This window comes from Microcebus murinus, chromosome 3 (genome assembly GCF_040939455.1).
Source record: "Microcebus murinus isolate Inina chromosome 3, M.murinus_Inina_mat1.0, whole genome shotgun sequence".
Taxonomy (NCBI): Eukaryota; Metazoa; Chordata; class Mammalia; order Primates; family Cheirogaleidae; genus Microcebus; species Microcebus murinus.
Window position 1 is genome coordinate 20661014 of NC_134106.1, and position 62059 is coordinate 20723072.

The 62059-nt window shown below is 46.9% G+C and overlaps 1 protein-coding gene and 1 pseudogene across 1 annotated transcript; one reads left to right on the plus strand and one right to left on the minus strand.

Moving 5' to 3' along the window:
- Positions 1-10577: 10577 nt before the first annotated feature.
- On the minus strand, positions 10578-56605 carry KIF3C (kinesin family member 3C). Its single transcript, XM_012788153.3, has 8 exons — positions 54396-56605; positions 33920-34021; positions 33139-33261; positions 31936-32054; positions 31379-31495; positions 15337-15445; positions 15006-15178; positions 10578-14776 (listed from the first exon to the last, which is right to left on the minus strand). The coding sequence occupies exons 1-8, from the start codon at positions 55938-55940 to the stop codon at positions 14683-14685; spliced, it is 2382 nt and encodes a 793-aa protein (XP_012643607.1). The 5' UTR covers positions 55941-56605; the 3' UTR covers positions 10578-14682.
- On the plus strand, positions 49354-50213 carry LOC105884361 (large ribosomal subunit protein mL46 pseudogene; annotated as a pseudogene).
- Positions 56606-62059: the final 5454 nt, after the last annotated feature.

The window sequence follows — 62059 nt, forward strand, 5'->3', positions numbered from 1 at the left end:
GACATAAAGTAGAAAGGCTGAGAAAGAGAAAGCCATTTTGTCAATCAGCAGTCACTCTGGGATTAATGTAGTAAGAGCTGTGTAGAATTTAAAAGAAAAGGACACTCTCCTCATCCTCTAATTGAATTCAATTCACAAATTTTCTGGTTCTCTGAGGAGGACCTTAGAACATGCCTGCAGTTTCCAAACTGTAATTAACAACAGTTTGAACCACAGTCTTTAAGTGTTTCTTCTACCTCAGAAGCCCTTCTTCAGTTTTATCTAGCCTGGAAAATCTGTTACACAGATAAAAGTGCTGGTGGGACTGGGTGCAGTGGCATATGCCTGTAGTCCCAGCTACTTGGGAGGCTGAGGTGAGAGGACCACTAGAACCCAGGAGTTTGAGGCTGCAATGCACTATGATGGTCCCTATGAATAGCCGCTGCACTCCAGCCTTGGTGATATAGCAAGACTTTGTCTCAAAAACGAACAAACAAACTTCAGTGGAAGGTGGCATGCAGGTCCCTGAGGCTCAGTTCTATTTGCCTGTCTGCTTGATCTCCTCCACAGTGGCCTCTGAAACACAAAACCCAAGGCAGTTGATCAATCATTCATCATACACTCAATCTCCCACCATTCCCACAACTATTTATTAAGAGCCTGCTATGTGTGGTGCTAGAGGCACTGTGCTGAAGAAGACAGATGGACTTCCATTTTCTTGGAGTTTACATTTTAGGGTGTGGGGGGGAAAGAAGTAGTAATCACTATAAGCCAGTGCTACGGTTTGGATGTGTCCCCCAAAAGTTCATGTGTTGGAAACTTAATTATCATTGTAACAGTATTAATAGGTGGTGCCTTTGATAGGTGATTAGGCCACAACTGCCTTGAATGAATTAATGCCATTATTGAGAGAGTGGGTCAGTTGTCTTGGGAGTAGATTCTTGATTAAAGGATGTTTGTCTCAATTTCTATGTCTGTTTCACACGCTCACTTGGCCTTCTGCATTCCATCATGGGGTGACCCTCAACAGATGCTAGTGCCAGGCTCTTGGATTTCCCAGGCTCCAGAACTGTGAGCCAAATCTTCTATTGTTTATAAATTACGGCAGTCTGAAATATTCTGTTACAGCAGCATAAAATGGACTAAGACAGCCAGTGGTTGTCAAACTTTAATTTTCATCAAAATCACCTGGGGATTTCATTATACTACAGATCTCTGGGCCCATGCTCAGAATTTCTGATTCAGTAGGTCTACAGGAGAGCCTGAGAATATGCAGTTATAGCAAGTTCCCAGGTGATGCTAATACTGCTGGTCCCAGGGCCACCCTTTGAGAACTACCAATGTAAAAAATTAAATAAGTATAATACCTTCAGATGATGATAAGTGCTATGCTTTTAGAAAATGAAAAAGGGCAATGGAGTAGAAAGTTACCTTGAGGGTGGCCACTTTAGGTTGGGTAGCCAGGCAAAGCCTCTCTGAGAAGGTTATGTTTGATCTGAGCAGTCCACCTAAAAATCTGGGGGAAGGGCATTCCAAGAAAGGGATATAGCAAATGCAAATGCCCTGAGCAGAGAATAGCATTGCATATTTAAGGAACAAAACAAGACATTCAAATTGCCAATGTAGCTGCAGAGTATTTTGAAGGGGGAAGAATGATACAAGATTGTCTTAAAAGTAGAAAGGAAATCAATCATGGAGGACTTTGTAGAGCATTGCAAAAAGTCTAGTTTTTAAAGTGCAGCATAAGGCCATTGGAAGGTTTTAAGCCAGGCACACATACGACCTTATTTTACATTTTATGTATAAATGCTTTGCTATGAAATATCTCTTTGGCTATTGTGTGGAGAATGTACCATGGGGGGTGGCAGTGGATGGGGTGGAATGAGGGGGGCTTGGGTTATGTAAAAGTAACCATAGAAGCTGAAAGACCAGTTGGGAGGCTCTTGCTGTATCCTGGGCAAGATTTGATGAGGGGGAGGGAGCAGCAGCAGCGGAAATGGTGAGAAATGGCAAGCTACAGGGTGGTAAGGACTTGCTGATGGGAGCAACACTTAGCATAATGCCTTGTAAGTTGGAGGTATTCAGCAGTCGTTGAATGAGTGAATGAATGAATGAAACTCCCTTCCTTTCTGAAATGCATGATTGCAATCCTTCACTTTACTGATGAAGTGAAGAATATTGGAAATTACTTGCCAAGCTGGATTCTATTTTCTATATGGTAACAGGGTTTTGTATGGGCATGTGGGGGTGTATGTGCATGCATAGGATGTATTTTTTTGGCTATCACATCCCTCTCTACTCTATAGCTCACTTATTAAATATCCCCTCCCTACCCCCTCCGTTATTTTCAGATAGAAGGCAGGTTTTCAACAACTTGCTGAGAATTATTTTCCCTTTGTAAAGCAAATTGAGTGGGAGTGGCCAAGAGCTCTGTAATTCTCTTAGGAGGAGGAAAATGCTGGTTGGTCTCCCGGGGCTCTGGTTGCTGGGAGAGGGTGAACTGTGAATGCTGGGAGTGATGAGCAACTCTTTCCTAGAACACTGAGGATAATAAGTAATTTATTCTTTTTAGTCTTTTTCATGGAATTGTTTTTATTGCTGTTTCCACTACATTTCATCCCTACTGAAATGCAATGCAATCAACATATGGATTTAATTTGACTAGGGGAAAGGGCCACGAACAACCGTAAATTTTCAGAACTGTGGCTGACAACAGCCCCAATCTCTGCAGTAACAAAGATGAGTCAAGCAGCCTGCTTTTGCATTTCAAAGGGAACTGTCACGCTGCTCCACTGATGATGCTTGTTAGGTGTGGAAGAAGATATCTGAAACCCAAGTCCGTGGAAGTCTAGCAAAATCTTTATAGTTCCTGAGGCAAATAAACCACTGTTTTAGTATTAAGTTTCAAAGTTGAGAAATAATAAATGCAGAAAACCTGGTGTTTTGTTTTGTTTTGTTTTGTTTTGTTTTGCAGAGATACATTGAAATCCTTGCACCAGCTAAGAGGATTCAAAAGGTCGGTTTTTAACTTGTTTTAGCTGCCAGGGCCCTGGAGGTCTGGAGTGCGGTACTTGAGCACAATTTACCTCCTGCTGAGCTTCTGATTCTCCAGTGTCCTGGCTGCTTCATTTCCCCTAGTGTGCTGTCATTTCTGAACACTTTGTTTTCTCGGTGCTGTCCCTAGATAGCTTTCTCACTTGCATCCTTCTTTCTTTATCTCTTTCCTACAAACCTATTTCTTCTCTTCTCCTCTCTCTCTCTCATACATATTATATATCTTAACTAGTCAAATGCAAAACTAGCCAAATGCTACAACTGAAGTTGGTTCTTCTTTATATGCTTATCTATTAGCTTTATGTTCGTCATTCTTCATTAAAAATATAGATGAGTGAAATATATTGTCGTTCTTTCTCAAAAATAAAAAAATAGTCTTTTTTTTTCTTTTTAAATCAATTGATTTCCTCCATGTGGACTACTGGTAGGGGGAGGGAGAAAGGTAGGTAGAATCAGGGTAGGAGAAACAGGAAGGAAGGAAGGAAGGAAGGAAGGAAGGAAGGAAGGAAGGAAGGAAGGAAGGAAGGAAGGAAGGAAGGAAGGAAGGAAGGAAGGAAGGAAGGAAGGAGAAAAGAAGGAAGACTCTATGCACTTAATTCTCCCCTGTGAGGGCAATAGTTGTGTCATCAGGCTGTATGCCTATTTTAAAATAAAGATGTCCTTTAATCAGCTACATTTCAGGGTTGGCACTGGCTGGGGAAAGGGAGGTCACACGGACTGGGCATCAAAATGAGCGTCTGTGTGAATAAGTGGAAATGGAGAAACTGCTCATCCTCTCTCTGAATAGACACCAAACACAGGGCTGTGTGAGCAAGCACGTGCTCCAGAAGCATCTCTGCAGGAGAAAGGAAGAGTGCCAGCCAAACGGGACACGCATTCTGCACAGTACCTGATGGGAACAGGAGCACAGGTGCGGACACCTGTGTGTGCATATACAAGTGCAAGCGCAGGTGCATGCACACACATGAGCCCCCAAAATGCTAAGCAGCCACACTCTGGAGAAGCACAACATTCATTGAATTCTGCCTGTGAACTGAGGCTAAAAATAAGAGCCAGGGGCTGTGGTATGTGCCTGTAGTCCTGGCTACTTGGGAGGCTGAAGTCAGAGGATCACTTGTGGCCAAGGAGTTTGGGGAAGAACAAAACTTAAAAAAATTCTAAAAGTAGATATTCTTTTTTTTTTTTTTTTGAGACAGGGTCTTGCTCTGTTACCTAGGCTGGAGTGGTGGAGTGGCAGGATCATAGCTCACTGTAACCTTGAACTCCTGGTCTCAAGCAATCCTCCTGATTTAGCCTCCTGAGTAGCTGGGACTACAGCTGCACACCACCACACCCAGTTAATTTTTACAATTTTTAGAGACAGGGTCTGCCCATGTTGCCCAAGCTGGTCTCAAACTGCTGGCCTCACTCAATCCTCCCACCTCAGCCTCCCAAAGTGTTAGGATTACAGGCATGAACCACCACACCCAGCCTAAAAATGAGGTATTCTAATTTTAGTCACTCAAGACCACCATCTCTTTACATTCCTACTTCTTCACATTGCAGGCATTTTGAGGATCTAGCTAAAGGGAATTTGAATGGTGGACACGTTTAGTCTGGTAGCAGGATATATTTATGTGGTTTACAGTCACTTTCATATATAGATAAATTATTGCTTGCTGACCTATCGGGAATGGTTGCCAGAAATACTGCCATCACCCACTCTGCCTGCCAACTGATCTGGTGGCAAAATAGGAAGATGCAGGGACAGAGATAATACATTGATAACAAAGGGCACCATGGTGCCTGGCATGAGACCTGTGTGGAGAGTGAAGGAGAGACAAGGTTTGTAATTTACAGAGCCAAAAGCTAGCCTGTGGGAAATTTTCCAATTATCAAATATATAAAACAGTTTAGTAGAGTATTTGGTTCTCATCAATGCATGTTCAAATGGAAGTTCCCTCCACCAGGAATGTACATGACACAGAAAACACACAATTCATTTTTACCATTTTTGATGGCAATGGTGCAAAAGAGAACTTATCAGAATTCCTATGTTTTCAGGCATAATTGTGTAGCAATATTAAAAGAGCTAGTATACCTATGCATATGTTGTATGTTTTCTGCATCTCCACAAATGCTGACATATGAAGATAACATTTTTTTATTCTTTTGTCTTTTTTTATTGTGTGAAACCCAGCTCCTGCAGGATTTTATATTTATGTTTGTTGTTTTTATTATTTTGAAGATAATATTAAAAACTCATGTTAAGCCATTAACAGCTAGGACAATGTCAACAAACTGGTTAATGAGCACTATCATTTGAAACAGTATTTAAGCTTAGTTGCTGCACACACACAACTTGAAGTGCCCTGAAATCCTATAGCCCATATAGTAAAGAAATTTAATAGAGGTTTTCCCAAATTTAACCACAATCCTCAAAATTTACATAACATTACCTGCAATGAGTTGAAATGCAAAGAAACTTTTTAAAACCCTTGATAATAAAAAAAAAAAACCTTTGGCCGGGCGCTGTGGCTCACGCCTGTAATCCTAGCTCTTGGGAGGCCGAGGCGGGCGGATTGCTCAAGGTCAGGAGTTCAATACCAGCCTGAGCAAGAGCGAGACCCCGTCTCTACTATAAATAGAAAGAAATTAATTGGCCAACTGATATATATATAAAAAATTAGCCGGGCATGGTGGCGCATGCCTGTAGTCCCAGCTACTCGGGAGGCTGAGGCAGGAGGATCGCTTGAGCCCAGGAGTTTGAGGTTGCTGTGAGCTAGGCTGACGCCACGGCACTCACTCTAGCCTGGACAACAAAGTGAGACTCTGTCTCAAAAAAAAAAAAAAAAAAAAAACCTTTGAGTCAACCTTATTAAAAGACTGGATTATTTTTCTATTTTTTTTTTTTGCTAGAAAACACTACAAAATTGCTGTCATATGCAGAGGCAACCAAAAAATACACAGCTGGAAAATGTAGGTAAAAAAGTTTTAAAGAGGTCTGTCAGGTATTTAATTTATTAAAATATTGTATTATTTTTCTAAATTTCATAATGTTGTATTTCCAAGCTTGTAAATCATGTAGTTGTTTTGTGATTTATTTTCTCATTATGAACTAATATTCACTTTTACACCTAATTTTGTTTCCTAATTTTCATTCTTTTGCTTAAGGACAGCCTGTCCGCGGCCCCTGTCCTGCCAAGTCCTGCTAACCTCGGCTCTGCCCCTGGCCGAGGTGCTTGGACTTTCAGAGGTCGTTGTGAAGAGCCCAAAGAACACAGGGCAGGTGCTGTGAACAGACAGGCCAGTATGTACGGTCGTGCCAGAACACAGCCCCAGATTACTAGTCACCCAGCATAAAGTCTGCATTTCTCAGATTCCCACCTTGAAGCTAGTTGTGGACAGGTGACAACGTCTGGCCAATGGGGTGTATGCATTCCCATAAAGGAGCAGGGCACGCCCTCTACTTCTTCTCTTCTTTTCCACTGACTGCAATGCAGATAAGGTGATGAGACGGTGACAAGGACAACACTCTAAAGATGCTGGAACAAGATGGGAGGAGTCAGGTCTAATCCCATGGAACAGCTCTACCAGTCTCCACACCAGCCCTAGTCTACTTAGGCCCATATTCCTACATCAGAGAGTAATGAAACTTCTATCTTATTTAAGCCCCAAGTATTTTTGATCTCCATTAGTCAGCTGATCTTATGTCCTAATTGACACAACTGTAATAGTAACCCATTCCATTCATAGGACTGTTTATCCCATGAGTAGTTGCCAGTGGGGTTGGGGGTGGGGAAGAAGAACATCACGATTTTAAATATGAGGAACCTGAGGCCAGGGAGTGGAACGCTGTGCCTGGCAGCATATGGAAGAGGGTTCCTGATATAGCAAACTCTCAGTGCCACATGGAAGCCAAATGGGTGCACAGGGACTGTGCGTGGTGATGAGCGTGCTGGGGTTTTTGTTTTTAGCATCCAGAAAGAATTTCTCCCTGACTATTCAATTTGTTATGTCCCTAGAATAGGGACAGTTCATATCCCTTCTTTTCTCATCTCTTGTGCTTTTCTAAATTTGCTGCAGCACAGGGATGGCTATAAAATAAGCAAGGGTTCCAGCTTAAAATATAAAGTATCTCTCTCACCTTCTCTCCCTTTCTTCCTCCCTTCCTCAATAATTCAGTCAAAAAACCATTAGCCATGTCTGTGTAGAGCAGGGCTGGCAGAGGTCAGCACCCATGTGAGGAGGGCAACTCAGTGATATGGCAGCCCTGAAGGGTCAAGAAACCGGCCATGTGCAAAGAATTGAGCAAATAAGTAAATATATTGAGGTAATGGGAGCCAGGTTTCTCAACTGCCAGAGAAAGGAGTTACAAATATGAAAAAAAAAAAAGAATACTAGAATGAACCCTGAGATGTTGGGCTGAATTTAGAGGGACTGGTGTGAACTCTTGGTTAGACAGATAGATGCAAAATCAATGTAATTGTAAAATGTGCATGTGGGTGTATAAGTATGTGTAATATGTTTTTCCAAGCTCTGTCCACCAAGAGCCTGGGAGCAGAAACAGCCCGTTAGCAATAAGTGCACCTTCTCCACCAAAAGGGATCAGGACTCCTTGGATGAATCTGGAACATCTTTTGTGCCAGAAAGTAAGAAGGTGCTCAAAGAATAGTGGGAACATTTCGAAAGAGCACAGTCGCCTCCTTGAAGTCACCACCACTGACTAAATCTAGGATAATTTAAGCATGAAAACAAAGATTGATAATAATGGATTCTAACCCATTGAATAAAATAGGAATCCGTGAGTCCTTATTGATATCAATACAGAAACTAACAAATAAGAAGAGAAAGCTATCTCTCACAAGTTAATGCCACTGAATAAATGCAGAAGAGAAAATGGAATTTAAAAGCCACCATTTGGCATTCATCATAGCAATGATTAATTCCAGCAAGAAACATCGATGGATGTTAAAACTAGTGGGTGAAATTTAGAGGAGTGAGATATCTACATAGTTTCATAGTATCTCCTCACAAAGTATTTATTAATTAAAAGGAATAAAGAGTAGCTGTACAATAGAGAAATCTGACAGATAATGCCTTAATCAAGTGATCAAAATTAATATCACCAGCAATGGGTCAAAGCCATGTCATCATGTGCCTCTTGATGGGACATAGTAAGAAGACCACAGCATCACTTCTGTGTATCACCTGAATATAATCAGAAGGAGGCATCAGACAGACCATCTACAGATTAACTGGCCTATAATATTAAAGACTGCTAAGGGCATTTAGGTCAAGGATGAGCTGAAGAACTTTATATAGGAGACTAAGGAGACATGACAACTAAGTGCAACCCATGATTCCAGATTGGATCATTTTGCTATAAAGGTCATTCTTAGGATAGTTGGCAAAACTTGAATGGGGTCCCTAGATGAAGAGTATGTGGGAGTTTTTAGTGCAGTACTCTTCTCACAACTGATCTGTGAGTTTTAAATTATTTTTAAAATAAAATAAATACACAACAAAAACCATAAACAACCTGTGTAACTAGTAGGTCCTTATGGCTTCCAGACTCACCTTGGCCTGCTGGTCATTTCAGTAGCATTCCAGAAATCACTTTCCTTTTCTTGGCCTACTTTTCCTTATTGTAAAATGAAAGCTTTGGGTATAAACAAATAATCCCTTCCATTTCCTAGTCCAAATAGGGCAGCACCTTATCCATGCCCCCACTCAGTAGTGAAGGAGGGACATGTGGCTGAGCACAAGGTGGCCTAGAGTGGCTTTGTGTTCTCTGCCTCTACCATCCTTGAGCACAATCCCGGTGTTTACACGGGCACAAGGACTCAGTGCTGGTGCTTGTACAAGAGCAGGCTCACTATGAACTTGACGGAATAACAGAGGGCTGAAACCGATATTCTCAGACTTTAGTGAGTGTTCATTGAATCACCTAGAGGTGCTCATTTAAAATGCAGATCCCCCTAACACTGGCTAGACCCCATTGGGATCTGTCTGGTACCACTGGAAGCCCTGAGGTGGACAGACAGCCCCAAGCTGGCACAGCAGCACAAACCTCAAGGCCTTGGCTGTCCTGGTCCTTCTGCACCATCACCTCGACACGTCATGCTTGCTGTCTCAGGGGTGCAATGCAGCTGCCACCCGTTAAACATGCCTGACACACTCCAGCCTGTGAACGTTTCACTTGCTTTTCCCTCTCCTGGAGTCCTCCTCCTCCAGGAGTCTGTATGGTCCCCTCCCTTACCGCCTTCAGATATTTGCTCAGTGTCGCCTTTTCAGTTTGGGCTTTAAAACTATGACAGCTTCCTTGCCCTCCTCCCAAACACCAGTACCTGGAGATCCTAATCTCCCTTCTCTGCATTGTTTTTCTCTGCTGCACTTAGCCACCATCTTACAGGCAGTATGTTTTCTGGTTTAATGTCTTTCTCCCCACCCGAGAATGTAGGCCACATGAGGACAGGGAGTTCTGGCTGTTTTGTTCATTGCAGTATTCCCCACGTTTCGAGTGGTACCTGGAGCATACAGGTAACAGGTGCTCAATACATACTTGCTGAATTAATGCACACACTTCCAGCAAGTGCATTTGAGTTCTAAGCAGGAAGAAGAAAGGGGAAGAGGGAGAAATGGATGATGTCTAAATCAGGAAAGCAAAAACTTTTCCAGAAATTCCTACAGATTTCTACTTACATCTCTTTAGCCAAAACCATGTCACATGGCCACCCACTGCTGTAAGAGAGTCTGGGAATATGAGTATTTTTACCTGGGCACACTGCCCTCCTTGAACAAAATTATTTCTTAAATAAGGATGAAGGGAAGAATAGATATTGGAAGGGCAACCTGTAGTGTCTACCACATGGGTCTATCCTGGATCTAATGATGCAGAATCTCTAAGGATGGTAATTTTGATGCAGATAACTCTTAGACTGCATTGTAAGAAAAATGTCCAGGGTAATAGAATGAGCACAGACAAAAGTCTTCGAAAGCCATCCTGGATGATGGGCACACTGGTCAAAAACATCTGTTCTGCTGAATGCCCAGAGCCCACTCCATCCCCATTCCTACCCACATCATCTTTTTTGAGAAATACTTTTATTTCCACCCCACCCTTCCCACATACATATGGTTACAGCAGTGGAATTTTTGGAGGTCTTGCTCATATATCATGTTCCCATCCACCTGACCCAAAGCAATAGATTAGAGTCCCATTCCTATGAATTTGGCATTGGGACTGAGACTCTAAGTCTCTCCGGATGGTTGGATCATATAAACAGAAAGCTGCTGGCATATGTATTTTCTACATCATGAACCAGAGCAGCTGAGGATAGAGCATGAATTCCAAAAGAAAGAAGTGTGGTCAAACAGAGAGGGTCTATGTGGTGTTTGAACTCCCGGTGCTAGGTCATTCCTGAGGCCTGGTTCTGTCCTTGCCCTTGGGTGCCACACTGAGCCTCTGGATCCTTATTTTGTTCAGGCTTAAGTGACTCTTCAGCTGTGGCCAAGAGTCCTAGCTAATCCACACCCCAGCACTAGGCTCTGAGAACAGAAAGAAATAACGGTGGAGGTCAGGTGTCCAGTTTCGGCAGAAGAAGGGCAACATGGTGGTTTCCTTAACAACCTGTCTATCAACAAAGAACCAAAAGACCTGGGCCAAGGGAGAGTGTCCACCTCTCCAGCTGTTTTTGTCAGACTCTAGGAAACCATCTATCAGACCCATAGAGTGACTCCACTGCTGATGGAGGAATGAATGATTCTCAAATAGGAGCTCGAGGCAAGGTCTGGAGATCTGGTCGTATTCCCAATTGTTCCACTGAGAGAAATCACTGTGTGCTCCGGGCTTCACTGCTTGTGAAACATGGAGGGTGGCCATCAGTGTCCCTGAAGCACACATGGGCTAGAGAATAGTGTGGCACAGAGGAAAAAATATGGGCTCAAGAGTTTGGCAGCCCAGCTCTATCACTAACTGTGTCTTTAGCCAAGTTGGTTAATTTCCCTTACTCTCATCTGTAAACTACCATATTTCCCCGAAAATAAGACAGGGTCTTATATTTATTTTTCCTCAAGAAGACACCCTAGGGCTTATTTTCAGGGGATGTGCTATTTTTTTTAAGTACGGTACAAGAATCTACATTTATTCAAATATAGTTAAGTCATCGTCTTCTGGAACATCACCATAACTCTCCAAACCTGGAATTCCATCCTGAATTTCTTGCGACTCTATTTCCTTTAGAACCATGGGCCCCAATCTCTCATGTCGAGCAATAGAGCTCTCCTGGGGCAGATGAGAAGGGCTGTTCATCTTCTTTACCTCTACGGGACAAAATGCATGGGTTGTGCAGATATGCTGCGTAGCCACGCCCGTCACTAGGTCTTATTTTCGAGGTAGGGCTTATATTGCGCAAATGATTAGAAATCCTGTTGGACTTATTTAATGGGTAGGTCTTATTTTCAGGGAAACACGGTAGTGATAGTAATTCCCACCCCAGGATGAAATTAGCGTGTGTATGTGTGTGTGTGTGTCTGTGTGTGTTGCCTAACACAATCCCTGGCACATGCCTGCAAGCAGCAGAGTCACTCCAGCCACGTGACCCGGTTAGAGCCCAGGGCAAGAGCCTGGCAGAGAGGCAGGAAGTCCCTCCAAAAAGATTGCCAGTGCCAAAGGACTGGCTTATTGACTGTTTTTGCACCAGACAAGCCTCAGTGCTCCCCTAGGAGTCAGGGTTCAAGGCTTTGTTTGTTAGCAGCAACTGCTTTTCATTTCCTCTAAGACCTCCAGGCTACAGGGAAGGAGGCAGTAGCTAGAACCCAGAGGGAGGGGAAAAGAGGCCCTGGGAGAGGAGCTAAGGGGAAGCTAGTGTCTTATGTTACTGTAATTCAGCACCCACCACAGGCCAGGCAACATACATGTGCTTTACATGTGATGTGTTCTTGCCTGTGTCACCCCCTCTTGGCTGATGAACGAGGGCCAGAGAGGGTATGACATTGACAGCTAATCTGGACACCACCGAGACGGTTCTGAAATCTGCTAATAGCTCAGAATTAACTGGCAGGATTGCTTGCCTAGAACACAAACAGCTGCTGCCACAGCCCTGGCACTGACTCCCGACCAGAGCCTGGGACCTGCCCCTCAGCCCTGCTGGGCAAACAGACCCCCTTTTATTGAGCGGCCAGCTCTTTTCCAAGGTGCTGATGATGCAGCTGGGCTCCCAGTGCTCTCCAACCTCTCCTGGAGAAGGAAGTAAGATAGAGAAGAGAGTAAAAGTAGGAAGAAACAAAGGGAAGAGAAGGCAGGCAACCAACTCCGTGACGATACTCATTCCTTTATTGTCAACTGTGTTAATTTGAACAAGGCGGGGCCTGCAGGCTGCTGGCAGCACCAAGCTGCAGGTGCGTTTCAGCTCAACAGAGAGGCCACCGTCCTAAGCCGAGGGGACAGAGGGTAATGTTTTATATATATACTTATATATTACATATGTCCCATATAGTCGTATGTATAGAGTGACAAGAATAGGCCACTGCATTGTTAACTGTTGTCCTAAATAAAGACCATAGCAACAGACATGGAAATTTGGTCCTAATCAAGGCCCTTACTTTGTCAATCAAATGTCTGATACATCGAAAGGAAAAGGAGAGAAAGAGACAGAGAGACTGAGATCCAGCCACCCCCGGTGGCCCTGTTCCCAGCATGTCTTACGCTGAGAGTAGAGTGTCCCCTGTGGAGGTAGACACGCACACAGACACGCACACACATACACACGTACACAAAACCGCAGGAAGGAGCTTCTCCTCTGACCATACGTCGGGCCCAGCCCTCAGACTGGGGTGGGGAAGTGGGTATATTGTGCTATAAGACCGTGAGGGAAGAGTGACAAGACAACGTAGGGTCAGTGTATCCAAGTGATGAATGGGGTGCTACGTGCTGCTTCGTCTACACACGAGAAAGAGGTCAGTGGGAGGGGCTGCTCTGTGCAGCCCTGGAGGTCTCCCTGTGCCCGGGCCGCCTGGGGGATTTCTACACACAACTCCTGTCCCAGCCACAGCCGAACCTCTCATCTGAATCCTAAGTCTCAAATAATCTCTTGGGCTCTCACGAAAATTGTGATTTCCTTGAAGGACAGGAGCAAATGGCAATTGGGTGGCTCAAGCATCTGGTCCAGGAACGACAGCAGAAATGACAGCATCACAGACTTAAACCAAACCAAAGCTTGATCGTCAAAGCAGGACTTGGAACGGTGCAAGAAGAGTTCATTTCCTGAAGGAAAGAGAATAACTCCCACCGCCGCCTCCCACGCACCAAATTTCAGGCAGATCTGTCAGTCCCATGCCTTTACCCCAATGACAGAACTACTCATATTCCAGGAACTAGAGACTCCCACTGTTAGGGCTCATCCCAACTCATTTGTTTGCCTTCGTGATTACCTCTTCACCCTTCCACCAAAACAATATACTTATTATAAAAAGTAAGTCAATGAAAATTAATCTTTTTTTTTTTGTAGAAATTTACTTATCACTTGAGTTACCTGCAGACATTTTGGGCTGTCACAAAGGAAGGTGAGGAGTACCCCCCAGGGACCAATTTGCACAACTGGCAGGGGAAGGATCAGTTTTCAACAAAACAGTACCCAAAAGAGTGATTCAGAAACAGGGGTAATCGACAAAGCTGGAAAAGATTGTCCCTGGATCTCTGTTTCCTGTTCTAAATGAAGGGGCAAAGCAATAGGTTTTAATACCTTTGTTTAGCCAGGGGTGGAATGACATTAACTCCTTCCACTGTAAACTAGGATCTAGGCAGCTGCAGGGAGAAATGACCAAACAGAAGGAGCAGCATCCCAAAAATGGGGAGTTGGCTTGACGGCTCGTTGAGGGGCCAGAAACAAAGAGACCTAGAGGAGGGACTTCCCTTGATGTCTCAATTACTGTTCTATTTCCTGCAGGTCCCACGGCGGCAGCAACCAGTTGGTTTGCAATTCCCATCCAAGGGCTGAGAAGATGGGCAGGAAGCAGAGTTTGGGAAGCTGTTGATTTCTTGCCAAAGCTGAAGAGCACAGGCCATGTTGGTGAGGTCATTCACATCCTTGAAAAGGAGCCTGAGAGGCCAAAAGAGGTTTTTGAGGCCCAGAAAGTGGAGGCTGGGGCTCTGTTCACCGGGAGCATAGGACCAACACTTTCAGGATGTCCCTTGTCCACAGCGGACACAGAGCAGTTTTCTGGTCCCAGAAAGTGCTTAGGGGCTGCTCGCCGTCAGCGTGGGAGGAATTGGAGGTTATGGAGTGAGATGGGTAGGAAAGGTACTGTCCTCTCAGGCACTGGCCACCTTCCCTCTGGGGGCAGCTGACGCAGGGAGAAGCCTGAGGTCTGACTGGGGGTGTGGAACGTCAGAAGAAAAGGAGGCTGCGCAGTGACCACAGCAGGCCCAGACAGCTCAGGCCAGGGCATCGCCCCCACACAAGCTGAGCTCCACGAATAAATAACATGAATTAAATAAAGGAGGTGGAGAAGAGCAGGCAGAGGCCCCGTCTGCCAGACCCTCACCCCCGCACACGCACGCACACGCACATGCACACACACACGCAAGCGGCAGATGAGATGAGCCGGGTTGGCTACCCCATCCCAGGAGTCCGTCGGGTGGGCAGCCTGACGTGAAGGTTGTCACTGTCACTCATGGTCCACCACTGTCGTGGGGCGCGGAGAAGCAGAGGCCAGGGAGGCATGTGCGGTGGAGGGTGGAGGCCGCTGAGGACTCTGGCACCTGGGTTGGGGGGATGAGGCAGGTGAAGGCGGAGGTCAGAGGAAACAGGAAACAGGAAACAGAAGCCTTTCCCTCATTCTGTTGCTGTAGGAACCCCCCCAGAGCCCCAGTCACCCCTCACCCTTTGTGCCCTTTGGGCACAACCAAGACCCTCTTCAGCCTCAACTAGCCCCTGTAGTCCCCCCCGCCTCCTGAGCCCAGTGCTCACTCTGACCACCGTGGTACTGACCAGGATCTGGACTTCCGGACTTTAGATGTGGAAGGTCTTTCCAGAAAGCTGTCCAACCGCATGAGCCTCTCCATGTGTAGTGCACGAGGGTCTTGTTCTTGGTCATGAGAAAATTCCATCTCAAAGACAGCGGGAGGGGACACGTCCAACTCCAAAAACATTATGTTTTCAGCCTGTGGTGGGAATAGCATGCCAGACATTAGCAGCGGCCCCAGGGACTATGCCTTTTAGACACATCTTGGGTGTAGCACGGGTGATGAGGCTGTTAGAGGTCTCAGAGGCTGTGAGCATCCCCGCCCTTAGGCTCTTTCTATATTTCCCAGCTTCTTACCCTGTACCGGGGGTGGGACCCCATTGCCATGGCAACCCGAGCATACTGGCTGATAGGTCTCTTGTAGCCCACTGCAGATGTCGGCCGCTTCTTCATTTGGCTGTTATTGCTGTCGGGAAGAGGCTATATTAGAATGGATTTCCTTTGGACACAAAGGGCAAATGACATCATGAGGAATTAAGTATCACTCAGGTAGCCAGGACCCTGCAGACTGCAGCTTCTGGAATTTTCTTCTCCTTGCTCTAATACAACCTAACAGCTGAAACTAGTAGAGTAGTCCCCCTGATCTGTGGTTTCGGTTACTGTCGTCTGAAAATAGGTGAATACAATACAATAAGATATTTTTAGAGAGAGAAAGAGAGATCGCTTTCACATAACTTTTATCACAGTATATTGTTATAATTGTTCTATTTTATTATTAGTCATTGTTGTTAATCTTTTGCTGTGCCTAATTTATATATTACAGTTTATCATAGGTATGTATGTATAAGAAAAAACATATGTAGGGGGCAGTACTATCCACAGTTCCAGATATGCACTGGGGGTCTTAGAAAGTATCCCTGAAAATAAGGGGACCACTGCGTAGCCCAAGAGGCACGCATTTCTTCACTCTTCTTTCTCTAATTTGCATGTCTGTGTGTCAGGGCCTCGCAATGCTACCCAGGCTGGTCTTGAACTCCTGGCTCAAGCAATCCTCCTACCTCAGCCTCCTGAGTAGCTGGGACTATAGATGCAGCCACCACACCCAGCTGCTCTAATTTTTCTGCACAGTAAAAAGGGCTGATTGAGGGCTGGAATGAAGAAAGGAAATCCAGTCTCACTTTAGCTTTCAGATTCATGTACTGATTTCACACACTGCACAAAACCATTGATGACTGGTGGCTCTGCTTTTCATTTTTCTACACAGGAGTTAGTGTGATAAAATGATTAAAAACTCAGGTTGGAGCCGGGCGCGGTGGCTCACGCCTGTAATCCTAGCACTCTGGGAGGCTGAGGCGGGCGGATTGCTCGAGGTCAGGAGTTCGAAACCAGCCTGAGCAAGAGCGAGACCCCCGTCTCTACTATAAATAGAAAGAAATTAATTGGCCAACTAATATATATATAAAATTAGCCGGGCATGGTGCCGCATGCCTGTAGTCCCAGCTACTCGGGAGGCTGAGGCAGCAGGATTGCTTGAGCCCAGGAGTTTGAGGTTGCTGTGAGCTAGGCTGACGCCACGGCACTCACTCTAGCCTGGGCAACAAGCGAGACTCTGTCTCAAACAAACAAACAAAAAAAAAACTCAGGTTGGGGCCGGGCGCAGTGGCTCACGCCTGTAATCCTAGCTCTCTGGGAGGCCGAGGCGGGCGGATTGCTCTAGGTCAGGAGTTCGAAACCAGCCTGAGCAAGAGCGAGACCCCGTCTCTACTATAAATAGAAAGAAATTAATTGGCCAACTGATATATATATATATATATAAAATTAGCCGGGCATGGTGGCACATGCCTGTAGTCCCAGCTACTTGGGAGGCTGAGGCAGGAGGATCGCTTGAGCCCAGGAGTTTGAGGTTGCTGTGAGCTAGGCTGACGCCATGGCACTCACTCTAGCCTGGACGACAAAGCGAGACTCTGTCTCAAAAAAAAAAAAAAAAAAAAAAAAAAACTCAGGTTGGAGGGAGGGGAAAAAAAAACCCCAAACAAACACAAGCTTGAAATGAAAAGTAACAAAGTTAGAGGACTCACACTTCCCAGTTTCAAAATTTATTACAGTGCTATAGTAATCAAGACATTATGGGGGAGAGGGCAATATATGTAACCTTAACATTTGTACCCCCATAATATGCTGAAATTTAAAAAAATGGGCAAAAGAAAAAGACATTATAGGGGGAGGGGGGAAATGGGCATTTATTGAAACCTTAAAATCTGTACCCCCATAATATGCCGAAATAAAAAAAAGAAAAAGAAAAAGACATTATAGAACTTGCCTAAGGATGGACAAATAGATCAATAGAATAGAATTAAGACGCCAAATGCAAATCCATACATCTATGGTCAATTGGTTTTCAACAAGGGTGCTAAGACATTACAATGGGGAGAGAATGGTCTTTTCAACAAATGGATATCCACATGCAAAAAAATGAAGTTAGATCCTTACTGCATCATATATAGAAATTAACACAAAATGGATCACAGACCTAAATATAAGAGCTAAAACTACATAATTCTTAGAATAAACCATAGGAGTAAATTTTCATGACCTTAGATTAGGCAATGGTTTCTTAGCTATGACATCAAAAGCTCAAGCAATCAAAGAAAAAATAAATAGGACTTCATCAAAACTAAAAACTTTTGGGCTTTCCAAGGACATCATAAAAAGAAAGTGAAAGACAACACACAGAACAAGAAAAAATATTTGCAAATCATATATCTGATAAGGGACTTGAATCTAGACTATATAAAGAACACTTACAAATCAACAACAAAAGGACAAACAACTCAATTTAAAAATGGGCTCAGGACCTGAATAGATATTTCTCTAAAGAAGATACACAAATGGCTGATAAGCATATGAAAAGATGCTCAACATTATCAGTCATTAAGGAACTCTAAATCAAAACCACAATGAGGCCGGGCGCTGTGGCTCACGCCTGTAATCCTAGCTCTTGGGAGGCCGAGGCGGGCGGATTGCTCAAGGTCAGGAGTTCAAAACCAGCCTGAGCAAGAGCGAGACCCCGTCTCTACTATAAATAGAAAGAAATTAATTGGCCAACTGATATGTATATAAAAAAAAATTAGCCGGGCATGGTGGCGCATGCCTGTAGTCCCAGCTACCTGGGAGGCTGAGGCAGAAGGATCACTTGAGCCCAGGAGTTTGAGGTTGCTCTGAGCTAGGCTGACGCCACGGCACTCACTCTAGCCTGGGCAACAAAGTGAGACTCTGTCTCAAAAAAAAAAAAAAAAAAAAAAAAAAAACACACAATGAGATACCACCCCAGACCCACTAGGATGGCTATAATTAAAAAAAGACAGACAATAACACGTGTTGGTGTAGATACAGAGAAATTAGAACCCTCATACATTGTCAGTGGGAATGGTGCAGGTGCTTTGGAGAACAGGTTGTCAGTTCCTCAAAAAATTAAACAGAGTTACCGTATAACTCACACTTCCACTGCTAGGTAGATACTCAAGAAAATTGAAAACTGTATGTCCATGCAAAAACTTGTACCCAAAGGATCATAGCAGCATCATATACAATACCCAAAAAGTAGAAATAATCCAAATGCCCATCAACTGATGGGTAGATAAACAAAATATGGTATATAATAAGTAGTAATGGATTATTACTTATCATTAAAAAGAAATGGAGTACTGATACATGCTACAACATGGCTGAACCTTGACAACAGTTTGCTAAATGAAAGAGCCCAGTCACAAAAGACAACATATCGTATGATTGCGTTTATATAAAGTATCTGCAATAGGCAAGTCTGTAGAGACAGAAAGTAGACTGGTGGTTGTCCAGGGCTGGGAGTGGGAGAGGGTAGGGGAGAAGGAGGAGTGACTGCTAATTTGTTTGGGGTTTCTTTTTGGAATGATAAAAGTGTCCTGGAATTATTTAGTTGGTGATGGTTGTACAACTCTGTGAATATACTAAAATCCCCTAAATTATTAAACAGTAGAGCTCAAAAAATCCATTAAATCATACACTTTAAAATGATGAATTTTATGATATGTGAATTACATCACAATAAAGCCATTATTCTAAAATAGAACAAATCAAAACTCAGGCTTGACTTCTAACAATATGTATTTTTGTGCAGTGGCTCACACCTATAGTACTGGCCACTCGGTAGGCGGGAGAATCACTTGAGCTCAGGAGTTCAAGGCTGTAATGTGCCGTGATCATGCCTGTGGAAGCCATGGCACTCCAGCCTGGGCAACACTGCAAGACTCCATCTTTATTTTATTTTTTCATGAGATTAAATTTATATTTAATGTAGTTAGACTACATCAAGCCATTTTCTTGCCAAAATTCTAAAAATTTTAATCAGGGTAAAATCTTCACTGATGAAGCAATGTAGCTATTTTAAATTTCTTTTTCTTTTTTGAGACAGAGTCTTGCTCTGTTGCCTGGGCTAGAGTGCCATGGTGTCAGCCTAGCTCACAGCAACCTCAAAGTCCTGGGCTCAAGCAATCCTCCTGCCTCAGCCTCCCGAGTAGCTGGGACTACAGGCATGTGCCACCATGCCCGCCTAATTTTTTCTCTATATATTAGTTGGCCAATTAATTTCTTTCTATTTATAGTAGAGATGGGGTCTCGCTCTTGCTCAGGCTGATCTCGAGCGATCAGCCTCACCTTGAGCGATCCTTTCACGTTGGCCTCCAGAATGCCAGGATTACAGGTGTGAGCCATCACGCCCAGCCTATTTTAAATTATGTTAAAAAGATGTTTATTGGGGAGATTTAAGACATAGCTCACAGAAACCATCCAAGTACCTGGATGCATCAGACCTGAGATATTTATCGAGATTTTAATACACAGTAGTTTCTTCCAATGTGTAGAATGTTTTATTCCTTTGCAGTAGTTCAAAGCTGAGAAATCATTTGAGAATTGAAATGTAGGACAGCACATAATAGGAACTTAATAAACACTTGTTGAGATTGCTCTTTCTTTTCCCATAAACACTCCCTGCATTGTCAAAGCTGGTAAGAACATCTTCATCATTTAAAGATGCATTATTATGCCTTAAGGAGATACTCAGGGTAGAAGACACTCGTGTATTGGACCTATACACCAACCTCCTCTTCGGTTTCCCTTTTTTGGGCTTCTGTTACTGAAATCACATGGAATGATTCAAATCTTACAGGTACATGTCGCAGACAATCACCCACGTGTCTTTGCTTCAGAACGTGCTGCAGGAGCTTCGACCAGCCGGCTCCCAGGGGTACTGAGCCGGCGGCCCCCAGAGGCGCTGCCTTATTGCTGACCCGCCCTGCAGCTCGCTCAGTCTCATGGGCCCAGTGACTGTCAGCTCCATCACACTGGAGCTACCTATACTCACAGGTGGCGCCTTCATAGCCCTCCCCTACCAGGCCAACTCCATTTTTAATTTAAAAAAATTGTTTAAAGTGAATATTTTTTGATCCAAATTTCCACTCCTAGAATTTCCCTAAGGAGATAATCAGAGATTTTTTTTTTTTTTTTTTTTGAGACAGAGTCTCGCTTTGTTTTCCAGGCTAGAGTGAGTGCCGTGGCGTCAGCCTAGCTCACAGCAACCTCAAACTCCTGGGCTCAAGTGATCCTCCTGCCTCAGCCTCCCGAGTAGCTGGGACTACAGGCATGCGCCACCATGCCCGGCTAATTTTTTTATATATATATCAGTTGGCCAATTAATTTCTTTCTATTTATAGTAGAGACGGGGTCTCGCTCTTGCTCAGGCTGGTTTTGAACTCCTGACCTTGAGCAATCCGCCCGTCTTGGCCTCCCAAGAGCTAGGATTACAGGCGTGAGCCACAGCGCCCGGCCAATCAGAGATTATTAATAACCAAAGGCAAACATTTGTGTGGAGAGGCATTTGCTGAAGCATTATTTACAATTGCAAAAAATCAGAAATAATCCAAATGTGCATCAATTATGGACCAGTTAAATTATTATTCAGTCATATGAAGGAATAATATATAGTCAATTACAATTTTTGTGTGGTTCTCTGTAGACATGGAAAGATTTCCACAACATATTAAATAAAAAGGCAAATAAAAAGATGAAATTTTTTGTTTTGTTTTTAAGGAAATGTGTGCATATGTGTGTATGCTTAGAAAAAAGTCTTGATATTCAACAAAATGTTAACTATTATTATTTTTGGATTGTGTGACTATGGGTGATTTTTATTTTATGTCTTTCTGCAATATCTGAAATTTTTTACAATGAATACATACAACTTTATTTCTAATGAATTATTTCAAATGTTTAGAAAAGTATTGGAAATAATAGAGACCTGTACGCCTATCATCCAGTTGGTCAAACATTAACATTTTGTTATATTTATGTCAAATCTTTTTTTTTTTTCAGTCCTGAACTTTATACTGGACCAAATCTTTTTAAAGAAATAAAATATGGATATAGTTATTTTTGGATAATTTTTTTTTTTTTTGAGACAGAGTCTCACTTTGTTGCCCAGGCTAGACTGAGTGCCGTGGCATCAGCCTAGCTCACAGCAACCTTAATCTCCTGGGCTCAAGCGATCCTACTGCCTCAGCCTCCGGAGTAGCTGGGACTACGGGCATGTGCCACCATTCCTGGCTAATTTTTTTGTATATATATTTTTAGTTGGTCAATTAATTTCTTTCGATTTTTAGTAGAGATGGGGTCTCGCTCAGGCTGGTTTCAAACTCCCGACCTCGAGCAATCCACCTGCCTCAGCCTCCCAGGGTGCTAGGATTACAGGTGTGAGCCACCACGCCCGGCCAGGATGATTTTTTTTTTTTTTTTTTGAGACAGGGTCTTGCTCTGTTACCCAGGCTGGAATGCAATGGTGTCATCATAGCTTACTGCAGCCCCAAACTCCTGGGCTCAATAAATCCTGCCTCAGCTTCCTGAGTAACTGGGACTACAGGTGTGTGCCACCATGCCTGGCTAATTTTTCTTAGTTTTTGTAAAGATGGGGTCTTGCTATGTTCCTCGGGCTGCTCTCAGTCCTCATCTCAAGTGATCCTCCTGCCTTGGCCTCCCAAAGTGCTGGGATTACAGGAGTGAGCCACTGTGTCCATCCTGGATATAGTTTTTTTTTTTTTTTTTTTTTGGGATATAGTTTTTAAGTTTCCCATTTCCTCTTCTCCCAGAGCTACTCACTCTCTGGAGTTTGGTGCTTATCAATGTCATACATGTTTTTATACTTAGTTTTATATGTGGGTATTCATAAACAGTATATATGCTATTCATATACCTTTTTCTAAATTTTGAACTGTATCATATATGAACTATACTTTTGTTGGGCTCAACATGTTATTTTATTTTATTTATTTATTTATTTTTTTTTGAGACAGAGTCTCGCTTTCTTGCCTAGGCTAGAGTGAGTGCCGTGGCGTCAGCCTAGCTCACAGCAACCTCAAACTCCTGGGCTCAAGCGATCCTCCTGCCTCAGCCTCCCGAGTAGCTGGGACTACAGGCACGAGCCACCATGCCCGGCTGATTTTTTTTTATATTATATATATTAGTTGGCCAATTAATTTCTTTCTATTTTTATGGTAGAGACGGGGTCTCGCTCAGGCTGGTTTTGAACTCCTGACCTTGAGCAATCCGCCCGCCTCGGCCTCCCAGAGTGCTAGTATCAACATGTTATTTTAGATTTATTCATGCAGCTCTAGGTTACTAAAGTTTAACTACACTGTGGGCTTTTGATTTTTTTTTTTTTTTTTGGTAGAGATGGGGTCTTGCTATATTGCCCAGGCTGGTCTCAAGCAATCTTCCCATCTTGGCCTCCCAAAGCACTGGGATTATAGGTGTGAACCACTGTCCCAGGCCTCAATATATCATTAAGTATGTGTGTGTGTGTGTGTGTGTGTGTGTGTGTGTGTGTGTGTATTCTTTTCACTTGTTCATGGGCATGTAGGTTGATTCTTTTTTTCTTCCTAGTAAATACAGTGTTGCTGTGAACATTGCTATACAAGTATCTTCACGCATATATTCAATGTTTTCCCTAGGGTACATACCTAGAAATGGAATTGTTGCATTGTAGGGTATATGCATTTTCAGCTTTACTAGATATTGCCAAATTGCTTTTCAATGTGGTTATACCCATGAAAGTTTCCATTGCTTTATATGCTAGCCAACTCATGGTATGTCAGACCTTTTACTTTCAGCAATTTGATGAGTGTGATACATTACTTTTATCATACAAAAGAAATTTTTAAAAAAAGGAAAAGAAAGAAAACAGAAAACTATTTCCATTTTTAAAACTAAAAGCATGCAGATTTTGGAGTGAGCCAGGCCTGGGTTTAAATGCTGGCTCTGCCCCTGAAAGCCTTTGCCTTAGGAAGTGGCCGACTATCTGTGAGCCTCGGATATGCCATCCCTATCATACAGAATCGCTGAGATTAAACAAGACAAGCACTTAGCACAGTATACCGCAGGGCTCACCACAGGGCAGTTGTGATTACGATTTATTCCCAATTCCACTTGCTAATTTCAAGTAGGGATACAAATGAAATGAAATGAGCAGTGAAAAAAAGTCAAAAGGTGACCGCTGGAAGGCAGAAGAGAAGAAACAGGCTGAGTAATTCTCAGATAGGACATCCTGTCCTTGAACAGTGGAACAAGCTGTGCGGGAGCCGCCAGAACAACGCCCGCCTTCTGCAGAGGGGAGGGGTGAGAGGTAACACGCCGTGGCGCCGTTTGTCAAGCATATAAAGAGTGCTGGACCCCACTTAGGGGTCCTTGCTGACCCTGTCTATAGATGAAAACAGGGAAGAGAAGGCTCTAGAAGCCCCAGCTGGCTTTGCAGCTGTGAAGCCTGTAGGATGGTGGGCGGTGTGCCTGTGGGGCAGTGACAGTGGCAGTGGGGCTGCCTCAGTGACAGTGGCAGCAAGGGGAGAGTCTGCTGCAGATGCTTCCAGAAGTGCATGGCCATCCCCTCCAGGAGGGGAGTGGGGAAACTAGGAAAATAATAACTTACTTGCTATGCATCTCATTTGAACTTAACCTCCAGAGGAGTGGACAGGGAGACTGCGGCCAAGAAAGGCGAAGTACCTTTGGTGGCCAAGGTCAGACAACTAGGGAAAGACCAGGAATCTGAACCTTCCCCAGTGCTCTTTTTATGACGATGGGCTGTCTCTCCGGAGCACTCTGGGAACAGACTGGGGCCAAAGAGTGTCTTTGAAAGCTCAGGCTCTGGGAACAGGACAGAGGGACACGGCCGGGCAAACACAGCAGCGGAGCAGCGTGAGTTGGCAGCCTGACCCAGTAAAGATGCCAGGGCTATTCTGGGTGGCATGTGGAGGAGCAGGAGCTGGGGGAAGGGAATCTGTAACTGGGACACCAAACTTGCTGTCCACTCCCTTTTCCGCCTCGGGCCTACTTTCCACGATCGATCTGATCCTCCGTAGTAAGCAGGTTGTGGTTGACAGCCACATAAATGGGCCTGCCTTTGTCCTCGCCCCTCCCCCACAGGGACCCCCAACACGTCATCATGCGCTTGGTAGGTCCTAAGAGCTCTCCTAGGACCCTCCTGCCATACCTGGCTGCTGTCACTTTTACCCCCTTAATATTAAGAAGCCATCTCTCAGCTTCATCTCAGGGGTGACACCATTCTCATTCCTGGCTCTGGCTGATCCCCACCTTCCTCTCTTGTTCTGAAAACAGGCACCCAACACCATCAGGCGCGTTTCCTTCCAGGCCCCTCACGCGCATTCAGCACAGCCTATCGGACTTTGGGGACTTGCGGCCTGTCCCCTCCGGTTGGCTGCCCCCCCTGCTCCACTGCACTCACTGCGTGTCTGAACTCTCCTCACTCTGTCCATTTCCCTTCTTGCTGCCCAACCCCTGCCTGGGAAGCTGCCACTCCTCCCTGTTTCAAGTCTCTTCAATGCTCACAGGCCTTTGAAGAAATGTAGGGACTCAACGCAGAGTTAAGAACGTTCTTATTAAGGTAAACTTGGCCTCTGTGACAAAACCAGTTTAACTTTCTTTCCTGCTTCTATTTAGAGCAAGGAATGCTCTCTCTCTAAACCCAGAGGCAGTCTGAATAAAAAATTAAAATCTGAAACAAAACCAACAAGCCAAACTGCTCTTCTATGGCACGTCTAAGGGATAGAGGCAGACTGGTTTCTCTGGGGTCCCCATAATTATAATATTGGCTTGTCAGTATGACTGTGCTATACTAGCACGCAACTATTCACTGATCACCTGCTCTCCACAGGCACAGGCCTGGAACTTTACACACATTGTTTCACTTCAACCTCAACAATCCTGCAAGGTACCGATTTTTTTTTTTTTTTTTTTTTGAGACAGAGCCTCACTCTGTCACCTGGCTGAAGTGCCGTGGCATTAACCTAGCTCACAGCAACCTCAAACCCCTGGGCTTGGGCCAGGAGCCTTGGTTCACACCTGTAATCCTAGCACTCTGGGAGGCCAAGGCAGGAGGATCGAAACTAGCCTGAGCAAGAGCAAGACCCCGTCTTTACTAAAGATAGAAAGAAATTAATTGGCCAACTAAAAATATATAGAAAAAATTAGCTGGGCATGGTGGCGCATGCCTGTAGTCCCAACTACTCAGGAGGCTGAGGCAGAAGGATTGCTGGAGCCCAGGAGTTTGAGGTTGCTGTGAGCTAGGCTGCCGCCATGGCATTCTGGCCCAGGCAACAGAGTGAGACTCTGTCTCAAACAAACAAACAAAAAACGCTGGGCTCAAGTGATCCTCCTGCCACAGCCTCCTGAGTACCTGGAACTAATAGGTATGCACCACCACACCTGGCTAATTTTTCTATTTTTTGTAGAAGGGGTCTCACTCTTGCTCAGGCTGGTCTTGAACTCCTGACCACAAGTGATCTTCTTGCCTCAGCGTCCCACAGCGCTAGGATTACAGGCGTGAACCACCGCGCCCAGCCACCTATTATTATCCTCATTTTTCAGGTGAAGAAACTTAGGTTCAGAGAGGATAAAAAGACTTTCTTGGCCCCCAGGTAAGCGCAGAGCAGGGACTAGAATTCAGAATGTTCTAAATCCAAATTCCAGTCTCTTTCTACTGCACTGTGATGCCTTTGCAAAGAATCTAGGGTGGCTGGGGTTGCAAAGGCCAAAGAGCTATATTACAATAGAATCTATATTACAATAGAATTTTGTGAACCATAAACCACGGCTATGGACATAGCCAAATACATAACCCTTAGAAGAAAATTTTGTATAAACATAATTAAAAATAAAGTCTATTGTGAGAAATTAAAAATAAACAGTCATACTTATAAAATAGTTATTGCTGGAGCTGTTTGCAAAAATATTTTTTGAAACTAATTTTAATACAAAATTGTTTGTAATTCTGGATATAATACCTCACCTGAAATTATTTTGTATCAACTAGTGGCTGCATAGAGATAGTGGAGAACAAAGAGAAAGGGACAGTCTTCCAAAATGAGCTGATATGGGGCACGTCTCAAGAGTTGCCTGACAATAACTCCTTGTTCTAGAGAGAGGCTCGGGTAAGAGTGTGGGGTAGATGCTTGCAGCTGGAGTAGGAGGAGGGAGAACGGTTGCCCAACAAAGGCTTTCTAAAGGGACAGCACACCCTTAGGTAATTTCTTTCAACGTTTTTTCCTCTAGCTTTGAGCAGCCTTCAGCATTCTCATCCCCAGAATACCGCGGGCCAAAATAAAGCAAAATATTCTGCATGGAACAATGCCCCGATTAGTTAAATGTGCTTTGGAGAGAAAGAGCTTTTCTGTTTGTGTTTTAGGCCTGATTAAGTTATGTTGCAAATGCTGGCACCCAGTGCTGCAGGGAGCTGGGAAGTTTGTCCCACGGCCTCAGACCCCCTGGCTCCCTGAAACGAGGAGAGCTGTGTCCAAGGACCTCCCTGCCTTCATCCTTCAGAACTGAAATGAGGGATTTGGGGCAGGTGACCTCAGAGATCCCCGCCAGTAATCCCTGCTTCCTCCTGCTGCCTTCCCAGCCCCCTCTGCTGTGTCACAATCACAACTGGGATTTCCATTATGGTGGCATTCTTTCTACTTTATTCTAATCACTACTGCTTTAAAAAAAAAAAAAAGGAATTTAAAAAACTTGTTTCACATAAAAATTACTACATTCATTTTTATTTGTCCTTTTCTTATTTTTTAAATTTCTCAAATAAATATTAAATATTGCAGATTGTAGTCATCAGACATAGCAAGCTGTAGCAACAGAAAATAGTCATAATTACCTGATCCTTTTTTTTTTTGAGACAGGGTCTCTCTCTGTCGCCCTAGCTAGAGTGCAATGGCGTCATCGTAGCTCACTGCAACCTCAAATTCTCGGGTTCAAGTGATCCTCCTGCCTCAGCCTCCAGAGTAGCTGGGACGACAGGTGTGCACCACCACAGCTGGCTAATTTTCCTATTTGTTGAGATGGGGTCCACTATGTTGCTCAGGCTGGTCTTGAACTCCTGGCCTCAAGCAATTCTCCCACTTCAGCCTCCCAAAGTATTGGAATTACAGGCATGAGCCACTGTGCTATATGTGGCTATATATGTGGCACTGACCTATATTTCTTAATAAGTATTTTTGAAGTAATTTATTTCTTGGAGTTCTATTGTAGAGCAATCTGTAGTAACTGTGCATATAATTTACAATTAAGGACAGCAGAGAACACGGTATGTCATAATTACCTTAATATCTGTTACCCTTACCCAGATAAAAGTCTGAATATTTTCTGTTTATATATATTCTGTCATTATTCCAAGCAGGTATATATTCTGTATGAAACAGCATGGATGACTAGGAATGGTGGCTCATGCCTGTAATGCCAGTGATTTGTGAGGCTGAGGCAGGATTGCTTGAGGCCAAGAGTTTAAGACCAGCCTGGGCAACATAGGGAGACCCTGTGTCTACAAAAAATATTTAAAAATTAGTTGGGCATGGCGGCATGCACCTGTGATCCCAGCTACTTGTGGGGTTGAGGCTTGACTCCAGAGTTCGAGGCTGCAATGAGCTCTGGTGATGCCACCACTGCACTCTAGTCCCAGCAACAGAGCAAGACCCTGACTCAAAAAAAAAAAAAAAAAGCATGGTTAAGTGTGAATAAACTTAACGATAGTCTTGCTCTGTCACCCAGGCTGGAGTGCAGTGGCACGATCATAGCTCACTGCAGCCTTGAACTCCAGGGCTCAAGTGATCATCCTGACTCAGCCTTCCAAAGGGCTAGGATTGAAGGTGTGAGCCACCATGCCAGCCTATGTCTTCAATATAAAATTTTCAGCGAACACAGTCTAATTGGGATTCATCTAGAAGAGTTGCCAGTATGAACCTGCAAATGCAGACTCAGGAGCAACTACGCACAGATTTAAGTTAAAGAGCGTGTGTACTGGGACTGATTCTTTCCAAAGAATCACAGGAAAGAAACCAATACAGAGGTGAGCTAAAGCAAGAGGCATCTGAGGAATGACAAGTTTTCTGGTTTTCCAATGGCAAAGAAAACCCTGAATCCTTTTCTCTGTGCATGACTTTCCTTGCTCAGGAAGGATGGTGGGAGGAATCAGAGAAAGGAAGGGTGGGAGAAGAACATCAGCTGTCCTTTCCCTGTCTTCAGCAACACTGTGGCCGAGGGCTTTCGGGGCATGCGTTAGAATGCTTAAAGTGCAGAAATTTGCCTTTAAAGCAGAAGATAGGGATAGAAAAGACAATGGGCTAGAAATGACAACAGTTAAACAGTAAAGAAGGATCAGTATTTTGGCAAGCTTATTTCTTTTTTAAAAGTTTTGCTGGTATCTACTCTAAAAATTATTTGAAGTGTGCTATTTTAAGATAGCTATTTTAATTTTTTAAAATCTGTGAATGGTTTCTCAGCTTATGCAAACCATTTTATTTTTGCAAAAAAAAAAAAAAAAAAGAAAAGAAAAGTTTACGTGTAGGAAAAAAAATGGAAAGTTCCTATCCAAATGTTAGCAGAGGCTACCACTAGCTGGGTGGAATTTTCATTTTTTCAATATTTATCTAAATTTTCCATAACAAAAACATATTGTGTTTGCAAGTGAAGTAAGAGTTGTTTAAAAGGAAGTCAGTAATTTTTTTTTTTTTGAGACAGGGTCTCGCTTTGTCGTCCCAGACTAACATGCAGTGGTGTCATCATAGCTCGCTGCAACCTCAAACTCTCGGGCTAAAGTGATCCTGCTGCCTCAGCCTCCCAAGTAGCTAGGACTACAGGTGCACGTCACCCTGCCTGGCTAGTTTTAAGAAAGTAAATTTAAAAAAAATATAAATAGGCCAGGCATGGTGGCTCATGCCTGTAATCTTAGCGCTCTGGGAGGCCGAGGCAGGAGGATCGCTCAAGGTCAGGAGTTCAAAACCAGCCTGAGCAAGAGTGAGACCCCATCTCTAATATAAATAGAAAGAAATTAATTGGCCAACTAAAAATATATAGAAAAAATTAGCTGGGCATGGTGGCGCATGCCTGTGGTCCCAACTACTCAGGAGGCTGAGGCAGAAGGATTGCTTGAGCCCAGGAGTTTGAGGTTGCTGTGAGCTAGGCTGATGCCACGGCATTCTAACCTGGGCAACAGAGCGAGACTCTGTGTCAAAAAAAAAGAAAAAAGAAAAAAATATATAAATAAAGAATGGAAGTTGTTCATATCATTAGGCAGAAAGCTCATCTTAACCTCAGGCAAAGCACCCACCACCTGCCTGCTTTGGGTCTGGATCACATGCTTGAGACAGTCAAGTCAAAATCACACAAAAACATTTTGAGAAATGAATAAACTCCTCTTAAGCAAGAAACTGCAAAACTCAAATCAAAATCCTTTCTCAGTTCCAGATTAGAGGATAAAGAGGCATAACAATGAAATGAAATGTATGATCTCATGTGGGGAGGAAGGGAAATTGCCATAAAAGGCATTACTGTGAAATTGGCAAAAATTTAATATTGCCTATATAATAGTATTGTATCAATATAAAATGTTCTGAATTTGATCATTGTACTATGATTATGTAAGAGAATTTTCTAGTTCTTAGGAAATATAGGAAAAGGGTCAGGATGTCTGCAATTTAATCTCAAATGGTTGAAGGGAAGGGGGAATTAATAAAGACATCACAAAATGTTAAAAATTTGGTGAAAGGTTTATGGGAATTCTTTGTACTATTGTTACAATTCTCATATTTCAAAGTAAAAAGTTAACACATGCCTTATCGGAGCCTCTCTCACCCCATATCTAGTTGAGTACGTTGATGACACTACTGCATCCAAGGTAAATAAATTCCTCCACCTGCAAACTTTCAACTCAAAATTTTTCCAAGCATAAAACAACCCTACCGAGCAGAAGCCTCCAGCAAATGGCACTAAAGGAGTGGTTTTCAAGCCTGGCTTCACTTTGGAATAACCTGGACACTTTGGAGGAAACAAACACAAAACATAAGTCCTGGGATCCACCCAGAACCCTTTGGAGGTCAACTAGCTGGGCTAGATGATTCTAGTTGCAGCCAGGATGGAAAACCTCTGCATTGAATGATATACTACTGAGAGTCCCTACTTAGATTGGAAAGGTGGGTTGTAAGTCCAAAGTTGACACCACTGAAAAGTCCTCTACTTGAACCTGCCACTTACAAACTTGTGTAGTGTCACCATGGTTAGGATCAGCCTTTCAGAAAGTAGATGAAGTAGGCATCTATTGCTCCAGTAAGAGGCTGTAGACCTCTTGCTAGCTTCCCACCCTAGCTTTTGGAAGAATTCTGTCCTATCTTAGCATTAACATTTCTAGGATGGAGAGAGAAAAGAATCTCGGGGTATGTGCGTTTGTGTCCAGCTTCCTAAATCTGTATTACCTCTGTATACAGATTTGCGATTGAGGGACAGTGTTTCTCTTGAGTTGTTCTTCATGGCCACCAGCAGAGGGAGCTACACACCTAGCCAATAGACACAGCTGCACCTAAGCGCTAGCATGTGGAAACAGGTGGAAATGCTGAATCACCCAGATGAATGGGGCTAGGATTGGATCACATCTCTATCATTCCATGGTCTGATTATTTCTCTGCATTTCCCACTGGACTGTGAGCTCAGACCATGTCTGATTTAACCTCTGTCTGCAGAGTCTCGCACAGTAGTGCCGGGCAAATATTAACTGTGGTTGCTATTTCTGGCAGGTGACAAATGAGTATTCACCAGAAGTGGCTACATGTTAGCACTTTCTGGAATTGTCAAGAGGCTGAGATGCTCTCCCTCTCCTGGCTAGAACCCTCACAGGGTATTTTCTACATCCTGGGACAATAAGATACTCTTTTTTCCAGAACACCCTTCCTTCCTGGAGACCCCTATGAATTAGATCCTAAGAAATGCATCCCCCACTTGCTCCTGCCCATCCCACCCCCAGACCCCTGGGATAGAGACTCACACTCCAGCTGGCACCAGCGGCTGGAACTTCCACTGCTCCTCCTCACAGTCCAGGAAAAGCCGGTTCATGATCTTGTTCTTCTCCTCAGGGGGGATGAAGTTCTCGATGATTAGGTACCTAGGAGCAGGAAGGAAGCAGAGACGGGGAACTGGGGGAGTCAGAGACCACACGGTGCCTGTGAAGCTTGAAGGATTAGAAGCAACAAGCCAAGAGGCAGAGGGACCGGAGGGAAAACCAAAAAGCTGCGGGGAAAGGATCCCTATAGAAATACAAGAGCTTGAAAATCGCTGCTTCTCATGCGTAGACTATAGCCTTGGGGCCTCTGGAGTTACTGTTGGCCCAGCGTGGACTTTGCGGGGGTCATCAATACAGGCCCAGTAGGTAGAGGAAACTCCACAACGGGGGCCGTCCCTCATCCCTCAGATGTGTTTTATTGTTTAGGGACCCACGGGTGCACAGACAGTCAGAATGGGGCCTTCAGGAAGGAGTCTGCAGGGAGAGGCCCTGAGGAACGAGGGCTGGCTGTAGGGCCCAGGAGAGGGAGAGGAGGGCCCTACTTGAGCTTGAGTTCCCGCGTCTGCTCATTCTGTGCCTCCTCCAGGTCCTGCCGCACCCGGATGTACTCGTCGTGTTGGTCCTGGATCTCTGCCTTCACCGCCTGCAGCTTGGCGTAGAGCTGGGAGAGCACAAGTACACCTCAGGGGCTGCCCACGGTGGCAGTGAGGCCCGGTCCCCTGGCCTGGGCGCCAAGGGCTGCAGGCTCAGGCCCACCAGCCCAGCCCAGGATAAGGCTGGGGACCCTTGTCTGAGACCCCCTTGCTGCCCAACCCACCACGAACTGGGCTGGGCTCTTTAAAGGGCTGTCCCATCCCTCTGCACTGAGGCCTGTGGCCATTACCTGCTCTTTCTCCGTTGCTATCATGCAACATTCAAATCGGAAGGGACCCAAGGGACCTTTTGGTCCAATACCCTCGTTTTATAGACGAGGAAGCTGAGGCACAGACTTGCTCATGGTCACACAACTAGCCAACAGGATAGCCAGAACCAGCACGCAGGTTTCACTGCAGACCCGGGGCTCAGGAGTGGGAGGCCTGGGTGAGTCTGGGAGTGACTCATCCCACTCCTTCCTCTCCAGGGGCTCTCAAAAGCGCTGGCCATCCCATGCCGCTCCTGACCCACTGAGCGGTGTGTGGTGTAACTGCCGTAAGGGCTGGGCCTCTGCCTGGCCTGCTCCAGGGCAGCCCTGAAGGCCTTCCAGGTCCTTCCCAGAGACCAAGCTGGACCCTGCTGCTTCCTGCCCTAGACCCTCATCTCATGTGCACATCTTCCCCTTGCCAGGGACTTCGCAGTGTCCTGGTGACAGATATTCTCATCCCTTCATGTCCTTGAGGGCCTTATGCTCCCTGCCTGAGCTTCCCAGGCTCGAGTCTCCTTCTCAGGGCTCTTTGTACTTCCCTGGCCCTGCTCCAGGCACAGCCATGCAAACTGTGACTCACTGGTGACACTGTAAAGAGGGAAGTTGACAACTTCCCATGAGGATGGCAACCTTGCATACTGGAAGTGACGGAGTCCCCAGCCTGTCAGCCTACCCTGGCCAGGACAAAAGGCTCTATTCTACCCCCAACACCAAACTCCTGCCTCCCCTGCTCCCCACCCCGGAGTCCAGACCACGTGACTCGTGACTCGGGGGTTCAGCAGTTCAAGCAAAGTGGGGAGGGCAGAGGCTTCTGGGCCCTCAGCACACCTTGACCCCATCTCACCTTCTTGAGTTTCTTGGTTTTGACCTCCACCTCCTGCTGCAGGGACGTGTAGGTGCCCCGGAGCTCCATGGTCTCCTCGTCTCGGAGCATCATCTCCTGCTGCATTTCCCGCTCACGGCGTTTCTAGGCCAAGGGTGGGCAGGGCGGCTTAGTGGGGTGGCACATACTTGGGAGAGCCAAGAGAGCCCGGGGACCAGCCTGCTCTGCCTATCTTGGAGTCTGGCTTCTCCATGACCCACGTCCACTGCTTCTCCCCAGTCCTATGTGGAGCCTCTGCGAACCCCCTCAGCTCTATGGCCGTGACTTCGCCAGGCACTGCGCCATGTGGGTGGAGCCCCTGGCTCTAATGGCTGGCACACTCCAGGGGTATTAGCCAAATATACAGATGCCCACCACTCTGGCTTCCAAGCTGCCTCATCCTCAGCCATGCCACAGTTGATTGGTAAGACCAATAAATTGTGGTTCTTGATGATTTGGGAAATAGTCATATAGTCGGCAAAGAACTCACACCCTGTGGAAGGCCCAGGAAGTAGCACCCAGTGCCTTGTAGAGGCTAATGTCATGGAGAGCCATCACTTCCTCTCGCCAGCCAGCTAGCGGTGCCCCTGCCAGATGGAAGACCCTGGGCTAGTAGACCCATGGGCCCCAGGGCGGGATGCCTTAGATTCTCAGCACTGTAATTCCAGGGCTCTCAAGTCCATGATGGCTAACTGCTCTACAACCCCCAGACATGACCTGGAGGCCATGTGCCCCAAGGGGACCTGACGCCTGGCAGCCCCACCTGCTCGGCAATCTCCTGCCTCTTCAGTTCCAGCATCTTCTGCTGCTCATTGGTATGATCCATGATGTTCCTACCCCCGATGAGCAGCTTGCTCTCCATGGCCTGGGGACACAGAAGGGTTAAGATACAGGCTTTTCAAAGGGCCACAGCATCCCGAGCTGGAGAGATGTTGCTTCCCTGTTCCGTGGTCCTTCTAGAAGTAGACACAGCATGTGTCCCACATGGGGCCTTGTGGCCCTCAGTGAGAATGGAGTTTTCCCCTCCAGCCTCTTGGGCCCTGGCACAAGGCTTCCATTGTCAGCAGGACCGTTAGGGAGGCAGAGAGGGAGCCCCTCAGGGAAAACAGGGCACCTGATCTGTTTGCTTTGGATACACAGGGCAGGTCGGTTCACCAGGCCTGGAAGGAGGGTGGGGGTGGCAATCTAATCCTGGCAACCAGAACCCAGCTGGTGTTCAGGAGGCGAGAGAGAAGATATAGTCACTGGGCAGCCCAGCCCTTTAGTTCACTGGCTTCTGACTCAGGAATACAGCTCTCAACACAGGCAGCAGGAAAGGGTCTAATCTCCAGCTGGCATGGACAGCAGAAGAAAAGCCAAAGGGAGAAGACTCCACAGCAGGTAAGGGACATGGGGCCCCAGAGCACATGAGCTTTGGACACGGCCAGAAAGACTTGGGTTCTACCAAGGCTGTGGGCAAGTTAATCCCTTCGGTTCTCACATCCATAGTATTGGAACACCATAATGCTCCAAGATGGCTAGCAAACATTTGATGAGCGCTAACTCGCTGTCAGGTGCTGAGCTAAACCCTTAGTGGCCATTATTTCCATCCTCCCCTAAGAGAGAGGTATTGGTCCTCTTCCCCGTTTCACAAAGAAATTGAGAATAACCAGCCCAAGGTCCTGCAGCTAGTAAGTATCAATGACAAAGAGGTGACATTCGAACCCAGTGCCCCTGCCTCAATCTGTGAGCCCTGTGCTGTGTCAGTGCTTGGCACAGACATTCAGCCATTGCATCTGAAGCTGAAATTATATTGAATTTGTATAAACTGTGTAAACTGTGACTGCATACGATGCAATTTCACTACTGCCAATGTGAGGGAGCTGTCCCAGGGTAGCCAGTCGTCCTCTGATTTCATCACAGGCCTCCTGGAGGGTTGGATCACCTTGAGCCACCATAAGAAATTGGCTGCTTCCCCACTGGAATATTTCCCAGTGGAACCAGCTGATCTGCCTGAGGGCTCTTAAATCAGGGGGTGCTGTCAGACTAGGGGAGCAAGGTGCCACTTGTGAGGTCTACATCACTGGAGACAGAGCAGGACGGGGTTAACGGTTGCTTTGGGAGGTCAGAAGTCGGGCTATGTGAGTGTGCCTGAGGACACTGAGTAAAGCTGGGCCACCTAGAGCCATGAGCCTCACCCCGACCTGGAGGTCAAGGAGAGAAGAAGGGGCCCTTGAGCCCTTGAGTGGCTGGCTGTCCTTGCTGCCACACCATAGCCACCTGGGCTCCTGGTTAACAGTATCACCAGCTACCCCATCACCACATCACAGACCTAAACTCATCCTAGACTCCTTCTCACTCGAGCTGGCATCTGTACGATGCAGTGAGCACCTCCTTAAACTGTGCGCTCAGTGGTCACCAGCCTCACCCTTGTCCCTGCTCCACACCGCACCCACCACCCACATCTGCCCAGGGATTAAATGCCATCAATCTGCTTCTTGGTGTGGCTCACATCATCCCTCCTTTTTGTCCTCCCTGACACCTGCTGACTTCATTGGGATCAATCCTCATGACTCGCTGGAGCCACTGCTATGGCCGCCCTGCTGCCTCAGTTTCACCTTCCATCCACCCTCCCCGTGACATCCAGGGGGATCCTCCAGAAACAGAAGTCTAAACAGCTGCTCTTCTGCTTCAAGCTACTTAGTGGGCCTCCGTCCCCGGCAGGATGAAACCCAAGTCCGCGGCAGTCACAGTTCCCGGGGGCCGGCCCAGCCTCCCAGCCTCCCAGTCTCCTCTCACCGCTCACGCCCCCCACATGGCACACTCTGCACGCCAGCTTCCCCAAAAGAATCCCAGCTCCCTCAAAGTGCCGTGGCATTTCTCAATTCTGGCCTCTTCCTCCCACTCCACATCCACCTGGAAAACCGCAACTTATCCTGCAAGACACAGCTTGAGTGTCTTGGGAAATGTTCCCTGATCCATTCAAAATTGCTCTCTTGGGCATCCTCAATCACCAGGACATTTCCCACTATTTCCCACAATAGAATCCTTGTTTATATGCTGTCTTCCCCGTGAGCGCCTTCAGGGCAAGAATCACATCTTACCCATATCTGAGGGTCCCCGGGGCTTAGCACAGTGCTTGGCATGTGGCAAGTGATGAGCGTTTGAAAAAACCAAATGGAATCCTTGGGATAGTCCCAGGGGGAGTTGGGTCCATCCTTTGGGCTCTCTTATCCAGAACAGGCCCAGACTCTAACTCGGCTTTTCCTCCTTCCATGGATCAACTCTCACTCTCTCGCAGGCTCTGAGCACCTGGGAAACCTGGCAGGAGGGGTGGGGCGGACGGGGAGAAAGGAGAGGAACCATCCGGGGAGGTGGGGGGGGGAAGTCCCCTGAGGTTGTGGACCATGGATGACCCATTGTTCTAACTACCGGGTTAGAGCGATGGTAACTAACCAACTTGGTAACTAACCAAATCTTCAGGGGCCCACCCGCTGGCCTGGTCTCCAAATCTGGGACACACTTGTCCACTTCAACCCCAAGTCCTTGCATTTTCCTCAGCATTTTAGGTGACTCTAGCATTCTTCACTCTTTGCCACCTAATAAAAGACACTAGTTCTCTAACTTTGCTGCATATTAGAATCACTTGGGGAGCTTTTAAAAAATCCAGAGCTAGTGAATCAGAATCTGCACTGTACTGAGATCCCTGGGTGACCTGCATACACATTAATGTTTGAAAAGGACTGCTTTAAGGGGCAGACTATTAACACCATCATTTTTTCAATGAAAGCTCCAAGAGGTTAAGTAACCCATCCAAGGTCACATCAAGGCCATTAAATTTAAATGCAGAACCCAGACCCAGGCTGGCCTGGCTCCAGAGCCCAGGCCCTTCCTATCGCAGTCATTGCATGAGTGCTCTAGGAAGGAGAACCTGCTAAAGGAATGTCAGCATGTTTCCAGCAAGAGAAAATCGTGTCTGATTAATCCCTGAGAGTTCTTTCAAACTGGGACAAAATAGGTTATTACAGCACATGGGGAAGCAGTGACCAGAACTTTGGATGTTAAATGCTGCTGGCAAGGTTGCACATCAGAGGTTATTCAAAGTTACTTGTGGGGTGGAGGGCGGGTCAGGAGACAGAGAAACGGTAAGTGATTTTTCATAAGGGGAAGTGGATTAGGGAAAGGAAACAGAAATAAACAGGCATTTCCCTACATGGAAAAACACTCAAGTGTTGAACTACGGGATTAATCTCTGTTAGAAACTGTGCAAGAAAGAGTGCACTGGTGAAATACCCAGCTTCAGAGATGCCCCCAAATCCCTCCAGGTGGTGAGGTATAGGAGAATTTCTAGGCCATGTGAGCTGACAAAAAAGGGCAGATGCGTGTCAATTACAACTTTCCATTTGGGGGAAAAGTAATCCTAACTTTACTCATTAAATGATAGCTGTGGGCAATCAGTTATAAGCAGAAAAAAGGGGGGTGGGGGATGTAATTCTCTATTGTTCCCAGAAGACAATGGCTTAATATGCTGCCACAGCTAAAAAACTCAATAGCATCTGGCCAGGCACCATCATGAAGGCTTTTTGGAAACAAAACAAAAACCATTATACCCTTGTCTGAAACCATGATGCAGCTGAACGTGGAGGACTGTGTGTAGCTCCCTTACTGCATCTCCAGGGACATAAAGGAGAGACAAGATCCAGGGAAGGGCAGCTAAAACCATCCCATGGCTATTATAAGAGACGTCAAAAAATAGGACTCTTTGGTCTGCAAAGACAAAGAAAGGTTAAGAGGATAAGCCTGGACACTATACAATAAAAAATGGGAATGAAAAGGAAAGATTCAGACTTTTCCAAACAACCTGAGTACACAGAGTAAGGGCTTACACATTGAGTTTTGAAAGCAGAAGTTTTTAGAATAAAAGTTTCATTATTTATAGAAGGTAATAAATTAATGAAATTTGTTGCCTCTGTAGTTGGCACCGGATTAAAGACTTAATGGTTTATTAAGGAATTCTGGGGACACATTTTTAATCTTTTATTGTCTTTCCTTTCAGGAAAAAAAATGTACAAACATCAAAATAACCACAGTAATAAAACAAAATGAGGCCGGGCGTGGTGGCTCACGCCTGTAATCCTAGCACTTTGGGAGGCCGAGGCGCGCGGATTGCTCAAGGTCAGGAGTTCGAAACCAGCCTGAGCGAGACCCCGTCTCTACCAAAAAATAGAAATAAATTAATTGACCAACTAAAAAAATATATACAAAAAATTAGCCGGGCATAGTGGCTCATGCCTGTAGTCCCAGCTACTCGGGAGGCTGAGGCAGTAGGATCGCTGAGCCCCGGAGATTGAGGTTGCTGTGAGCCAGGCTGACGCCACGGCACTCACTCTAGCCTGGGCAACAAAGTGAGACTCTGTCTCAAAAAAAAAACAAAACAAAATGAGAAATATAACCTATTCTGTACCATGGCTAATCATTTTCTTTCATTTTCCCTGTTTTTTTCTCCAGAGTTTTATATATGCACACATGGTTTTTTTACCTCTAAAGATATGGTATAAATATAAGCTTATGTCCTGTTATTTTCACTTTATCTAATATTCAAGCCTTTTTTTCTTTTTTTTTTTTTTTTTTTTTGAGACAGAGTCTCACTTTGTTGCCCAGGCTAGAGTGAGTGCCGTGGCGTCAGCCTGGCTCACAGCAACCTCAATCTCCGGGGCTCAGCGATCCTACTGCCTCAGCCTCCCGAGTAGCTGGGACTACAGGCATGCACCACCATGCCCGGCTAATTTTTTGTATATATATTTTTAGTTGGTCAATTAATTTATTTCTATTTTTGGTAGAGACAGGGTCTCGCTCAGGCTGGTTTCGAACTCCTGACCTCGAGCAATCCGCCCGCCTCGGCCTCCCAAAGTGCTAGGATTACAGACGTGAGCCACCGCGCCCGGCCTTCAAGCCTTTTTTTACTTCCATGTTTATGATTATAATTTTTTTTTTTTTTTTTTTTTTTTTTGAGACAGAGTCTCACTTTGTTGCCCAGGCTAGAGTGAGTGCCGTGGCGTCAGCCTAGCTCACAGCAACCTCAAACTCCTGGGCTCGAGTGATCCTTCTGCCTCAGCCTCCCGGGTAGCTGGGACTACAGGCATGCGCCACTATGCCCGGCTAATTTTTTATATATATATCAGTTGGCCAATTAATTTCTTTGTATTTATAGTAGAGACGGGGTCTCACTCTTGCTCAGGCTGGTTTTGAACTCCTGACCTTGAGCAATCCGCCCGCCTCGGCCTCCCAAGAGCTAGGATTACAGGCGTGAGCCACAGCGCCCGGCCTATGATTATAATTTTAATGATTGTATAATAGCTAGAGTAGATAGTCTGTAATATGTTTAGCTCCCATTATAAGATATTTAGGTTGTTTACAATGTTTACAATAAACATCCTTGGTACATATAATTTTTTGGTTTTAGATGACTTTCTTAGAAATTTCAGGAGTGGATAAAGGGTTATAAACATTGTATATATTGGAATATACTGTCAAGTTCCCTTTCTAATGGTTTATATCACTTAAACCTCTGTCAGCAGCAAATGATGGAATCACTTTTATTACAGTATCACAGGCATGAAGTATTATCATTATTTATTATTATTTTATTTTATTTTTTACTTTTTAGAGACAGAGTCTTGTTCTGTCACCCACGCTGGAGTGCAGTGGTACAATTATAGTTCACTACAACCTCAGACTCCTGGGCACAAGGGATCCTCCCACCTTGGTCTCCTAAGTAGTTAGGACTATAGGTGGGTTCCACCACACCTGGCTAATTTTTCTATTTTTTGTAAAGACAGGAATTGGCTACGTTGCCCAGGCTGGTCTCGAACTCCTGACCTCAAACAATCCTCTCACCTTGGCCTCTCAAAATGCTGGGATTACAGGCATGGGACACTGTGCCCTGCCAATCATTATTTTAAAAATTTGTTGCAATAATAGATGTACAATGGAGCCTCCCCATTCATTTATTTTATAATCGCCATACCTCATGGAGGCCTGATCTCTCCTTTCCCTGTAACATACTCTTTTGTGCCATTTTTTTTTTTTTTTTTGTGTGATTTTTAAGTGAAGAGATGGACCTCTGATTCAAAACAATTCTTTGTTTATTCAACTTCCACCTCCCCCAGGCACCCACACCTAGGTCCATGCTAGTCTCACTCAAAGGCTATCACCTCACCCAGTTCTTGAATCCACCTGGACATTGTCAGGCAGAATTTGAGCCGCCACCAGGTCTGATGCATCGGATCCCTGGTCCCAGCCCTCCTCCACCCTTATCCCCATGGCACGATTCCCAGGACCAGTTCCTGCACCAGTTCCGCCTAACCGGCTTCCGAGTTAGATCTCCTCCAAGCACCTAGAACCCGCTTCAAGATCTCTCCTGCTGGCTGGGCCCGGGCTCCATGCAGAGAATGGCTGGACACTGACTAACTGCCCATTATCACCCCACTGCACGTGCCCAGCGCCCCTACTTTCTGTGCCAGCCCCACCGGGACCCAGCACAGACGTGGTCTGAGTAGCAACTGGATCTGCCTTATGGGTAATTCGCCAAGTCTCGCCCACTTGCCCTGACCCACGCGCTCAGCCAAGCCCAGCCGGCCGACAGACCAGTGCTGTGCGGAAGAGGGGCCAGCTCTGGCAGGAGATCGGTGTGGGGCTCAGTCCGCGCCCAAGGTATCCACCCCTCTACCTCCCTAGTCTCACCCATGCTGCCTGCTTTGCCCCACACTCTCGTTACGTCACGCGCAAATTTCCTTTCTTGCTTTAGAGATAGTTTCTTTTTTTCCTTTTCCTTTTTATTGTCCCCATTTCTCTGAGGATACCAGTGGCCATCTCCTCCTTTCCCTCACAGATCTCTCTCCTTACCCATCACCTAGGGAGGGGAGGGAGGGACAGGGATGCCTCCAACCTCCAGCCCCAGTCCGGGCTGGGGCGTGCAAAGCAGAGGGCCTGGGAATATGGAGTTCTAGTCCCCAGGAAAGTTCCCTGGAGCTCTCAGCTGCTGCAGTCAATGCTGCCTTTGTGATCTCTCAGGGCAAGAAGACAGGTGGGTGGGGCCCGCACACAGGACTGGGTTTAGTCCTGCTGGTTCTAAATAAGTCCAGTGTAACCAAAAGGCCAGCAGAGGCTGTGGGGGTGGCAAAGACAGGGCTGGAAGCTCCAGGGCACCATGGTCTGACTGCCGAGAGAGAGATACAAATGGCAGGGCAATCAGGGGGACCGCAGGGATCATTGTCTCCCCCCCTCCCCCGCCCCTGGTACTTTATAGATGGGAAACTGAGGCCTGGAGACAGAGTCCTCTACACCTGGAGTCTCCTAATTAAGAAATCTTGGCCAGGTACGGTGGCTCAGGCCTGTAATCCTAGCACTCTGAGAGGCCAAGGCAGGAGGATCGCTTGAGGTCAGGAGTTTGAGATCACCCTGAACAAGAGTGAGACCCTGTCTCTACCAAAAAAATAGAAAAAATTAGCCAGGCATGGTGGCACACACCTGTAATCCCAGCTACTTGGGAGTCTGAGGCAGGAGGATGGTTTGAGCCCAGGAGTTTGAGGTCTTTGTGAGCTAGGCTGGGGCCACGTCAATCTAGCCCAGGTGACAGAGCAAGACTGTGTCTCAAAAAAAAAAAAAGAAATCTTTACATCTATCTGCTCTTATATTGACTATGCACTTTCCAAATAATTTCTCAATTTGATCAGAGCCCTAATTCTAGGTATCACAGGCAGGTCAGCTGCCTGACAATTAACAGCTGGGATCACCACAGGGACCATGTCAGTTTGTAGACAGCTTGGGCCACGCAGAGGCTCACCTTTCCCTATTCCAGGAGCAACTGGAATGCAAAACCAGGGGCGGGAGAAAGGAGGCACCAGTACTCACTAAGTGCTGATTGGGAGCCAGCAAGGGAACAGCCAGGCCCAGCCAGCCACTTTTCTGGGAATATACCATCAAGTACGATTTTAGAAGGACAAAGAAGCCAGACAGGCCCCTGTCACTGCCAGCTAATCTATGACAATCTGCAGGAGGCCAGAGGCTCAGATGCAAATTGCCATGTGCCTTGGCTGGGCTAGGTCCTTTTCACATCAATCACCCTAGTTAATCATCACAAGAACCTTATGAGATAACACTTATGATCCCTATTTGACAGACAGGTGCCAAGGCTGAGACAGGTGAAATGACTTGCTCAAAGTATGGAGACAGTAAATGTCACAGTGATATTTGAACACCAGCCTCCTAACTCCAAGTCCAGTGGCCTTTTCTCTGTCCCACAGCTTTCTCCCGGGTTCAGGGAGGAAGGTGCCTTAGAGAGAAGCAGCACTTGGTGTCTGTACCATTGCCAACTCAGGAACCATCAGCAAAGCTCAGAGCACCACTGCTTTCTCTTCCGGCTGAAATAGGCAGGGCTCTGCCGAAGATGCTTCTGCCTGTGCAAAACTTTCACGGGGGCCTCTGAGATAAGTGGGTAACCGTGTGTTGGTGGGGAGGGTGTCAGGACCACTAGAGTCCCAGAGAGAGGCTAAAACCTGGAAGAATGCTGGTGGGGAGGGCCACTCCCAAGTTCCATGGTAGAATGATATAAAGCGTCATGGGCATGCGGGACAGGGGGTCTCAATCTTGGTAAATACTCTGCCACCCTCTTTGCTACAAAATCTAGAGCATCAGCCCTCTGGATTCCAGTTTTCTCATCTGTAAAATGGGGAGAATACCTGCTACCTGGTAGGCTTTGGGCAAGAATGGTGAGTTGGATAACAGATGTGAAAGTGCTCAGTAAATGACAAAGAACAACTGAAAGTTAGTTGTTACTCATGTTTCCATACCTTGTTGGTATTTACCCATCACTCACCACAAAAAGCAAAATAACTATCTCAATGGACCCTGCTTCCACCTCTTAGAAAGCGCAGCTACTCCAACCCTCACAGACCTCGTTTCCTCTTGTGGCTCCCTGATTGTAGGTCTTGAGGAGTCAGCAGTAAGGGAAGAAGAAATGGCAGAGACAATGGAGAAGGGATGAATAGTGCTATTTTCAGATGAATAGTGCTATTTTCAGTGATTCTCTGCCCTGGGGATGTAAATCAGGAGATTGAGTCTAAATCTCCTCCTTGGATGGCTCAAAATACACCAATGTTTCCAGTGCTAGGAATATGCTTCTGAAGCAGGACAATTAGAGACCAGGGAAATATTGGCCAGGGAATGAAGGGAGCCGGACTCCACTCCCAGCCTCGTACTGGACAAGGCAGGAACATGCGAAAGCACTGCATGCAGCTCACCTTGAAGAAAAACAGGAAGAAAAATAATCAGTCCTTCTACTTTAGAGAGAAAACCACAAGCACCTCAGGCTAATCCTTATCTTTCTCCCCTATTTCCCTGCTTATTTGTGGCTTTCTAGAGGGCTTCTCTCCAGGATCAGGGATGCAAATCCAGATGACAAAAGGCTACAGAGTCAGAACTGGATGAACTCAAGGATGTATAATAGTGTAGCCTCAGCATTTTACAGATGAGGTACAGGGCCCAGAGGGGTTAGGCGGGTGGCCCTGGGTCACACAGCCTCCAGGTTCCCAGTTAAGGCCGGGTCATTTCTCTCTATCTGTCACTGCCCCTCATTCAGGCCGGTCTCTAACCCTAGGCTCCTGACCCACTGCTTCCAAGGTGAATCAGCAAATGGTACAGAAAAGAAGGAATCATCTGTTTTTGTTTTTGTTTTTTTGAGACATTTTCTCACCCTATTGCCGGAGGTAGAGTGCAGTGGCAACATCATAGTTCATTGCAACCTCCAACTCCTGGCTCAAGCGATCCTCCTGTCTCAGCCTCCCGAGTAATTGGGACTACAGGCACGTGCCACCATGCCTAGCTAGTTTTTCTTTTTTGTAGAGATGGGTTTTGCTATGTTGCTCAGGCTGCTCTTGAACTTCTGGCCTCAAGCAATCCTCCCAACTTGGCCTCCCAAAGTGCTAGGATTACAGGCAGGAGCCACTACACCCGGCCAGAATCATCTATTCATCATTTCTTATAACTCCTAGGCCTAGGGGAAGTGACTTGTCCAAAGTCATAAGATTACCAATAACTGGGTATAATTGAGTATTATTATCAATCCTGGATTTTCCTGAATTATCCATTACCTTTAAGTGAATCTTCCAACCAGGTGATAACATATATCTTTTATATTTTTTCCTTTTTTAACCATAGAACCCTGACAAAGAGCTTTTTCCCTTAAAAAATTAGACTAGTCTTTGTTTAATTAAAAATAATATATGCTTATTGTAAAAAAAAATGAATAAAAGTAAAAAAAAGTATAAAGCCAAAAATAAAAATTCCCCTCCATGTTAAAATTCCTAGTTATAACCATTATTAGTGAGTTCTTATGATTCCTTCCAGAAATATAAAGATGAAGCTAACTATACCTACTGATTTATGTTCTTGGCCATAGTTACTCAAAAAGATTTGTTGATTATATGAATCAGTGGTGCTGGGCTGAGGTCAGAGGCTGAGGGTTTGCATGATACGGGAACACGGAGATGAGTTAAGCATCTCAGGAGACAAGAGTTCCCACTGGGGCCTGTTAGCCAGGGCTCTGGCATAAATCCTTCCTTTCTGAGCTGGCATTACAGTGCGGAGGTGACGACCATAGGCTATGGAGTCAGGCAGACACAAGCTCATAATTCTGGCCCTACCAATTCCTGAATGGGTGACCTTGGGTTGTTCATTCCTGAATATGCCTCATTATCCTCATTTGTCACATAGAGATTAAAATAGAACTACTTAATGGTGCTATCATGAGGATTAAATAAAACAATGCACGTAAAGAATACATCGGAGCACTTGGCATCAGCATGCACAGAGCACGGGAGCCACCATTACTACTGCTGTCATTGTTGTTTTCCTGCAGGCCCACCTGAAGAAAGAGGACTGCATGCAGGTCCATTAGCTAGTGCTTTAGACACAGCCCCACCCAGGGCCTGGCACTCTTCTGTTGCATACACCTGGGAGGAGAGCAAGACAACTAGAAAGTAACTCTTTAGTCTGAGCAGGAGTTAGTGCCCAGGAATTTCTCACAATATTACAAATTCTAGATACACCACACTGCAAGTGTGCATGCCCTATAAGCTCTGAGCACAGCCCCACAGCTGCGAAGCTGGATCTGTGGGAAGGGGACCATTTACTTATGTGAACTAAAATGCTCCCCCCCACCTCACCAGCTGAATGAATGGACCCCCTCTTGGCCAAAGGAATATCCTAAAGCAAAATTTTCTGCCAGGAGGAGGGAGGTCAGACATGCCTTTATCATGCCCCCTTTCCTTCTTGGAGACTTCCTTTGTAACCCATTAACAGGCCTAAGGATATGCAAGACAAATCTGCAGGTCCTCAATTTAGGCAACAAATGGTGACAACAAATGTTGGCTTATCTCTGGTAAACAGTTTATGTTAAGCCATCCCAAGCCTTTAGACAAAGCTTCATGTCTTTAGCCAATTACAATCCAAAGAATCTTTAAACCCACCTATAAGCTGTAAGCCACCCCCACTTCGAGATGTCCCATCTTTTTGGGCCAAACCAATGTATGCCTCCCACATATTGATTGACGGCTTTACCTGTAACCCCTGTCTCTGAAATGTATAAAAACCAAACTGTATCCCAGCCACAATGAGTCCACTCGCCCAAGGCCTCTTGGCAGTGGCTCCAGGTCATGGTCCTCAAATTTGGCTCAGAATAAATCTCTTTAAAATTATTTTGCAGAGTTTGGCTTTTCTCCGTTGACACTTATCTACTCAGACATGCCACCTGCTTGGCAGCTCCAGAAGAGGTGCCCCAGACTGGGCGGGCACAGTGGGCTGGCCGGGCACAGGCAGGAGAAAAGTGGACCTCTCTGTCTGAATTCCAGGCCTCTCCTCCTAGTCTTCAGAGCACAATGAGAACATTATCAGAGCCACTTTATCCAATCTCTGTGCTATCCAGGGGCTGGAAGTGACTAAGGGCAATATGATAATATGCACTTCCAGCCAGCACACAGCATGAGAAACCTAACACCAGACCAAAAGGCCTGCTGAGCCCCAACACAGCATGAAGCCCAGAATCTCAGACAGAAACGAATTAGTCCTGGATACTTCCTATTGGCCAAATCTTCATGTTACAAAATGCCCCCAGCACATGACAATTCTGTTAACTGACTGCACCCACAAGGGATGAGAAGGAATACGAGTCACTGCTCCCACCAACACTGAGAGGCCATGGACTGTGACCTAGATGCCCGGAGCTTGGGTCACTTGTTCCCTCAACGTCTGATCATGAAGGACTCCGCTGGGATAGGGATGAGGGTGCACACAGCCCCCTGATCACCTAGCCCCATAAATCTGAGTGTCTGGTGTGGGGTTGGTGTCCTTGGGGACATTCAAACAGAACCAGTCCAGCTTTGGGAATGGAGACACTCCCAGGTCACTGGAGAGTCTCTGGAGGCTGGGTACAGCCCTGTTTGGAGAGTAACATCAAGATCAGGACAGTGGAAAGATACTCAGTATTTAAAGAACCTCCTCTATAGCACTTCTGCTCCCAACTGGGGTTTCTTCCTGCAGTCCATCCCTTTACCCACTCTCTCTCCTTCTTCCTCCCTGCCTCTCTCTCTCTTTCCCCCCTTCATTGTCCCACTCCATTTCTCTCCTGTCTATCCCCCCTATTCTCTTTCTTCCTCTCTTCCCTTCTTCTCACTGCCTTTAACTCTTCTTTAACTGGCCATGATAGAGAACTGAAAAGTATCATTTATTATTGGCTGAATTCATACCACATTAAATTTTTTTTTTTTTTTTTGAGACAGAGTCTCACTTTGTTGCCCAGGCTAGAGTGAGTGCCGTGGCATCAGCCTGGCTCACAGCAACCTCAATCTCCGGGGCTCAGCGATCCTACTGCCTCAGCCTCCCGAGTAGCTGGGACTACAGGCATGCACCACCATGCCCAGCTAATTTTTTGTATATATATTTTTAGTTCGTCAATTAATTTATTTCTATTTTTGGTAGAGACGGGGTCTCGCTCAGGCTGGTTTCGAACTCCAGACCTTGAGCAATCCGCCCGCCTCGGCCTCCCAAAGTGCTAGGATTACAGGCGTGAGCCACCACGCCCGGCCTGCACATTAAATTTTAAACTCTCTGATCTTAATTTTCAAAAGATGAACTGAAAAAAATAAATAAAAAAAAAAAGATGAACTGAACATCTTATATTTTGCTATAAAAATGCTATTTTAAACTTTTAAGACAAAGGATTTTTTTCTTAATTTAAAAAAAAAAATTCCTTGTTTGTTTTTGTTGAGACAGAGTCTCACTCTGCCACCCTGGGTAGAGTGCAGTGGCATCACTGTAGCTCACTGCAACCTCCAACTCCTGGACTCTAAGCGATTCTTCTGCCTCAGCCTCCTGGGTAGCTGGGACTACAGGCGTGTGCTGCAGTGCCTGGCTGGGTTTTTTAAAATTTCTTTTTGGTAGAGATGGGGTTTCACTCTTGCTCAGGCTTGTCTTGAACTCCTGAGCTCAAGCAATCCTCCCACCTGGGTCTCCCAGAGTGCTAGGATTATAGGCATGAGCCACCGTGCCAGGCCGAGAAAGGGGTTTTAAAGATCATCTAGTTCAATGGTTTTTCTGATACATGAGCCCCTTAGAGCACCGCTGAATACCGTCTCTCCTTGAACACCTCCAGGGATGGGAGCCTATTACTTTACTGAGGCAACGTTAACATGTAAAAAACTGTCATATTTAATGTATACAACCTCGATGAGTTTGGGGACAAGTATGCACCCATGAAACCGTCACCACTAAGGCCACCCATTACTTCTTGAAGCAGCCCAATTCTGACTGTTAAAAAGATCTTCTTTATATCCAGCTTAACCTGCTTCTGTTATTCCCACTCCCTGGTCACCAGGGACAATCCGGGACACAAAACCAGTGCAATTAGCACAAGGACAGGGAAGCACGTGTTGGGTTCAAAGGACAGAGCAACCAGCCGGCTGCAGGGTTGTCCTATTGGAGTGACTTGCTAAGGCAAGATGGAAAAGATATATGACAGCCACACTCTGACGGGCCTTGAGTACCAGGCTAACACGTGGCGTGTCTGACATATCAGGGAGGTGGCCAAGTGACAACATGGCAGTTGGAGATAACAGTAACAGTAACTATTTACTGAACACTTATGTTCAGGGACTGTACAAAGTGTTTTATATTGACTACTTGTTTAATTCTTTCAATAGCACTAGAACGTAGGTGCTGTTACTATCCCATTTTATAGCTGAGGAAACTGGCATGCAGAGGTTTCAGAACTAGTCAGTCATCGAACCCAGCCCTGCCTGACTCTGGTGCCGTGGCCTGCACACGGCCTACGGAACAGGGGTGGCAGAGAAACCAGGACAGGAGACCTGGACCTGGAAGTCACTCACACGGAGGGAAAGAGGGCTGAGAACAGAGGCCATGGGTCTCATCCTGGCCCTCTCCTGAAGAAGAGCCCAGTCTCCATTTCCAGTCTCGGGCTTAATTCTAAACTCTATCGGTCCATCTCCAGCTGCCCACTGGGCTCTGTCACCTCAAATGCAGCACACCTATAGTAGCCCCTATCATTTTTCACCGCCACTCCAACAGCTAGTTCCCAATCTGATTTTGTTAATTCTTTTTTTTTTGAGACAGAATCTCGCTTTGTTGCCCAGGCTAGAGTGAGTGCCATGGCATCGGCCTAGCTCACAGCAACCTCAAACTCCTGGGCTCAAGCAATCCTACTGCCTCAGCCTCCTGAGTAGCTGGGACTACAGGCATGTGCCACCATGCCTGGCTAATTTTTTCTATATATATTTAAGTTGGCCAATTAATTTCTATTTATAGTAGACGGGGTCTCACTCTTGCTCAGGCTGGCTTCGGACTCCTGACCTCGAGCAATCCACCTGCTTCGGCCTCCCAGAGTACTAGGATTACAGACGTGAGCCACCGCGCCCAGCCGATACTGCTAATTCTTTAAGCAGAAAAGAGCATCAAATTTTGTGTCAAACCAATTTGGGTTTAAATAGTTCTACCATATACACACCATGTGGTCTCGGAGAGCTACTTCACCTCAGTGGGCCTTGGTGTGCTCATCTATAAAATGGGAACAATAACCTTTCTTGGAGGGGGGTGCTTGTGTGGATTGAATGAGACGATCCGTATATAGCATAGCACTTGGCATAAAGCATGTGTTCAGTAAACATTACTGACTCTGTTAGGGGTGGCGGGGGCTGGTGGGGGTTTGAGAGGCTCTAGGCCAGTAGCCTGGGTTCTCACAGCCTGGCCCTTGCAGCCGCACCCTCAAACAAAAGATCCCCATGGCACCTGTTGAGCACATTGTGCCTGCAGTGTCCACTGCTAGTCTCCAAGCTGTTGACCGCGTTGCAGGAACAGATAGTGGCTTTGCTACAGCAGATCAAGAGAAAAGCCTGCACTCAGACCATGAACTTCATGCTCTGGATGAAAGCGACTTGCAAGAAAGAAGGCCGACTTGTGTGATGAAGAAGATGAACAGGATATATTGCTGGTGCAAGATTTGGAAGATATGTGGGAGCAGACATTCCTATAGCTCAAACCTGGAGCTCACATAACAGAAGCCGATAAAAAGAATGACTGAACTTCACTGCACGGAAAGCTGGACAGGAAACTTACCCCACTGGTCAGAGAGAAGCCTGGAGACCAGGATGTTCGCATGTTGCCCCAGGCAGAGTGGCAGCCTGGGGAGATCCTTCAAGGAACAGCTGAGCAAACCCTGGCCACGCTCTCAGAAAACACCATGGAAGCCATGTTCCTAGGAAATGCACTCTGTTGCCACTACAAGTTCAAGTTCCCCCAAGCAATGCAGACAGAGAGTAACCTTAGGGCCAAAGTATTCTTCAAAGTACTACTACTAACTGGTGACTTTTCCCAGGCTGGGAAGAAGGGCAATCACGTGTGGGTCAGTAAGGAGGAGCTGGGTGACTATTTGAAACCAAAAATATCTTGCTCAGGTTAGGAGATTTCTCTGGGACCTTTGGTGGACTGAGCTGCCTGTAGACAATGCTTAGAAAAGCCTGGGATTAGAGCCTCAAGAACATGTGATTGCCCCACATTTGCAGGTAATATCTAACAACAAAGTAAATTCTGAGAAACAAACAAGTTTTTTATCGCATTAGTCTCAAAAAAAGAAATCATTAGTATTGCTATTACTGTTGTTTCTCAGGCTTGACACTCTGTCTTGCATTTATAGTTAATCCCACGATGAGAGGGGGCAGGAAGAGGGACCCACAAAGGGGACAGTAAGAATTCAGTGCTCCGCAGTGACCTCATCCCTCTGGCTTTGGCACTGCTTCTGCAGGGTCTCTTTCCTGCACTCACCACAGAGAGGGTGGGCTCTAGTCAAGACGCCAGCTCTTCTCCCTCCAGGCCTTTTCATTGGAGATCACATCCCATGCCATCATCATTTCCACCTGTCTTCAACTCGAGCCTGCCTTTTGTGTCTTCTGCAGACTTTGCCTCCCCCAAATGCTCTCCTCTCCCTCTCAGTAGCTAGAATCACAGCTTAAGAAATCAGCTAGTGCAACCCCTCAAAAAAATTAATTTCAAAATTAAAGCAGTCATTTAAAAAAATTCGTGGCATGATTACCTTTGAGTATGGTGGGACTTTTCCCAACCGATCTACACATATTCACCAGTCCTCATCACACAATGTGCATTGTGCACAAACGTTTGAGTTTTCACTGTGCATTGTGGGTCTGTGATGTTACTTATTCCTCCTAACAGGCCTAGTACACTATCAAGCCCCTCTGCACCCCGCCGCCACATGCACTCACTCCCCCAGACACCCAAGTATGGATCACCAGCGTTAATGATAACCAGGGCACTCACTGATCACAGTCACGAACCCTCACACACTCGCACACCCGAACATCCCCGGAGGCCCACAGTAAAGACGAAAGGAGAGATGAAAGGAGATTCCAAGGAGACAGGCATGGTGTTTGTACACAGTGAGGGGAGAACAAAGAGAACCCAGAGCCTCGGAGGTGGCAGGGAGGGAGGCAGGCAGGGAGGGCAGGCTAGACAGACTAGAAGATGAGTCAGAGAGAGTGAATGAGGGCACTGGGTCGTGTCAATTACCACTTAGTTGCCCCCAGAGGGTGGCATGAATTGGAAGAGGAGAAAGGAGGGGGACCAGGAAGTGGCATTGATGCCATAGCTCAGAAAGTGGGGACAGGAATGAGGCAAGTTGCAGATGGAGAGCAAAAAGCTCGGCTAATTTCTAGGAGAGACCCAAGCTCCTGCCTTCTGAGATCACTAAGAAATTTCCTGCCTGGCTCTGCTCTTGGCAGCCACAGGGTCCTGGCCAGGCAGCTGGGATGGCAGGATAAAGAAGGAACAAAGCTAACAGAGCTGTCAGTTCTGGAGATCACCGGACCCCAGCCCAGCAGACAGGAGCCACCCTGTGGCTGCTAATGTCCTCCATTATGTGGTGCTTTTAACTTATTTCCAATGTCCTTCACGCCGATGATCTAGTTTAATCTTCAGCACAACCCAGGGACATAGGCAGGAGACGGGGATTGTTGTCTCTCACATGCTTCTCCCCTTTTTACGCTCTGGGTCTCTTGAAAGCCCTCAAATTATTTCCACCATTCCAGAAACATCCAACACTGAGCCAGGCGGTGCCTTGGGGGTTGTGGGAAGGTTGGGTCCTCCCTTGAGGCTCCCTTCTGGGCTTGCTGGCTGCTGACTGTCCTGGGCTGGGTGTGACGGGATGTCACAGGATACAGAATCATTCCCCTCCTGGAATTTCCCAGGCATCCCTCCCCCACCGCTTATATTTGAAAGCCTGGCACATAGTGGCCATGTCACCCACTCCCCAGGGAGCTATGTCAGGCCTCTCCTCCTCATTAGGCAAATGGCAACCCAAGGCCTAGAGGGGCAAAGGCCTTTGCCCTGAGTCACACAGTGAACACACACGGAGGAATCTGTGATGACTTGGAAAGAGCACAGGTCTGGGGGCATCGGAAGACCTGGGTTGTAGTCCTGGCTCTGCTACTTATCATATAAGATAAAACAGTCACTCCACCTCCCCAGCCCTGGTTTTCATAACTGTCAAATGGAAATAAATAATAATTCTCATCTCTTGGGGTTGTTGGGAGGACTAATAAGATTAGGATGTCAAAGTGTTCTATAAAAATGAATTGCTCTGATTATCAAGTAGCACAGTTAACATCAGGACTGATGCAATAGAAAGAGGCTGGGCTGTGTATAAAAATCTGGTCTCTCCTCAACTCACCTTTCGGCCCTGGGCAAGTTGGGGCCACAGTTTTCCGAGGCCCCTGCCAGCTCTAAGACTGGGGTTTTGTGTGGGCTACAGCTCTGGTGCAAGAATTCAGGCATTGGCCACTCTCATCTCTTGATTGTCCTATCATCTGTGCCCCACATTGCCTTAGATCCCAGAATCTTACTGAGAGGAGCCAGTCAGTTCCCAATAATGGAAACCTTCGTTCCTTTCCTTGTACCATCTCCTCAAGCAGCTGAAGCGCGCTTGTTTGTGCACGCTCTTCCCTCCCCAGCCTCCCAGCCTCCCAGCTTTAAGGGGGAGGCAGGTCTAAATAAATGACAGATTGACCAGGTAAGATTTCTCAGTGGAAATACCAGACTGCCTGGATTCCCTCCTTTCCTGGAAGGGCTGAGTCCAACTGCCCTTCCTTTAAGATCCTGCTTCTCCCAGGGTGGCCCTAATGGTGCCAAGCCCCTGATCCTTTCCTTGAGAAAGCAGCTCGGCAGAAACCTTGCTGGGCTCACAGAAGTGAATTAAATATTTAGTACGTAAGGCCAGAGCCCCTGGTGCAGCAGCATATTCCCGAAACACAGACAATGGCATAGACCTCATCTGTCACAATTCCCGTGGCCATAGACTGAGCTTCCTGACTCTGAAGCCCACACTCCTGAGAAGGAATAAGAAATGCCAATGTTTTGCTCTCTCAGCAAGCCCATGATTTCCTGTGTCTTTCCTTCAACCCTCAGTGTTGAAGGCTCCAGGGACCTGGAAATGCCTGGAACATTCAGTTGTGGCATCTGCAGCGTTGAAATTTAATAGGTCTGTGACTGGCCAGGTGGGGGGCCTCTGTAGTTTAGCCCCATTTAGGGCCTGGAGGGGAAGAGAAGAGCTCAGGCAGGATGCTGACGTCCTGACATCTCTCAGGGCAATGAAGAACTGGATAATACTGGGATGAGGCCTGGGTGTGGGACCCAGTTGGTTGATTCTCAGCTTAATGACTGGTAGAGGCTCACAGATCACCCAGACCAACACTCTATTTTAAAAAAAAAGGTAAACTAAGGCCTGAGAAAAGTGGAAAGCAACTCACTCAAGGTCACTCAGTGAGCTGTGGAGTAGCTAGCTCTAGACTCGAGGTCTCTGGTATAGAGCCTGGTGCTTTTTCCACCCCAGCTCCCGAGTGACCCCCGAATCTCCTTCCTAATGATGGCGGGCACGGGCCCTGCACTGTGTGGGCCCAGGGACCATTTGAACAGGCAGCAGAATCCATTCACGGTCCCACCTTGCCACCTAAGAACTGAAAGAGCATGAGGTCTGTGGGCTTCAGTTCAGCACTGCCACGCTGTAGGAGGGAACCTTGGTCATGTCACTTCTCTGAGCCTTACTTCCTCACCTGTAAAATGGGCATTTAAGAACCACTACCTTGGCTGGCTACAGTAAAGGTCAAATGAGATCACATATGTGGGGCATTTTGTAAACTGAAGTGCTCTCCAAATGATATTATTAAACGACATGACCTTTGAAGGTGGTGCAGAGGGAGGAAGTCTCCGGGGAGGCAGGCCGTGCGGACGCAAGAGCCCACACTCAAGAAAGGCTGACATCTTGCCGGCCAACCCCATGGACCTGACTGATCCTGGGGTCACCAGCAGGGACCGACAGCAGCAGGTCAGACCACCCCAAGCTCAATGGCTTGAGAGAGTGCCTGCTTGCTTGCTTCCTGTGTGCGTATGTGCACGCGTATGTGCACATGTATGTGCACAGGTATGTGTGTGCATGTGCGTGTGCCTGGCAATCCAATGTCACAGCAATTTGCCTGGCTGCTCCAGGGGCACATTTGGCAGGAGAGCGGTGTGCGGTGCTGAAGGAGGACTCCCCACTCTAGGCCAGGTCACAGACCCTCCAGGAAGAGCCTCCCAGCCCGGGTCCCTGCGGGGACCTCTCAAGTGCCTTGGCTCCTCGGGGGCCTTACCTTGTACTTGGCCGCAAGCAGCTCTGTGGCCTGCTGCTCCCGCCGCAGGTCCTCCAGCATCTTCTCTTTCTCTTCTAGCAGCTTCTGCTTCTCCTCGCTCACCAGGCTGCGGTCATCCTGGATGGCCGCCTTCTCCTCCTCCAGCCGCTCCTTCTGCTCCTGCAGGTAATTCTCCATGTTCTTCTCCAAGGCTGACTCCACGATGGGCTGGGGCGGGCGGTGGTTGTTGTTGTTGTCATCCTCCTCTTCAGCCACCCAGGCCTCAATCACGGGCCCCTCGGGGTACCCCGGCGGAGCCGACACGGCCTTCTTCCTGCGGCTGCTCTTTCTCCGGGGCCGTTTCCCCAGCATCCCCTTTTTCTCCAGCTGGGCCTTCAGGCGGGCGATCTCCTCTTGGAATTCCCGCAGCAGCGTGTCCTTGGGGTCCTCATTCACCCGGGGCTTGTTCTTGATATTCTTGGCTCGGTTGGCAAAGCGCAGGGTGGAGAGGCTCTCATCGTAGCTGTGAGAAGCTGGCCCCAGTGTGGCCACCATGATGGTCTTGGCATTCCCCCCCAGAGAGTCCTGGAGCAGCCGGGTCAGCTTGGAGTCCCGGTAGGGGATGTGGGTGCTCCTGCTGCCCGCCAGGGCAGCAATCACATTGCCCAGGGCAGACAGTGAGAGGTTGATTTTGGAGGCTTCCTTAGGCCTCTCTCCGCCACTGCTGCCACCGCCTCCACCACCACCACCACCACCACCAGCGGATTGTGTGGCTGTCCCTCCAGCTGTGTTGGGGCTTGCCTTGTTCTGCCTTTCACTGCCGGCCAGGTCCACTAGGTTGAGCTTGCCCACACGGATGTGTTCCTGGCCATCAGAGCCACGCTCACTGCACTCCACAGTGATGACAAAGATGGCATGGGAGCGGGAGCTGAGCTCATTCATGTGGGTGCTGCCCACTGCCCGGGTCTGGTTCCCCAGGTTCATCACATGCTCGATCTCCTTGACATTCTTGGTGACGAAGGAGGAGAGGTCCTTGATGTAGACGCCTGTCTCAGGGTTCTCCTTCAGCTCTAGCCTCTTGCCCGGCTCCTTGGAGAGCAGGTCTCGAATCTCTTCCTGGTAGATCTCCAAGTAGGAGGCCCGGACCAGGTACTGCTGGTTCTGGGAGCGGGAGATGTGGGTGAAGATGTGCTCAAAGGCGTTGGGGATGACCCCGCGCAGCTCGGGCTCCACCCAGGTCCCCTGCATGGTATAGGTCTTGCCAGTGCCCGTTTGGCCATAGGCGAACACGGTGCCATTGAAGCCCTGAAGCACCGAGTCTATCAGGGGCCTCACGGTTTCATCATACAGGTCTGCCTGCTTGGAGCTGGCATCATATACAGCGTCGAAGGTGAAGGTCTTGGGCAGTTCCCCGGGGGCCGCGCGGGGGTTCCGCAGGGTCACCTGGCCCAGTTTCACGTCCATGGTCAGGATCTGCTCGTGACCAGCAGCCTCCTCTTTCCTGCTGAGGGGGCGGCACCGGGCCACCACCTTCAGGGCCTCGCTGTATTTGGTCTTACTGGCCATCTTGCTGCGCTGCCCTTGCTGCCCCCGAACCCCTCCGCAGCCGGGGCGGTCCCGCTCTCCTGCTCCCTGGGTGGGGATCAGCGGGCCGGCCCAGCCCCCAGGCGCCGCTCTTCAATCCGCATGCAGCCTCCTAGGGTGGGGATGCTGGGAGGTGGCCCCGCCGCTGCTGCAGTCCAGGCCTCCACCGCTGTCCGCTGTCCGGTCCTCACTGCACCGGCTCGGGAGGTAGGATCAGGCAGAATCCCCCGGCAGTCGCGGGAGCAGCGCCTGCCGACTGGCAGTGCCCGGAGCCCGCCCCATGCTGGGGCAGAGGGAGCGCTGCCGTAAACAGCTCCGGCAACAATGAGATAAAGGAAGAGGAAAATGGGATGGGGGTGGGCGGCGGAGCTGTCTTCTCCTCCTCCTCCTTCCTCTAGGGATCCATAGCGGGGCTGCGGGTCCTGGGTGGCCGGGAGTCCCGGCCCTCCCGAGGGCAGAGGCTCACCTGGAGTCCTCCCCCCCAGCTGGGGGATCATTCATCGCAGCCAGCGCGGCTGCCGCTGCCTCAGCCTCCGCCTTCCTCGCCGCCACCACCGGAGAATGGGAGAAAAACAGAAGGGGATGGGGCGGAGCAGCGGCGGCGAGAGTGATGCTGCCGCCGCGCTGCGGCCCCAGCTAAGCCTCCCGGCTGGGGTGGGGCAAGGGGCGGGGCCGCGGGGCGGGAGGCGCGAGCCGGGCGCCGCCCGCGCGCGGGGGACTGGGGTGCGTCGCCCGCCCGCGCCCCGCCGACCGCTGTGGATGACACGCTCCGGTGCCGCCCCGGGTCCCGCGCCCACCGGCCGGGTGCAGCGCAGCCACCGCCCGCCGTCACCCACCGGGCCCGAGCATGCTGGGAGTTGTAGTCCTGCCTTTGTTAACCGGGTTCTGGCAGGTTGCTGATGCCTCCTCCAGCCCTCCGATCCGGGAGGCCCCTCCCTCGCCGGCGTGCAACCCCGGAGTGACTGCTGAGGTTGCACCACCCGCGCTTGTTCCCTCCACAGCCACCAGCCTCGGTCTCCCCCCTGCCTCTGCCTTTCAGCCTGCAGATGGGTGCACGTCACCCCTCCCCTTCAGGGTGTCGCCAGGCCTCCAGGGAGCCTAACTCCCAAACGTTTCTTTCCTCTCCCTGACCTGGTTTCCTTCTGGCCTTCCTCTTCTCTCTGCTGGAACCAACCTTCCAGCTGATTCTCTCAGCACCCTGGCTCCTCCGTCGCCTCCCATGTTGTGTGAACGCCTCTTGTCACTGACTTCCCAGCTACTCTCCTAGAGCGAGCGAATCTGTGCACCACACATTCATCCCACAGAGTTGTCCAGTGTCCGCTGAAGGAGCTGCATCCTTCTTGCCCTCAAGGAGCGCACATTCTATTGACAGAAACCATGGTTTGTTTCCTGAACGGGGCTTGCTGTGTTGTATCTCTGTGCTTTTGCCCAGAGGCCCTGTACTTGGTGCCTTGCTGCTTCAGTAGTTCAAGTAACTTCTCCTTGGTGAAGCCTTCCCTGACCAGTTTTTTGTATATATACCAGAAAAAGGCACAGAATTTGCATAAGACAAAACCTGGATTCAATTTCCAGTTCTGAGCTCCATTTAACAGTGTGACTTTGAGCAGTTACTTATCATGTCCCAGCCTTAGTTTCCTCATTTGTTTAAAAAAATTGGAGCCGGGGAGAGAAATAATACCTACTTCATGGCGTGGTTGGGAGGCTCAAACGAAACAATGACTCATGAAGTATTGTGCCCTTAATACCTGCTGAGGGCTCTGCTCTCATTGCCTGACACTCCTGTTTCCTGAATACGCTGGATACATGAGGTCTGTGCTGGGCATTCCTCTAGGGGGTCTTCATATTTTTCCCTCTAGGATACAAATCCAGTATAATTCCACCAGTCCAAGGACCAAGCCAGTGTCCTATCCATGGTCCACTCTGCAAAGGAGAGTTGAGTTTGTGGCCTGAGCCCATGCTGTCCTTACTCTCCGTGTGAGGTCCAGATTGAGCAGGTGCTGTTATCTGAAACCTCGAGGCCCTTTTTCACAGAGGCTTAAGAACAGTCTTTCCACAAAACATTTCCAAGTATGTTATCCTCTAGAAAACCTAGAGGTGTCATTTTTCAACTCTACAAAACCTGTCTCCTTACCTCTTTCCCATCTCCAAGTCTCCAGGACTTGAATGTCAGCTAGGCTAGAGGCTTGAGGCTTAGCTGAGAGCTTGCCCACTCTGAAGCTTCCTGGGCTTCCTCCACCATTTCCCTGATTAAGCTCCACCGCTTGTGATTAACTTGGCTTTTGGACCAAGCACTGGGCGGAGTTTTGGCGTTGTAGACTAACCTCTCTTGGCTCTGACAACCTGACTTTTGGATGGACCCTTTAGCTCTTACACCACTTTCTTGTTGCACTTGGCTTTGGTTTTTGAACACCCTTTCTCTACTTGGGCTAACACATCTGACACTACAGATATAAGGGTTCCTCAACCGTGCTCTCCCTACTGGATGTCACTACTTGACAAGGCATTTGCCCAGGTTCTCCTGTATGGGAGGGACATTGGAATCCCATTGCTTACAAGATGTGTGACCCTGAGTAAATTATTTAACATCTCTAAATGGTTATTTTCTCAGCAGGATAAGTGAGGATAAGAATGCTTACCTTCCTCACAGGGTTTGCATGAGGAATAAACGAGATAATGTATGCAAATACTCCCAAGACGTAGAAGGCACTTAAGAAATAGTATTTTTCCTCCCTTTTGTCCTTTGCATTCAAGGCTGTCCACATTCTATGTCTTCTTTTCAGCATCATCTTCAGCCATTCTTCCTCCCTCTCACACACTCAAGTCTCAGCCACTCTGATTTGCTTCTAAGGTCCCCGAGACACACCCTCGTTTTTGGTGCTCATGCTGCACTTCTGCCTGAAATGTCCTCCTAACTTTGTTCCTATCTACACAGCCTCACCTTCTATTCATTCCAATCTCCATGGGTTCTACTGCTACCATGAAGGAGAGACCTCTCTTACCAAGGAGTGAGAGGTGAGTTCCATGGTCCCAACTTTAGCGGGTCCTTTCCAATAAGAGCATTTGACATAATCTACTTCTCCGTTCTTTATGAAATTCTTGCTTCCCGTGGCTTCCATGACTCCACACTTTTCTGGACTGCCTCCTACAGCTCCTATGAGCTTCTGGTTAAGTTCAGTCTCCTTAACAAGTTGCTGCCCCGAAATCCCGACGTTAAATGTTAGAGTTCACTAAAGCTTGATCCTAAGCCCTCTTTTCTTCCAATGCCACCCTCTAGTGTCACCACAGCTTATGGCTTCAATTATTGTCTAAATAATTTTTAAATTTGTCTCTCCAGTTCAGACTTCTCTTCTGAGTTCCAAACCTACACACCCAGTTCTCTAAGGATGTAGCTACTTGGCTGGCTCTCCAGGCACCTGGAATTCTACTGTTCACACAGAAGTCATTATTCTCCCCTCCAAATTTGCTCCTCCAAAACTGTCCCTACCTCTGTAAATAGCACTTCCCTCACCCCCAAAATATTCATTCAAACACCAAATCCTGTCAACTCAACTTCCTACTTATTTCTCAGCTCTATCAATTTCTTCCTTTCTTTTCCATTTCCATAGCTGAAATCATGACTAAGCCATCATCTTTTCTTACCTGGCCTGTCACAGTAGCCTCCAATCTAGCCTCCCTGTGTCTGCTTTTGCCTCACCCATTCATTCTTTACAAATCTGGTCATGTCACCCCATGCTTATAGCCTTCGAATGCTTCTTACCACTACTAAGGTAAAGTCAAATCATTAATGCAGCTCCCTGTCCCTGCAAGATCGAGTACCTGCCCTCACCTCCTGTCAGGTCTCATGCCACTCTCCACCTTGCTTCCTGTGTCCTAGTTATAATTACCTTCTTCAGCTCCCTTGCAACTTCCTTCCACAGGGCCTCTACACATTCTATTTCTGCTACTAGAGTGTTTATCCTCACCACCTTTGCCTAGATACCTCCTGCTCTTCTCCCTAGATACCTCCTCCTCCTCATTCCGATCTCAGCTTGAATGTCACCTCCTAAGGATATCTTTCTTCATTTCCCCACCTAGGTTGTGTCCCTCTGTAATATGTTCTCATCCTTCCTTGTATTTCCCTTCTAGAACTTAGCATAATTGTAATTAAATAATTATTTCTCTACCTCCCCTGATGTTCCATGAAGAACACAAATGTTCTCTGTAAAATGTCTGTTTCATTCATTTTTGTATCCACAATGAATAGCCCAGTTTCTGGCACATAATAGGTGCTCAATAAATATTTTTTAAAATAAATTAAAGCCCTGTATAAATATCACCTCTTCTGGGAAGACTCCTTTCACTCCCCTGACTCTACCGGCATTAATCTTTCCTGTCCTCATGGTTACATAGCTAACTGTTTAACCACTCTCATTGTACTTATCATAGTCTGACTTATACTATGGTTAACTGAGTCTGTCTCCCTCACTACAATGTATGTCCCCTGAAGACAGGAGCTGTGATTTTTTTTTTTCTGTTTTTTTTGACATAGAGTGTCACTCTGTTGCTCGGGCTAGAGTGCCATGGTGTCAGCCTAGCTCACAGCAACCTCAAACTCCTGGGCTCAAGCGATCCTCCTGCCTCAGCCTCCCGAGTAGCTGGAACTACAGGCGTGCACCACCATGCCCGGCTAATTTTTCTATATATTTTTAGTTGGCCAGTTCTTTCTATGTTTAGTAGACATGAGGTCTCGTTCTTGCTCAGGCTGGTTTCAAATTTCTGACCTTAAGCGATCCTCCCACCTTGGCCTCCCAGAGTGCTAGAATTACATGCGTGAGCCACTGTGCCCGGCAGAGGAGCTGTGATTTTTTACTTTGTGTCTCCTTCCCTCATATCTAGCATGGTACTATATACATTCTAGGTAGTTAATATTGGTTGTTGAGCAAATGAATGAATGTTCAAAGACCATCGGGGCAAGAAAATGGAGTGATGACACAAAGAAGTGACAGTAATAGACCCTTATATTTGTAGAGTGATTTATACTTAATAAAGTATTATCATATTTATTACTCACTTGATCCTCACATCAATCCCAAAAAGGGGGAAAATATTAATATCTGTATATTATAAGGAGGACCTCAGCTTCAGACTGATTAAGTGAATAGGGGAGGAAGGACTGGGCCATGAAGTGGCACAGTCTACAGACCCCTAACCTACAAGCCTTGTAGGCTTTCCCCTGTGCCATGGAGTCAGCTTACCATGGAGGTAAGTTGTAGATCAGTTGCTTCCCAGTCCTGGTTTGAATGACAGCTTCACTGTGTACATACCCATTGCTGGATTGGTAGGGGGAAGAAGCTCCTTTGCTGCATTTCCTTTGATAAGTTCTTTTTATCCAGAGGATGCCCATACCAGCATCTTTTTCCAGTGTGGGTCCAGTAACAGCCAGGGAAAACTATACAAAGAAGACAGAGTTCACGCTTTAGTAATCCTGGACCCTGCAAATGACCAGATGCAAATAAGTCAGGATTTATCCTGCAAAACTAAGTTCTGCCAGCAGAGGGAGACATAACTATGTGACAAAATTACCGGATCCACTCCAGTTTCTGGATTGTCAATCACTATGAGATTGTCTAATTCAAGGGTCCCCAGAATGTGTCCAAGCGTAGATTTCCAATTGCTCCCTTTTCTCTTACGGCTTATGTTTTGTGGTCTCTGCTGTAATTTCTGGTGAATTAGGTTTGTCAATCAAAATAAATAAATAAATAAGAATAGAAAAATCTGAAAATCGAAAAAATCTGGATATTAAAAAACAGCACTTCATAGTAGCTCTCCTTTGTTGAGCACCACATAGGTGGATCACAGATGTTTTATTTATTTGTTTATTTATTTAGAGGCAGAGTCTCTCTCTGTTGCCTGGGCTAGAGTGCCATGGCGTCAGCCTAGCTTACAGAACCTCGAACTCCTTGGCTCATGTGATCTTCCTGCCTTAGCCTCCTGAGTAGCTGGGAGTGCAGGTGCACTCCACCACACCTGGCTAATTTTTTTTTTTCTATTTTTAGTCGCCTGGCTAATTTTTTTCTATTTTTAGAAGATATGGGGGTCTCGTTCTTGCTCAGGCTGGTCTC

Coding starts and splice junctions, on each gene's coding strand:
- KIF3C (XM_012788153.3), bottom strand. CDS start 55,940: ATGGCCAGTAAGACCAAATACAGCGAGGCCCTGAAGGTGGTGGCCCGG. Junction 31,496..31,935: donor ACGCGGGAACTCAAGCTCAA/GTAGGGCCCTCC, acceptor TCCTGCTCCTAG/GTACCTAATCATCGAGAACT. Junction 14,777..15,005: donor GTCCGGAAGTCCAGATCCTG/GTCAGTACCACG, acceptor CCCCCAACCCAG/GTGCCAGAGTCCTCAGCGGC.